This window comes from Mirounga angustirostris, unplaced genomic scaffold (assembly GCF_029215605.1).
Source record: "Mirounga angustirostris isolate CCGP_5_RB_7025 unplaced genomic scaffold, mMirAng1.0.hap1 SCAF_8, whole genome shotgun sequence".
In the NCBI taxonomy this organism is placed as follows: domain Eukaryota; kingdom Metazoa; phylum Chordata; class Mammalia; order Carnivora; family Phocidae; genus Mirounga; species Mirounga angustirostris.
This window is the reverse complement of record NW_026991716.1, coordinates 66,370,828-66,442,916: the sequence shown is the minus strand read 5'-3', so window position 1 is coordinate 66,442,916 and position 72,089 is coordinate 66,370,828. Positions and strand designations below refer to the sequence as shown.

The 72,089-nt window shown below is 38.5% G+C and overlaps 1 protein-coding gene, 1 long non-coding RNA gene and 2 pseudogenes across 2 annotated transcripts; 3 read left to right on the top strand and 1 right to left on the bottom strand.

Moving 5' to 3' along the window:
* Positions 1-17,740: 17,740 nt before the first annotated feature.
* On the top strand, positions 17,741-17,803 carry LOC123837975 (U4 spliceosomal RNA; annotated as a pseudogene).
* An 8,188-nt stretch (positions 17,804-25,991) lies between these two features.
* Positions 25,992-29,737, top strand: HTR1B (5-hydroxytryptamine receptor 1B). Its single transcript, XM_045867122.3, has one exon. It carries the CDS (start codon positions 27,291-27,293, stop codon positions 28,458-28,460), a length of 1,170 nt encoding a protein of 389 aa, XP_045723078.1. The 5' UTR covers positions 25,992-27,290; the 3' UTR covers positions 28,461-29,737.
* Positions 29,738-40,907: 11,170 nt separating this feature from the next.
* Positions 40,908-64,416, top strand: LOC135365491 (uncharacterized). The gene is made up of 3 exons (XR_010413428.1): positions 40,908-41,019; positions 41,301-41,422; positions 64,185-64,416. It is a non-coding gene; the product is annotated as an uncharacterized LOC135365491 (long non-coding RNA).
* A 346-nt stretch (positions 64,417-64,762) lies between these two features.
* LOC123836451 (zinc finger CCHC domain-containing protein 17-like) lies at positions 64,763-65,375 on the bottom strand (annotated as a pseudogene).
* Between the last annotated feature and the right edge of the window lie 6,714 nt (positions 65,376-72,089).

Genomic DNA, 72,089 nt, shown 5'->3' with positions numbered 1-72,089 from the left:
CTAGTGATGATAGAAGTAGAAAATGTTAACTTCACACATTATTGGGAAATGGCACATAAAATACAGCCTTAATGAAAACTAATATCTTATCACTGAAAAGATAAAAACCTGGGGAAGAACAAGGCTCATTTCATATTTAGAGAACCAGTGGAGGGTAAAAGAGAAGAGTTAGAACAGACGTCAAGACGCCAGTCTTCTACGCGTCTGAACACAGCCCGTTCAGAGTCACAGGCAAGGTCAAAGGGGTAAAAGCAAAAGAAAACCACATTTGGTAAGTACTTATTAAATGCCAGGCTCTTGGTAAGTGTTTTAAATTTGTTTTCTCCTTTGATCCTTTCAACAGTCTTTTGAAATAACAGGTATTATTATCATCACTTTATTAACAAGGGAAAAGGATCTGAGATGCTGAGTAATTGTCCACAATCACTCTGGGGGGGGGGGGGGGCAAGATGTGGATTCCAGTATGTATGTATCTGGAGCTTTTCCGATTGGATGCGCTGAGGAAAAAAACAACTGCAGCTGTCTCACACCATTGTGTTAATCCCCATCTAGGCTAAACAGAAAGGTTTGTAAGGGTTGAAAATGATTAATGAAAACACTCATTTAGTAGTTCAGCAGCCAGGTGGATTTTATGTTATAGTCAGAAATATTGGCTCTACTAAAAATTAGCACATGACATTGTACTTTTTGAAAGACGATGAAGATATTAACAATATTTTCAGCTATGTCAGAAATAGGACATAATCTGAATAGACCACCCAATGGGAAGAAATGTGTCCACATTTGCAAAACAAATATATAAGTACTGAAAATATTCCTATTGAAAACTGTGGGATGATTTTGAAAAAAAAAAAAGATTAAAAATGCTCTGTTCCACTATTAAAACAACTTTTAGGGGCATTACCTCAGTTTCTGGATAGTTTTATGCCATATTAACAGAAAACTGAAGAAAAAAGTTATCCTTAAATTCTTAGGGAATGTGATAATATATTTTTTATTTCCATATGTTATATCTGCTGATCTGTTTGGTGTTACAGCTGATGGATTGAGATGTATCTATATATTTTATTTTGCTATTAACGCATTTTAGTTAATAGTCTCAAGTTAATACTAAAAAGAAAATGTACAACATAATCCTTTTCCTAATTAGTTTAATGTACTTAATTAGATCATCCCATTATGCCTCACTCTGCTTTTGGGGGATGAATGATGGTATAGATTTTAATAGTTAGCCTTCAGATATTCCGAGGGTTCTCATTCCAGTCTGTGAGATAGGGACTAAAAGAATGAAATTAAATTTTCAGGTTGATTCTTTAGTTACTATTCTATACTATGTGATATAGACATGTCCTTCTACTTCCTGGACAGACAAAAGTAACTACTTGAGAGTTACAGTATTAACCTTTTTTTTTTTTTTTTTAACAGTATAACCTTTAGGATAATATAAGCAACTTTTATTTTCCTACTTGCAAAATATTATGTAATGGAATTAGATGCCTCTACCCTGTTGATTATCATTTTATGATGATCTATACCTAAAATTATTCTAATTTTTCTTAGCAATTGAGGGCTGACCACATTGCAGAGTGGGTAGGGGAAATGGCACCCAGATTTGCAAAGTTTGTTTAAAAATCAAGAATAGAATTAGAGTCCCCTGACTGCTTGATGGCTTCCCTAAAGTTTTTGTTCAGCTATTGACTCAAGATTTACACGTTTGTGGCAACAGAGCAGTTAAGAGAACAGCCAAATATATTTGAAAGGCTTTGGAACTGGATAGACTCATGTTGGCTTCTCAACTTTGCCACTAACTAGCATGTCCTAAATCTTCTCTCTAGAATGGTGATAATAGCTGACTGCATTGAGTTTCCCTAATGACATATGGAAGGTGGGCTTACCATATAATAGGTTCATAACCAGAACTAATTTTCTTGTTCTGGGTTGGCAGCCAAGTAAATAAATGGAAGTAACACAGTCCCCTGTGAAGGGCCCCATAAGGAGGGCCTGGGGTTGCAGTTCAAAGAGGACCCTGATCATTTGGGGCCTCATCCAGGAGTAAATGTCATAAACATATTGCTTGGCACCTACAGTAGAAACTGAGAACAAAGGTGATAACGAGTGGACCAAATGAAGGAGTAGCTCTGTGTTTATGACAAGATACCTGCTTTTGCTTCCCTGCCAGCAGCATTACCCACATCTCCCATGTCTGCATGTTCACACGCTCAGCTGAAGCAAGGGAAGCGTCTGCCTTACTGTCAGTCTGGAGTCTCGCCCTGTCTATAGGACTCCCCTGAGCCATATGCGCCTCTGACCTTTGCATCACTTCCCATATCTGAGGGAATGCTTAGAAGAGCATGTTTGACAGGCCATAGCAGTTCTGCTAAGACCTGAGGGATGAATATAAGGAGTTTGGGTGATGAGATGATGAGGGAAGGGGTGTAGCTCAACTATCTGGCCACCTGCACAGGAACAAGAGGAGAAGGTGATGGACTGGCCTATGCATTTGGTCTAGCTCTACAATAGTCCCAGATAATTATTTTTAAAATCATATCAGTCACCAGCTTCATTAAGCCATCATCTTCTAAAGAATTTCCTTCACCTGAAGAGGTTTTCTAGAGAGCATTTGTTGAGGGATCAAATGAGCAACTAAGTGACATTTCTATAATTGCCCTCAAGAACCTGCTTGCAGGTCCACCGCATGCTAGTCCATCCCATTCGGGACAAGCCCTTGAATATGACTTATGGGATGACATCTATAACAAGCCCATATGGACTCACACATCAAAGAGCCAATGAACCTGTGATCTTCAAAGTACCCCATTTTCAGTGAAGGGGGAGAAAGCAGTCCTATAAGAGCTGATTTACTTTGAACTATATTGTGTGTGTGGGGGAGAAGGGGTCCTTGACTTGGGGATCTTTGGGCTACAACAACCAAAGAATAACTAGGCCTAAGGATCTAGGTCCTGAGGCAAAGCTGAAAGTAAAGGTGAAGGCCCAGGTAAAGGCAGGGAAGGAGAAGGAAGAGAAAAAGGAAAAGGAAGTGAAGGAGAAGAGAAGGAGGAGGAGGAGGGAAGGGAAGAGGAGACAAAAATGAAAAAGGAGTCAACCCCTTTGGCACACCAGAACCAGGTAAGTGCCTATGTTGTGTGGAGCCATTTCTCTGCGCAGTCTAGAGCTTCTAGAGCCATGTAGTAACATCAAGAAAGACTTTAGAAGATAATGCAGGAACTCAGAGCCCACATCAAGTTAGTATCAGTTTTGAGCTCTAAGCCAGGCCATTCTTATGCCAAACCCCTGGGTTTGAAGTGAGCCAAGGCTGAGCTCTTCTAGGGAACAATCTTTGCCAGCCTTTACAGCCAGCTGTAGAGTATGGCAGAATTTTAATCAGACATGGGACATTCTGAGGACATGAAAGACCTTTGAGCTCCAGATCACGTTGCATGAGTATGAAAAGATGATGTCAGTTTTAGGTCCCCATGGTTTGGATCTTGTTAGCGTAAGTTTTAATATATCAGGAGAATTATAAAGATAATGATAATCTGACATTTCTGATTGTATGTTCCAGGTATACGTTATTTGTACTAACTCATTGAACCATCACCACAACACGAGGAGGTAGGTTCTGTTTTTATTACGCATTATACAAATACAAACCAGAGAGATTCACTTTGAAAACAATAGCACTATACTATTGCAGAACAAACTTAACACCTAGGCATTCTGATAAGATACTAAATTTCTTTTATTTTTAAGATTTTATTTATTTATTTGATTTTTTTTTTACTAACATAATGTATTCTTTGTTTCAGGAGTACAGGTCTGTGATTCATCAGTCTTACACAATTCACAGCATCCACCGTAGCACATACCCTCCCCAATGTCCATCACCCAGCCACCCCATCCCTCCCACCCCCCACCACTCCAGCAACCCTCACTTTGTTTCCTGAGATTAAGAGTCTCTTATGGTTTGTCTCCCTCTCTGGTTTCATTTTGTTTCATTTTTCCCTCCCTTCCCCTATGATCCTCTGTCTTGTTTCTCAAATTCCTCATATCAGTGAGATCATATGATAATTATCTTTCGCTTAGCATATTTGAGAGAGAATACATGAGAGGGGAGAGGAGCAGAGGTAGAGGGAGAAGCAGACTCCATGCTGAGCACAGAGCCTGACGTGGGGCTCGATCCCAGGACCCTGTGATCATGCCCTGAACAGAAATCAAGAGTTGGACACTCAACTGACTGAGCTACCCAGGTGCCCCAAGATACTAAATTTCTTAAGGAAATCTCATCCCTAGTTTTTTAGGTTCTCATAGATGACCAATGACAAGTCAGTTTCTCCCTAAAATTTCAATTTCTGCAGTAGGTTCCTTCTTAGAGCCAAGTGATTTGTGCAAAAGCAGGTCTGAGGAACAGTTGCCCAGTGCTAGTCTTGGCTAAGAATTATTATCATGGGGCTCATAGACCAATATTTCAAATTCTCAAAATTTTCTGTTTGCAAATATGTACATTTTTCTAAGGAAAGGATTTACAGCTTTTATCAGATTCTCAAAGCAACTGGTCATCTCTCCAATAGTTAAGAACCACTGGTCTGAAGCTTCTTTCATCTCTAACTTTAGAACTGCCAAAGGGTTGTTCCTGGGGGACACAAGGTAAAAGGCTGTGTGTGTGTGTGTGTGTGTGTGTGTGTGTTACAAGACCCTTCATGGATGAGTCCTCACCACTTCCACCTGGCTGTTCCATCCTGCAGTCACACCAACCACAATTCCCTGACTGCCCCATGTTTTCTTTTGAGCAGGTCTCTGTATGTGCTGTCCACACAGCCTGACATTCTTTGTTCTTGTCCCCATTCCTTCATCCCTCCCTTTATCCCTCCATCATCCTAAAAATCATTGGTTTGGAGGGTACTTCTTCCTGAGAACCTTTTCTGACCCAGTCTGGACTGGAGTCAGTGCTCTTCAAATGGGCTCCCCTAACACTTTAATTAATTATTCCTCCAGTGATCCATTCATTATTGAAAAAATATTTATTAAATATTGCCATGTATTCTATGCTAAACATGAGTTCTAAGAAATATTCTGGGAGTTGGGGACTATAGTGGGTTGTAGTGTCCCCCCAAAATTCATGTCTACTTGACACTTCAGTATGGGACTTTATTTGGAAATAGAGTCATCACAGATGTAATTAGTTAAGGTGAGCCCTAAATCCTATGACTAGTGTCATTATGAGAGGAGAAGAGAGGACACACAGATACATGTGGGGATGAAATCCATCTGAACGCAGAGGCAGACATGGGAGTTATGCTGCTATAAGCCAAGGAACATGTGGGGCCACCAGAACCTGAGAGAGGCAAGGAAGGTCTCTTCCCTAGAGTTTTCAAAGAGAACATGGCCCTTCATCATCTTGATTTCAGACTTTCGACTTCCAAAACTGTGAGAGAAAAATTTCTATTCTTTTAAGCTACCTAGTTTGTGGTAAATTGTTACAGCAGCCCAAGGAAACTAAGAAAAAGGTATGACAGTGAATGAGATCTACACAGTTTCTATCTTCTATTTTGCCCCTAGCAGGCAAGATCACAGAGGGCAAGTACTATGCCTGACTCATGAGCATTTCCTTGGTGTGAGGTTTGCACATATAAAAAGAAGCTGGAGCATGGAACGTTTTTCCATTTCTTTGTGTCTTCCTCAATTTCTTTCATGAGTATTTTATTTTATTTTTATTTATTTATTTTTTAAAACGGTAGTCTTTTTTTTTTTTTAAGATTTTATTTATTTATTTGAGACAGAGAGAATGAGAGACAGAGAGCATGAGAGGGAGGAGGGTCCGAGGGAGAAGCAGACTCCCTGCCGAGCAGGGAGCCCTATGAGGGACTCGATCCTGGGACTCCAGGATCATGACCTGAGCCGAAGGCAGTCGCTTAACCAACTGAGCCACCCAGGCGCCCTTTCATGAGTATTTTATAGTTTTCTGAGTACAGATTCTTTGCCTCTTTGGTTAGATTTATTCCTAGGTATCTTATGGTTTAAAAAAAAAAAAAAGAAGCTGGAAAAAAAATTGTTGGATGAAAGAATTTGAAGATGGCAATGAGGAGGCACAATTGATTTTGTGAACATCATTACTCATGTAATAAGAATATAATATGGGAAGACCGAATGAGCATTGGTTTTCATTCTTTGGGAAAGTGGATCGGGGAAAAGGAAGGAGAAAGAAGAACATGACTTCCAGAGAAATGGAAGAATTATTATGAGACCTCAAATTGCAGGAAATTCAGATGAGCCAGCCTCTTAAAGCAAGCCTGATATTAGGCTAGTGCTGCGTGGTATTTGAAACAATCACTGTTAGCACCAGAGATTTCTTGGAGGTGAGGAGCATCTGCACAGTCAGGGTGTTCCCCAGCCTCAGGGTGACTGTGAATGAAGCTTAACTGTCATAACTACTAATGTCATTTTGTTGAGCATACAGTATAATTAACAAATATTTTTAATTAGTTGATTATCAGTGTAAACAGTTTTCTTAAATCAAATAATAAGCCTTAACAGAAAATTGCAAGTAATTTATGAATTGTCTAATTCTCTACTTTGCATATAGAATCATGGAACATTAACAATGAAAAAGACTTTACTGTTAATTTGGTGGAGATAGATTTTTTACAGATAAGGAAAAAACACCCGGAAATGTTATTGGGCTTTTCAGCATCTTTAATAAATGTTTCAACTTTATTATGCATGCATAAAATTCATGGAACTGGAACGTATGTGTCAATATAGGTATAGATATTATCTCAGTGATTTGAAAACCCTTGATAAATGGGGATTGGGGTTGTCACTCCAGGGGTCAGCTGTATCTTGGCATTGAGCTGACTCTGAACAGGAGTGTTTCTTCTTGGGTGCATGTTTGCAGTCAAGTGAAATGAAACTGAGATTATAAAAATGATGGAAAGAGGGAAGTCGTAGGGCTTGGGCTTTTCTTTCTTCTTAATCTTAGTCCATTGAGCCAGGCCAGACAGAAAATCAAGAAGGTAAAATCCAAACTATCTTATAAATCAGTATGGGATTCTGATTCTTATAGAATGAAATCTGAATTATGAGAAAATACATTCGAGGAGGGCATTGAAAATATGCAAAAGAGAGTAGAAAGTAAAAATGAAACAGACTCTAGTAAAGGAAAAAAGTGTCTGAGAGTTGGTTACTTATTACATGTAAAAATTTCTTGAAAACCTGATTATTAACCAAAGTATTCACCTCTGATTTGTGTTTTTGTCATAATCGCTTAATTGAATTCTGAAGGACTATATTCACCTGATTTGCATAGTGAATGGTTTTAAAAATCAAAGCCACACAGAGTAGAACTAAAAATATTTTTAAAAAGCTAGTTAACAATTTCATTCATATTTTAAGGAGACAAGATCAAGAACAGTCTTTAAATTCAATATTTAAAAGATGGAAGAGAAGATGGCAACCATTTTAATTCTAAACTTTTTTTTTTAAGTTCAGATAAAGCTCTTAATTAAGGAAACAGTGCAGTATGCATCATAGTGAGAAAAAGGAGACAGGTAAAAATGTTCTCCAGATAAATTGAGCAGTTTCATAGGTGGGAAGAATTTTCTCCCCAGGGAGCATGAGCATACATATCTCTAAGAATAAGCGAAAGGAGAAAATATTTGCACATTTTACTTGGTGTGTGATAGCTATGAATTTCCATCAGATTTTCGCCAAAACAATAACATGACCAGCAAACTTCAACCTTTGCCATCATTTTCCATTCTATAACTTTTAATCTGATAATTCTTTTTTTTTAAGATTTTATTTATTTGAAAGAGAGCTCAAGAGAGAGCACGGGTGGGGGAGGGGCAGCGGGAGAAGCAGACTCCTTGTTGAGCAGGGAGCCCTGATGCAGGGCTGGATCCCAGGACCCCAGGATCATGACCTGAGCCAAAAGCAGACATTTGTTTAACCAACTGAGCCACCAGGCGCCGCTGATACTTCTTTTTAACTGATGCTTGCTTTTTTTTTTCCCCTTAAGAATTGATAACACATCAAATTTATGTTTATTTCAGACAAATGAACTGATGCAAATGTTTTTGCTCTTTAGGTCACAGAATACATTTTTGCATACATTTTATATAAAACATTTTTGTATATTTTTTGTAAAAAAATTATTTTTTTATTTTTGCTGAATTCAACTACGCTAAAGCCTTCCAGTGCACACTGTTAAATGAAACAGAGGCACAAATAGGAATCTAGACATCATTGATCAGGAATCTCCTTAAAGTCAAGAAACTAACACTAGAGGGAGAACTTTTTTTTAATGCCGAGATGGCCTTATACTTTAAGGGTTTACCAGCAGATATTTTATATCCACCCATGGCAGGTAACACATTTATTTACTGGAAATCAAAAGAGTTCAGAATAAACAGTGTTGTTAAACCAATGTATTTTAGCCAAAAAGTGAGTTACTAATTCTGAAAGTCATTCCTCCTGATCACTTGAAATTGAAAACTCTTTTAATACAAAGTGACAGAGTGTGTCTGTCTCAGGAGAGTAAAATTACTGTCACCCTAAAGGACAGATGTCACATCAAACCAGAGATCTTCTACTGTAGAAATAACCAACTGATAATTTTTCAAAGGTGATTCTGACCTTAACATCTTGAATTGAAAAAAATATTTTCAGGGCACCTGGGTGGCTCAGTCGGTTAAGCGACTGCCTTCGGCTCAGGTCAGGATTCCAGGGTCCTGGGATCGAGTCCCACATCAGGCTCCCTGCTCTGCAGGGAGCCTGCTTCTCCCTCTCCCACTCCCCCTGCTTGTGCTCTCTCTCTCGCTGTGTCTCTCTCTGTCAAATAAATAAATAAAATCTTTAAAAAAAAATATTTTCAGAAAAGGAAGTTTGAAAAACTTATGTGTGTGTTAATTTTGAACTATATTTTAAAAATGAGATGAACTTCATATATTGAATTAGATGTCTGGATGTGCCAGAAAGAAATATTCTCTTGTGTTTTTGCCAACATTTTCAAAGTTACTTATTCTTCGTAAGATCTCAAAAATAAAGAATTTTTAAATATTTATTCAAAACTACTTTATCATGTTTTAATGGATTCAGTTCTAGGCAAAGTTTTGAATTCAAGTAGGAAGAACTTGGTATTTGCCGTTTTTTTCAGTCCTAATAAGAAAATCCCAGTTGATAGCATTCTTGACTAGTGTCTAGATAAAGGTAAGATTCCAGATGATGAATAATGCTGTTGAATTGCCTTCAGCACACATTTCCAAGATTTTAGTTCATGTAGATTTTGTGTTTTCACAGGTTTTTTTCCCCCCAGGTAGAAAGTACCTGGACAATTGACAATGACATCTCAGAAAAAAAATTCGTAATAGGGGCGCCTGGGTGGCTCTGTTAAGTGTCCTATGCTTGATTTTGGCTAAGGTCATGATCTCATGATCTCATGGGTCATGGGGCTCTGCAGTCAGCATGGAGTCTGCTTGAAAGATTCTCTCCCTCTGCCCCTCCCCCTGTTTGCACACTCTGTCTCAAATAAATAGATAAATCTTAAAAAAAAAAGAAAAAATTGATAATAGCTAACAAAATTAAAACATACAATCAGAACAGTTGTCATGCACTTTTTATCATATAATTTGGAGAGAACATCATGAATTCCCTTTGTCTGGGACCAGCAATTTTACATCTGTTGCTGTGTTGGGGTCCTTAATAAATAATTGTTTTATCAATTTGCTGAGGTAATCTTGTAACTTTCTCCAAAGTAAAAGAATTACACAGTGTGTATTACTTTCACAACTGTAGAGAATCAAATCTTCATAATATTCAAATATGCATTTTTATTAAAGGAGGAAAATTCTGGGTAACATTGAAGTACATATTTAGCTACGTGATTGAATTAATCATATGAATACAAAAATTGTTAATTATACCGTTTTCTTATTATTGTTGATTTATTACATGTGGCTAAACAAAAATTATTTAGCACTTTAGTTCAACATACACATATCAAAATATATGCTGCCGAATTCTAAGGACCTAATGACTGCTCAGAAAATATGTAGAAAATGAAGGAAAATGTGTAAGTAGTTATCTCTTAGAAAAGGCTTATGAGATGAATTAGCGTTATGACTAACATATTTAAACTGAATAACCAAAGCATTTTATGACTGGACTATAATCATATTGTACTTACTAAGGCTCAAGATTATATCTTGGGTAAGTCAGGAATTGTGTTTAGCTGCTAGTTGAGACAGGAAACAGGAGTGACCTATCAAAGTTGAAGAAGTTTGGAGGTAGGCAGTTCAGGGCTGAAATGGCAGTTTCACACAATCATCTGGAACCTAGGCTCTTTCTGCTTCAGCATCCTTAGCACTAGGCTTTCAGGATCAAGTGTTTCTCATTGCTCCGGTGCCTGGGTGGCTCAGTAGTAAAGCGTCTGCCTTCAGCTCAGGTCATGACCCCGGGGGTCCTGGGATCTGGCTCCCAGCTCAGTGGGAAACCTGCTTTTCCCTCTCCCACTCCCCCCTCCCACCCCCTACTTCCCCCTCTCCTACTGCCCCCTTTCCCACTCCCCCTGCTCGTGTTCCCTCTCTCGCTGTGTCTCTCTGTCAAATAAATACATAAAATCTTAAAAAAAAAAAAAAGCATCTCTCACTGCTCAAGATGTGGTCAGGAAACCCACCCATCTTCATCACAAAACAGGATTCCCAGAAACTCCACCCAAGAATTTCTGCTTTTATATTACTCTGTTTCTCTACAAAGGAGATAAGGAAATGTACTTTGTCAGCTGGACACATCAACCAGGGTTACTCTTAATAAAGAAAAAGGGAGAATGGATATCATGCGGGCAATCAGCAAATACTATCTAATAAATTAAATATCCCCAGGGCCAAATAGAAGACAAATATCTTGATTTTCTTTCTCTCTCTCTCTCTTTTTTTCTTTTTAGCATCATTCTACCTCCCCTTTAGGAGAATAAATACATATTAGTACATGGTAATGATATTTTGATCTAAACTGGAGAATTAGCATAATGATATATTTAGATAAGCCCAAATACATTTCAACAAATTATGAAAAGACTTGAGACCTATGGGGAAACAGTAAAAAGAATATTCAGAAAGTGAATAATATATTGATTTTATATGTCAAAGGAATTTTGTATTGACAGATGAGAAATATTAAGTTTTAAAGCAACTTCATAAAGGTCTTCAGAGTAGAAAGTATCAATTTTATGTCCTCTGGCTCCATTTTAGCATAGTTGTTGTTGATTCATGACACAAATATTTACTGAATTTTCAACTATGATCCCAGCACCATGCTTGGCCCTGAATCTATGGTGTGAAAGTGGATTATCGCGACACCCATCCTCAAAAAGCCATAAAGCATTAGAATTTATGCTAGTAAATTTCTGTTAGTAAATATTAATATCCAACTATAAAATAATAAAGTTTTGCTGATGTTTAAACTACCTTATAAAAACAGTAAAATTGGCAAGAACATATTAAGTGTGCCAGGGAGGGAAAGGCTTTATATAAAAATAATTTTTTTCAGATTTGACACTAAAACGGTTGAAAATATTTTTGGCAAGCTATGACATTCAAATACAGATAAAGTATTGTTATGATTTTAAATGCAGTATTCAGAAAATTGGAAATTTGGAATAAGCTGATATTTTATTTCTAAGAAACTTTAGTTTTTATTTTGAGGTGTAAAATATTTCCTTCAAATTTGCAGTCAGTATGAAGATGAAATTATGGTGAAATTCTGTAGTGTTTAAATTACTCCACTCTTTCTGGAAACATTTTCCAGGCTGCACATTTTCTAGGCTACACATAGAAGATATGCTACAATTACTAAATACGATTTTTTTTAAGTACCAGAAAGCCAGAGATGCACAGTAAACACTACTAAAGATATTTAAATTTGAGCCAGGTTATAATCAGTGTTTTGCATATATTCTACCAGAGAAAACATGTTTAAAATATCCTTCTGTGGGCTAACATTGTCATTTTGGTATGTTTTCCATGTTTGGGGATAAACTAAACCTAATTCTGCTCAGTTTACATCCATATGCTTGCTATAATTTCCACATAAGAAAACTTCCTCTAGACATTTAAAAAGCTTACAAATTAGATACTTCAGCATAATCTATATGTAAGTGTTCTTTACTTAAATAAAGTTTCAGTTATGTTTTGGCAGGCAGATTTTACCCTGGATTAAGAGAGAGAGAGTGAAATTTCAATAACTCTCAAATCTGAACTGATTTTTTTCCCTGTAAATAATACCCTTATGATGTAATATGTAAATTCTGAGGATGAGGACTATCTAGTAATCTAATTTCTATATGTGAAAGGTGCTTAATGTTTTATTTTTTATTTTTGGAAATAAATAACAAATCATACTTAGTTTCAAATAAAAAAAAAACAGACAATAAAGAAATGACAATCATCTGTAATTCTTTCACCCAAAGAATATCAACAGTTAACATCTTGGCACATATTCTCTTAAACCTTTCAGTTGAATATAGCTTTGATATTCTTTTAAGGTGTACAATTTCTTGCCTATCTAAGATGGTCTTCATTTCCTTTTACATAACAATGTTGAATAGCAATTTGACTGGGTATAGAAATCTGGTATGGTAACCTTTGTTCTCTCAAAATTCTGGAGACATTTATCATCCGGTGATGAAATAGTGATGAAAGAAACATCTAGCTGCTCTGCTCCCCTTGCTGAAGGTAATTGGTTTTATTTTTCTCTGCATCAGTTCTTACAGGATGAAAAAAAATTATCCTAGAAGTAAAACAAACATGATAGGCTGTATTTATATGTATGTTTTTCTCATTAATTGGCCCAGAATTTATAAGCACTATTAGTAAGTACATTTATATTTTCTTGAATGCATTGATATTTTCTACATTTGTATCGTTGACTATTGAGTGTCTTCTGGTGTCTTTCTCCAGAATACCCATAGGTCTTTATCATCTTTATCTACTCTGTTTCATCTCTTTCTTCTTTTTCTCTACATTCTATGATATTCTTAATTTCTGTACTTTTTATCACTGATTCAATACTGGCATTACTGTTTTTTCTTAATTAGTATTGAGTATTGATACTCAATTTATTTTCTTAACTGATTTTCTTAATTTCTTAATTAGACTCGAGTACTAACAGTTTAAATCCTCCTTACATTCTTGGGGCACCTGGGTGCTCATTTGGTTAAGCATTTGCCTTCGGTTCAGGTCATGATCTTCCAGTCCTGGGATTGAGCTCCACATGGGAAGCCCCACATTGGGAACCAGCTTCTCCCTCTCCTTCTGCCCCCTCTCCTCTCCATGCTCATGCTCTCTCTCGCTCATAAATAAGAGATTATTTATCTCTTTAAATAGAGATATTTAAATATTGAAATTTTCTACATTTGTATCGTTGACTATTGAGTGTCTTCTGGTGTCTTTCTCCAGAATACCCATAGGTCTTTATCATCTTTATCTACTCTGTTTCATCTCTTTCTTCTTTTTCTCTACATTCTATGATATTCTTAATTTCTGTACTTTTTATCACTGATTCAATATAACTGATATTCCTTACATTTTCCCCTCATTCAAAACTCTTTGGAACTCTGGCTTCAGAGTAAACCATTCCTTACATTGACCCCTTCCTCACCTTAGTTCCATGCCCTTACACATCTTTTGAATGTATCTAGCAATTCTCCAATTTCTTCCTTTCCTTGAAAACAAATCCTTTTCTGTGCTATTGTATTTGTTTTTAGAACAACATTTCTCTTCTTCTTATGTTTTAGTTTTTTAATTGCCTTAAATTTGGATTTTTTTTTCCAATTTATTCTTATGGAGTCAAATTTACTCTTATGTGAGAATTAAGACTCACAAAATTAATGTGCAAATTAGATCTAACTCCTCTCTCTTTTTTTAAAAGATTTTATTTTTTTAAGCAATCTCTACAGCCAGTGTGGGTTTCAAACTCACAACCCTGAGATTAAGATGCTCTACCCACTGAGTGAGTCAGGTACCCCTAGATCTAACTTCTCTTGTTTTGTAATATTTATTCTGGCTCTTTGTAGATAATCTTTGTCAAACTTTTCAGATAGCCATAATGTCACTTATAGGTTTTAAATATTTATGAATAGAATATGTACTATTAACATTTGAAAAATATTCTGATATCCTCACACAAAATGCATATGTAAATGCCAACTATAATGAATATGCAGGCAAAGCTGACAGTAGTCATGTGAGCTGTCAAACATTGAATTTATCATATTTTATCAAATTGAATATTGATAAAAGATAATTTTTTTTACATTTGCACATCTCTGAAATAAGGCTGTATTTTACAATTACTGGTATATTTTATAATTACTGGTATATTATATAATTATGGTTATCACTTGTTATACTTGTTTTTATGCATCTTGAGAAAAAGCTGGTAAAATATTGCTTTGGGGAACATATCACTCTTATAAAAAATGTTATATTACCAATGCTCTGAGTGACACAGATGATGATGTGTGGGACAATATGAAAATTGATAATTATGTTGAAAGTGATTCAGGAGAGGGATTCTTAATGTAAAGAGATTTCAGGAATACACCTTCATAAGTTAATTTCACTTACTTGTATGTACCCATGAAAGTGACATATGATAAAAAAAATCTGTGGTTCAATATGTCTAAAAGGACTCTTTCAATGCAATAACATAAAAATTCTAAATGATGAGAAAGGATTGTGACAACTTGATTGGTAGCATTTTTTTTTTAGTAGTACATAAAATAATGGTTCATTTTACCAATGGTGGCTTCTCTGATTGAATGAAATATGATAGACTTCCACATTAGATGCTAGTTCTCATCTAAGCCCACTGAGTGGGGTCCCCCCTACCACAGTTGCTCAGTCCCCTCCTCTAGGGCCTCCTGAGATGGCTCTACCATACAGCAGTGGGCCTTCCAAGCCCTACTCCTGCAAGATTGACTGTTCTGATTGGTTGAGGCCATTTCTTGTGAATGAACCAGCATTTTTAACAGGGAACATGGAAATGTCTAACATCCACTGATGCTTGAAAATTAATAGATGAGAAGACATAACCAGAGCTTCCCAAAAAGTGTGCTGTGAGAATGTTATAGCTGTATAGGGAAGTTCTGGCCACAGGACATTCCTCAGCCCTCACGTGGACATGTGGCACCAGGGCTCCAGAAGCTCCATTAAAATGAATATTTAAATATTTAAATTTCATTTCATTTAGGTCTGTTGTAAACCCAACAGCTTGATATTAATAAAAGCTTAATAAAATATCACTTCCAAAAGATAACCAAATTTGCATATGAGATTCAAAGTACTCAGGAATTCTTTTTTTTTTTTTTTTTAAAGCTTTTATTTGTTTGAGAGAGAGAGAGAACAAGCACAAGCAGGGGGAGTGGCAGGCAGAGGGAGAAGCAGGCTTCCTGCTGAGCAAGGAGCCCGATGCGGGACTTGATCCCAGGACCCTGGCATCATGACCTGAGCCAAAGGCAGATGCCTAATGACTGAGCCACCCAGGTGTCCGTCAAAGTACTCAGGAATTCTTAATCTTTCAGTCCTTATTTAGTGAAACAAAGAATTCAACAAACATGTTCTCACACAAAGGCAAATACAACAACAACAATAACAAAAGCACCAAGCAAAACATCTAGAAAAAAATGCCTTTTCACCAAGGACACAAAGAGACAAAAGACATGATGAAATGTAGTCTAATAAGAATTGTAAGTTGAGTATGGAGCACAAATTTGGCAGGAAAGTAAAATTTTCCAATCAGAGAAATCATCACTTTAATCTAGAACTTTTCATTCAAGATTAAGAAAAAGAGCATATCAGGGGAACCTGGGTGGCTCAGTCGGCTAAGTGTCTGACTCTTGACTTCAGCTCAGGTCATGATCTCAGGGTCGTGGGATCCAGGCCAGTGTTTGGTTACATGATCAGTGCAGAGTCAGCTTGAGAGTCTGTCTCTCTCCCTCTGCCCTTCCCCCTGCTCCCTCTCATAAATAAATAAATAAATAAATAAATAAATAAATAAATGTCTTAAAAAAAATAAAAGAAAAATCAGAGCAAATGATCCAGTCAAATAATCTTTACAGTGTAAGAAGTACTCATCAAAAAGAAGCATTTGCTGTTTCCATAGCTCTGTGTCAGAAATCAGTCTATAAATCTACAGAAGGAAGTTAGAGTTTTATAAAGAGCTGACAGAACCCAGCTTTATAGTGGAACTTGAGGAGAGCAGACGTAGATTTGGGCATTGACAAATTCATGGAGCAAATCATGGCCATAAAGTACCCTGGCATTGAAGAAAATGTGACTTAGCCTTTCTTGTGATTACAGTTTTCGCTAAGCACATGGAGTAATTGCATAAGACAGGAAAATGTGTCTTAGTTCATTTTTTTGGAGGCAAATGGATTTTAAACTTATGTAAATTAAGATGGTCAGAATAACAACAAAAAATGTACTATAAAGATATCAGTGCCTGCTGAATGGCAGAGAGATAGAGCAGCTCCCTGTGATCACAGAAGAGATACCAAGCACACAACCACCTTAGTGTCCCTGTTAACAGCAAAACCTCACTAGCAAATATGGTCAAATTTTAAAATCTGAACTTCAGTCACATAGTAGAGTGCAATTAGCATGCAATGGCACACACAAGTAAGAGGAAATATTTCAATATTCAGTACAATTAACTAAATGCAAATCTGCAGACCCAAAACCCTGTGCTCACAATTGAATTCTCAGCTGAACATGGAAATATAATCTTAGGAAATAAACATAGGAAGATTGTTATGGTCATCAGGTCCCTCCAATTAATTTTCTCCATTTCATTGGTTCATGTACTCAAAATGTATTTTAGCCTAGGGAAAGGCTGCCATAAAACCATACTAAAAAAAAAAACCCAAAACAAAAGTAACATACTCCATCCCTTTTTCCTTTCTATTGGAAGAGGCTATCTGAGGTCTGTAAAGGAGAGGCAGAGAATGACAACACTGACTCATTCACTGAACATTTGTTAGGAGAGTCTAATTAAGGCAAAGCATTTATATTATCTCTAAACTATTGTTGGCATAAAAGGCAATGTACTTCTGTACTTCACAAACAGTAGCAATAGAAACTTCATTTTGGTGTTTCAATATAAGAACCCAAGGCTTGTATACTTTCTGTCACCAGCTCTACATAAATCCTTTCACTTGATGTTACTTTATTGATTTTATATATATAAAATCTTCCTTCTAATAAGTGCATATTATTGTATCATATGCCACAAGAATATCTTTGAGCAAAATTTGGAGAGCAGCTAAAGAATACATTTAAGAAAACCTCTTCATTTGTATTCATTTTTAATTATTTCTGAACTGTTCATACCTTCACATGGTTCAAGGACCATAACTATATAAAACATAGTTATGAGGAAGTCTGAAGTTTACCCCTGATCCATCATCCTAAATCCTTTAGCCCTATGAGATATAGGTTAAAAACTTAAAAAAGAATTTAAATAATTTCAGAATTATAGAAAAATTTTAAAAATAGAATGTAGCATTCTTATATCCCCTTACCCAGCTTCCCCTTATGTTAATACTTAATATAACCATGAAACATTTATTAAAATTGAGAAATTAACATGAATAGAATGCCATTTTTTTCCACTAATGTCCTTTCCTCTGTTTTTCAATGCAATCCTGGATTCTGCATTGTATTTATGTGGCTTTTATATTTCCTTATATAGCTTTGCGCAGTGGCAGTATCGTAGCCAATGAGGTTTATCCGAGGCACGATTATTGCTAATATTTCCTTATATACTTATACTCTCCCACGTTCTTCATTCCTCCTTTCAGTTTGTGCTTCCATTTGGTATCATTTTCATTCAGCCTGAAGAACTTCCTTTCTTACCTCCTACAGTCCCGTTTGACTGTCAACCAACTCTTCCACCTTTCATTCGGCTGAAAACTTTTGTGTTTCACCTCCATTTTTGGAGGATATTAATTCTAAGTATGTAATTCTAGGTTGACAGTTTTTTTTAAAAAAAACTTTTCAGCTATTAAAGGTGTCATTACAATATCTCCTGACTTTTATAATTTCTGACAACAAGTTAACCACAGCCTTACTGTGCTTCTTTGAAGGTAATGTATCTTTTTCTCTGGCAGCTTTATGAATTTTTTCTTTGTCATTGGTTTTCAGCAGTTTGGCCATTATGTGCTTAGCTGTGGCTTTCTTTGTATCTATCCTGGCCACAATTCTTTGAGCTTCTTTTAATCATCTGAGGTGTCTTTTTTGGATGTAGTCACCCAACAAATGTATTTTTGGAAATTATCTCTTCAAATACTTTTTGTTTCCCATTCTCTTGTTCCTGTTTCTGTGTGTGCATTTTAGGTTATATGACCCAGTCTCAGACTTCTACATTCCTGTTCTTTGCTTTGTACTTTTCTTTTCTCTGTGCTTCAGTTTAGACACTTTTTTTTTTTAACTTTATGAGGTTACTGTTTTGAGTGTGGCATTAAACCCATGCAGTGAATACTTAATATCAAATATTGGATGTTTATTTCTAGAATGCCTATTTGACTGTTTTTAAAGAGTCCTCTTCACTGTTGAAATTCTTTATATTTTAATCTATTTTGCCCCTTTTCTCCTTTATTTTGCCCCTTATTTTAAAGTTCTACTATCTGCATTGCACATAGATTTACTTCTATGGTCTAGCTTTTTTCAGTTATTATTATTAGTCAAATTTTTATTGCCATTATGCATGGATCATCCAAAAAATTGTAACCAGATATTGTATATAAATGGACTTTCGAGGTTCTAAATGATATTGTTTTGTCCAAAGAGTATTCACCCTTTCCTAAGTTAGGCAGAATGCATGAAGAGCTGTCTCTGTCAACCAGTCAGACACTGAGTTGAGACAAGGCTGCTTTGAATTAGATTCAGTCTATCTGTGATTCATCCTGTTCTTTGGGTCTTGCCCTCCCGGCCCTTTGATTGAAAGCCTGGAAGGTATCTATCGCCTCAAGGAAGACCAGTCATGTTTAATGCAGAGCTCTTTTCTCTAGATGGACTTAAGCACTCGCAATTGTGGGGGATTTCAGTTTGCCTGTTAGAATTTTCCTATCCACACCCTTGGTCTCCTATTTTGCTGCAACCCACAGCAAATGTCCACAATGAAAACTGGTCATGCTTTTGGGGTTCTCCTAGATTCCAAACTGCCACACTGACCCCAATGACTATCAAAATCTCTGCTTGTTTCTCTTTTCCCAGCAGAATTCCTCTGCCTGGACCAAGTCTAATCTACAACCTGTGCCCAGAATCAGCAAATGTCTCAAGGAAACAAAATAGGCAGCAATCATTAGCTTATACAGGAAATACTTATCCTTTCCTGGAATTTTAGTTTGTCTAATTCTTCTTGCTTCCACAACTTTTCAAACTTTTAAAAGTTTGCAACTTTTCCAGTTGTTACTTTCAGAATGTTGACCTGTCACGGTCTCCTTACATTTTTCTCAGAAGCAGAACCCATTTGTCAGAATTTCTGAACTCGGAACAGATTCAGATTAGTTTCTGCAATATTCCTGAAGCTGAGGAAGTCAACTTCAAAAGGTATTAATGGTGAAAAACATTTTCTACAATGTGGAGAAAGCCTGTCTACTGTGAAATAGATGAAAGAAGCCAATATCTAGACAGCAACCGAGAGTCTGGCTAATGATCCAGGATGCTGATTGTTCATAGGGCTCAGCTGCATTTCTTCAGTGCCCCAAACTTGGTGGTTCAATTCTTCTTTTCATTTTGAGGGACCCCTCTCTCCCTGAGACAAATTCCTTCCTTTGGTTTAGGTATGATTAAATTGGTTTTCCATCACTTGCAATACAAGTCTGAATTAATACTCTATACTACTAAATGTGTTAACACAAATAGTGATATTGTTATTAACATTATTTTAGGTTTTTATTTCTTAAAGTTTAACCTAAATTTTCCTATTTTGCAACAATGATGATAAGCTGTGGTATCTTACTCCATTTAGATGCTTACCTGACATAGTTTCTGATCCATTTCTAATGTGATGCTTCTAATCTTCAGGGACCTTGGAAATCACATAGCCAAACATGTTAGAAGTATATTTAAGTAAGAAGAAGTAAGATCCGAATGAGGCTAGGAGGAGCTTTTTTTATGCATAAAGTACAAAAGTTTTAATACATTGGAATTTAAATTTATTTTTGCTTATATTCCTGGTTTTGGCAGGTTCTTAGTAGATGAACTTCCTGATTTCTGGTTGATAAGATTTGAGTAATTTTCTCACCAGGAATAGGCCTCTTTTTCTTTGGTGAATTACTAACTCTTAGGGGAAAAAAATCAATATGTTCAACACATGGGGGGAAAAAAGCAGTTCAATTTTTTAGGTTATTTTTCTAACCGATATTTAATGTGGTTAAAAATGGAGCACAGAAACTGTCTCTGTATTTAACACATCCCATTCATACAATTTTAAAAAGCTTTAATTTTTTGTTTTCTTTTTTTATTGTGTGTGTGTGTGTGTGTGTGTGTGTGTGTGTGTGACAGGCTGTGGAGGAAGTAAGGATGAGGGGACAGGGAAGGAGAAGGAAAAGAAAAAAGGTAGATGAGATAGGAAAAATAACCATACCCTGAAGGTAATGAATGGGACCAGGAAAGAACGTCAAGAAACTTCCTGAGGAAGGGCTTAGCCTAGTTTCTATTTGGGCTTGTGGACTTCAGAATACACAGTATGTGCTCACCTATCAGCTGTACTTTGGAAGTGATGATTAGCTGGCTAAACATAATCATGGTGCACAATCTTCCACCTGATTTTTAGAACCATCACCACCCCCAGAAAAAATTTGAAGTCACCTAACAGAAAATTATTCTGGAGACTTAAATAGCTAGGAACAGTGATTCCACCTCATAGATGAGATGAGATAAAATCACAGGCAGGATTAAAAGGGAAACCAATGCTGAGCTGCACGGCTGGCTTAGCGTAGACTACTGGTAAAGACTTGGACCTTGAAATTAGAGAGACTTGGGGCGCCTGGGTGGCTCAGTTGGTTAAGCGACTGCCTTCGGCTCAGGTCATGATCCTGGAGTCCCTGGATTGAGTCCGCATTGGGCTCCCTGCTCGGCAGGGAGTCTGCTTCTCCCGCTGACCCTCCCCCCTCTCATGTGCTCTCTCTCTCATTCTCTCTGTCTCAAATAAATAAATAAAATCTAAAAAAAAAAGAAATTAGAGAGACTTGGATTTGAAAACCAATTTTATCACTTATCAGCTGTCTGACATTAGCAAATTTACTTACATTCTCTAAGCTTCAACTTCATCCAGGTAATGAGTATGATAATGACAATTCCTAATACTTTGATTAATTAAATGAGAGAACATATGTGGAACCTGTAGCACAAGGCTTAGCTCATGATGCTCAAGAAAGGCTAATGATTATTATTCCTTAGTTACAGGTGAAGAGACAATAAACGGGCTTGGCTTGTTTTGCTTCTTGTTTGTTTGTTTGCAACACTGGAACTAATCACACAAAATAATGTAATTTTTCCTACTTTGAGAAGAAGGCAAAACCCAATTCCTATTGCTTTTTTCCTTTGGCCAGTGGACAGCCTCATTGTTGAATGCTTTTATTCGATTTTTCAGGAGAGACTTCACCCTTAACAGAGCTGCCTAATGATCTGCCAAATTAAAGTTTCTAAGTTTGGTGGATTCATTGACATTGTTTTCCATGCAAAGATTTATGACTGCCAAATCCCACTGTTGGTCCAAAAAGAAAAATTCAATGCCTCCTCCCCCCATGCGATCTCTGCTTATATTACTTTAGGCATTATGTTAGAAATTTTCTTCCAGGACCTAGATCTTTAGCCAGGAAATATGTGATTGAGAATTAAGTTGGGAGCTAGCTCTTCTACTAGTTGGAACTGGGCTGGTTTTGAATCAGCAGTAACTTTGAGTGGCGGATATCTGTTCAAAGTAGCAAAGTGGCGGTTATTACAGAGACAGGAATTAGGAAGTGTCTAACTTATGAACGCTTGCTCTATTTTTTGTGGCATTCTTCCTTAAATATAGATACACAGTATTTGTATCCATACGTAAATAGGTAGCAGAGTTACTAGTTCTCAAGGATTAATTTATGCCAGCCTAGAATTTAGGAACTAAAGCACCTAGTTTTATTATTTGGCATTAGAAATCCCTTATTAAGCATACAGCACATTAGTACCCTGACACAGATAGCAAGTCAAAGGCCCAAAGTGGGGTCAATGATTACGTAGAAGGAGCTGAGCCTCAAAGGGTTTGGTAATCCCCAGAAGGTATTTGCGAAAACTGGATGTGTATGTCTGTGTGTATCTATATGTTCATTCATCTGAACATTTCCATAGTTCCATGAAACAAGACATAAGTACGACTCATACTTTCATCACTACCAATATACTTTTAAGGAATATTACTGGAGGAAATATAAGACGAACCAAAAACGGGCTACCACCACACATGAGAATGTTGTATATAGAGTTCATGGTCACTCACTGTCCCTTTCCTGGGTGGCAGTTTAAAAAACAAAAACAGTGGCCATAGATTGAGGGAGCAGGACTTGCAAAAAGTAGCTTGCCAGGTCCCCACATTTTCTGGTTAAGGACTGGTTGTGGATTTTTCAATTGGTGGGGATGGAGAGTGAGATTGCATTTTTCCTCTATCATAGGAGCAAAGGAGAGCTTGAGTGTCCTGTTTTTGTTTTTTTTAATTGGAGCAAAGCAAAGATTAACTTACAACTACTTTCTTTGCTCCTGTGCCTGGAGCTCTCTTAAGAGTCATTTTCTGGGAAATGCAGAGAAGACTCTCGAGAATCTGCAAGCATGACCCACGTGCCCGGACACTGGCTGGCTGGCGGGCTTCCAGCCAAGACAGAGTTGAGTCGCAGTAAGTTCTAGGGGGTATCTGTTGTGGTTTCCTGGAGGTGGAAGGAGCTGCTCTTCACAACATTTCCTCCAGCCAGCGCCACGCTGCAAATTTCCAAGCCTGTGCCTCGCATTTCGCTGCATCAGCAATTCCAAAACTTTCTAAAAGCTTAGGCAAAGTCTCTTTGAGAGGCGATTTTTCTCTGGTCCCTCCACAGCTCACCCCCATGTCAGACTTCGTGTCAGATCACAGGCTTCACTGCGGTTCCAGCGTTTTCCTCCATCTCCTCAGCTTCTGCTTAAGGTCCACCCGCGTGGAGCACACTAATTTTTGCAGTCGTACTGCCGGGTGGCGAAGTAAGAGCTTCTTTCAACTCTAATAACCTTTGCTGCACTCTACCACCCCATTTCAATCTTTTCCAACTCGTTTCCTCCTTGCCCTCTTGCTGAGTCTGTGTGGGCTGAGTTTCCCGCTAACTTGAAGGGAATTTTCTCCCAGCGCCGCTGGGGACTGCGGAGCGGGCGCGCGCATCGAGCCCAAGGGCCCCTCCTCGGTAGGGGAGATCCAAGAAGAGGTGACTTTAAAGGTTCCCTGCTCTCCTGTGTGTTTCATACACATGCAACCATGTGCAAACATCTATATTTTATATGTTTTAAAGGGCTAGAGGAATGATATGAGGGAGCCAAGTTAATGAAACGTGGTTCTCCACTAAACCCTTGCCTAAATCCCCTCTGTATGACCGCTTGGTGTGTTCATGCAATTCTTAATTAACCAAAGACTAGAAAAAAAAAAAAAATCAAACTCCGTGCAAAGGTGGCTGTTTCCACCTAGGTTTCAGGACTCCGCGAAGGAGTTTAAGAGAGTGACTGGAGAAAGCCACAGGTTCCCTACATCGCTAAATCCAAACCCTAGAAGAAGCAAGTGGTTTTCTCCTTTGCACGCCCCTGGAGACGAAATGTAGAAAGGAAAAGGCTGCCTGCAGCTTGGTAAGCTCCCTCTCTGCCTTCCTCCGCTTCGCATCCTTTCAACAATTCTCCTCATCTTGCCCCGCTCCCCTCAGATAGCAGGAAAATAGTTTTCCTGGCACACTCCTCACCCGCAATCACACACACTTTTCCTCCATCCTGACCAACGCCCCCACCTAGTGGTTTCGGCTCGCCTGCCTTGCTTTCCTCTACTGTGATTTCTAAGAGAGTGCTGCAGTTTGGGGGAAAAAAAATGAAGTCTATTTAGGCGCCTGATGTGGGTGGGTGGGATGGGAGGATGGACAGGACCCTTAACATGTGGTGCAAATGAGGCTTAAGGTTAGCAGGATCAATGCTGGGCACTAAGGACAGGAGGAGAGGAAAGAGAAGTTTTTGCTTTTATCCCCAGCATGGCTGCAGCAACCCAAACCACTTCCAGAGGATGTTTTTGGAGAGCTGCCACCTGAAGGAGTGCTCTCACTCTCAGTGCAGGAATGGGTTATTTTCTGCATAAGATTTAATACTATCAGAATGTATGCTAATTATTTACTTGGTTATGTGGTCATTGTCTGTCTGCCTCTTCTAGAATGTAAGCTGCTCTGGGTATACCCCATTATACTCCTGATGTCTAGAATTCCCAGCACAGAGTAAGCACTCTATTTTTGCCTGCCGGCCTGGTTTACGGGGGAAGAAAATAAGAAAACTTGGGTTAGGTTTATGTCACCTTGGGTAAAAAGCTTGTCTCTCAAAGGATCTTAATTATTCTTCTAAACTAAATGGATGGGTGAGATAATCTCAGGCCCTAGACTGAATAATTCTCTTTAAAATATGCTTACACTTGGGCGCCTGGGTGGCTCAGTTGGTTAAGCGACTGCCTTCGGCTCAGGTCATGATCCTGGAGTCCCGGGATCAAGTCCCACATCAGGCTCCCTGCTCAGCAGGGAGTCTGCTTCTCCCTCTGACCCTCCTCCCTCTCATGCTCTGTGTCTCTCATTGTCTCTCTCGCAAATAAATAAAATCTTAAAAAAAAAATTTATAAAATATGCTTACATTTAACCTGGTAAATTCACTTATGATGTAGGGTTCATTGACTGCATTATACCTGCCAAACGTTGAGCTAGGTGCTTAGAAACTCCTAGCTGGGATCACTTAGCTCTGGGGGCTGAAAGTACATTGCCCTTTCCTGGTGCTTTTCTTTAAACTTTCTCCGACTTGTACTTATTCCCTACATTTGTTTCTCTTAAGGTTGGAGGAGGAAGTGAGCTCCAGGGATCTGCTCAGAGGTCAGGGGAACTGGGTGCTGCATAGGGCTGATAGCCTGCTGTATTTGTTGATGCCAGAGAAGGCACAGTAGTGGTGATGGTCCCAAAGCCCATTTCTCTTTCTTTCTTTCTTTCTCTCTTTCTCTTTCTTTCTTTCTTTCTTTCTTTCTTTCTTTCTTTCTTTCTTTCTTTCTTCCTTCCTTCCTTCCTTCCTTTTTCTTTCTTCCTTCCTGCTTTCTTTCTTTCTTTCTCTCTTTCTCTTTCTTCCTTCCTTCCTTCCTTCCTTCCTTTTTCTTTCTTCCTTCCTGCTTTCTTTCGCTTTCTTTCCTTCTTTCCTTCTTTCTTTCTTTCTTTCTTTCTTTCTTTCTTTCTTTCCTTCTTTCCTTCTTTCTTTCTTTCTTTCTTTCTTTCTTTCTTTCTTTTCTGTTGTTGACCTCCTTTCCAGTTAGGCTGTGGGACGGAAGGTGCTTACTGTGAACTGTTTTACACCAGCATTGAACTGCTGAGCAGCTGGAGAGGGAGGGTGGAATGGAAGGTTTAGTTTCACATACAGTAGGCTACAGTTTGTGATACTTTCACATTTTTGTAGATAGCTTTTTATCTCCCCTGTTGGCCCACAGTTAAAGGGGAGGCATTGAACGGAAAACACAGACTCCTAAAACCAGATGTGAAAAATTAGTTCGTACTGTACCAAGAGTTAAGTATGACTTGAAGCCCGAAGTTTAAAATGCACTATTGGCCATTTCCTTCTAAGGCGATTATTACCGTTGCCCCCTTCTAACTTGGGTGTGGTCCGCAGGGCTGGATAAAATTCCTGAGTGGAGAGGTCAGAGCCTGGGGCTGGCTCCGCCTAGCACTGGTCTGCTGGGGTGAGGGTGGTAAGTAGAAGCCCCAGAAGGAACGCGGGGAGTGTGCCTGTGCCTGTGCCCGCGGCCGAGGGCGTGGACCTAACTGGAGGGCCGCGCCGCCAGCTCCGAAGAGGACAGAGGCAAGGACAGGACGCCCTCATCCCCAATCCTGGCCAGAACTGCGGCGTCTGGGTGTCAGGACTGGGAGAGGGGCCAGGGGATGGGTTCTGGGGAGAGAGGGCGGTAGGACCCGGCAGGAAGCTTCCTTGGCCGGGGAGGGAACCGGGCGGGAGGAAGGAGGGAGGGAGAGAGAAAAGGGGAAGGTGATGGGGAGCGGGCGTCCGCACTTGCTGAGCCGCATGAGTTGCTCAGCTCCGGCAGACCGGACCTGGACTCTATAAAAGGAGCCCATCTGCTCTGCCTCTCACTCGCTCCTCCCGAGCTGGCGCACGCAGCGTTCTTCCGGCTCCCCAAGACACCTGCCCCTTACCCGCGTGCCGCGCCAGGTCCCCCAGACCCGTGCGCCCAGCAGCATGGCTCCAAGCGGTGCCTGTGGGACCGAGGTGGCGGCGGCGGTGGCGGCGCGTTGCGAGCAGCCGCAGCCCCAACACGCGAATCCCCCCTCTTGCGGCCCCGTCTCCGCGGGGCAGCTCGCCGGAGTGGCCAGCGCGTGAAAAGAAGGGAGGGCAGAGCTCCGGCGCGAGGCGCGGCGCAGCGCGCCTCCCAGACTTCACCCCACCCAGCTCTGGCGGCCGAAGCCTCCGCAGGAAACTGCCCCAGTCTGGGGCGGGGGGCGGGAATACACGACCAGGACTCCTGGCTGGCCTGCAAGCTTTGGTCTCGACAGCTAGGAAACTCCTGCGGGCCGATTCTGCAGATCAAGAAGCGCCCGCGTTAGGAGACTCAGCCCCGAGCAGTTGGGGTAAGAGACCCTACCTGGCTGATGCCCCCTCCTCAAACAATACATCGCCCTCCGGCACTAGACGCCTAGGTGGGATTCGGAGTGGAGCGGGGCTCGGTGGGCCAGTCCTTAGCAACCCAGGGCTACGACGGGGCGTGGAGAGGAGCAGGCAGGGACGCGGTGGCAGCGCCTGGCGCACTGGAAGTGCAGAGGACGCGCTCGCCTGCCTAGGCTGCCGCGCCCTTGACCTCTAGTTTTAGCAGGGAATCTGGGTGGAGGAATAACTGAGGAGTCTACGGAACTGACTAGCAACCGGGAGACAAGACTGTGGTCTCCGCGGTCCTTCCGCCCTTTCCCTCGTTTGCTCCATGCCCAAGAGCTGCGCTCCAGAGCCGTGCCGGCGAGGAGAGACATGGAAGACACCTGCACTCAGTGCGCCCCGCCGCTGCCCGCGGGCTCCCAGACCGGGGCTTCTCAAGCCAATCTCTCCTCTGCTCCCCACAACAGCAGCGCCGCGGGCTACATTTACCAGGAATCCATCGCCCTGCCCTGGAAAGTACTACTAGTCATGCTGCTGGCACTCATCACTTTGGCCACCACGCTCTCCAATGCTTTTGTGATCGCCACTGTGTACCGGACCCGGAAGCTGCATACCCCAGCCAACTACCTGATCGCCTCCCTGGCGGTCACCGACCTGCTCGTATCCATCCTGGTGATGCCCATCAGCACCATGTACACGGTCACCGGCCGCTGGACGCTGGGTCAGGTGGTCTGCGACTTCTGGCTGTCGTCGGACATCACCTGTTGCACTGCTTCCATCCTGCACCTCTGTGTCATCGCCCTGGACCGCTACTGGGCCATCACGGACGCCGTGGAGTACTCAGCTAAAAGGACTCCCAAGAGGGCCGCGGTCATGATCGCGCTGGTGTGGGTCTTCTCTATCTCCATCTCGCTGCCGCCCTTCTTCTGGCGTCAAGCCAAAGCCGAGGAGGAGGTGTCGGACTGCGTGGTGAACACCGACCACATCCTCTATACGGTTTACTCCACGGTGGGCGCTTTCTACTTCCCCACCCTGCTCCTCATCGCCCTCTACGGCCGCATCTATGTGGAAGCCCGCTCCCGGATTTTGAAACAGACGCCCAACAGGACCGGCAAGCGCCTGACCCGAGCCCAGCTGATAACCGACTCCCCCGGGTCCACGTCCTCGGTCACCTCCGTTAACTCGCGGGCTCCCGATGTGCCCAGCGAATCCGGGTCCCCTGTGTACGTGAACCAAGTCAAAGTGCGAGTCTCCGACGCCCTGCTAGAGAAGAAGAAACTCATGGCCGCTAGGGAGCGCAAAGCCACTAAGACCCTGGGGATCATTTTGGGAGCCTTTATTGTGTGTTGGCTGCCCTTCTTCATCATCTCCCTGGTGATACCTATTTGCAAGAATGCTTGCTGGTTCCACCTGGCCATCTTTGACTTCTTCACGTGGCTGGGCTATCTCAACTCCCTTATCAACCCCATCATCTATACCATGTCCAATGAGGACTTCAAACAAGCATTCCATAAACTGATACGCTTTAAGTGCACAGGTTGACTTGTCAGTTGCAATGGGGTAGCCTGAGCGGCCTTTGGGGACCATGTTGGGTCTGGTTCCACAGGTAGGTCGACTCTTCTTTCACTGTTAACTGGGTCTGATTGAAGCTCTGTCTTCTGGACAAGGGCAATGGATGCCGAGAAGCCAGGACAGCCCTGAGAGAGAGCTCTGAGAGAACTGTTCAAACTAAAGATAGAGCTTTCCTGCTAAGAGGCTCACTTCCTCCCCTCAAACCCCAGGTCCAGCACTGACCTTGCGGCAGCCAATCACAAGGGAGGGTTGTAACTTTTTAAAAATCAGTGGTGGAAGGGGGATCCCCGCCCTGCTTTGGTATCATGGATCATGCCCTCTAGAACCAGTGGTACTTGTAGTTGTCTGAAGCCTGTCTGAGACAGATCTACATACAGCCTGGCAGTACTTGAACTAGACACATAATACCCTTTGTTTTGGGGAGAACTTTGTGTTACAGCTTCATTTAAGAAGAGTTACTTTGGCATCCTTCAGTCTCCAGTTTTTGTTTATTTAAACTTGGTTGGAGAAACTTGTGGACTTGATGCTTCAAACCTTACGTGTGGCTTGGATGATGCAGAGAAACCTTGAAGAGTTAACAGCAAAATTCTGATGTTGAGATCTCTATTTTTATTATAGTTGAAACTATATGGGGTGGGTGGGTGGGAATGGGAGATGGGGAGCATTAAACTGAGAACCAACACCTATGACTGTTTATTTTCTGCAGATTTGTAATTTTTTTAATTCCTGTTTAGTGATGGTCAAACCACATTTTAACAACTCAAACAAATCATTATGTGTGCTAGTGCCGAAGTCTGCAGATTGCTTTATTTTTCCTCCTAATTTCATGTACGTTATTTTACACATTTAAATCCTCATAAATGACGGATATGATGGGTGACTCAGCCCAAGCTGCTGCTGTATTTCTTATTAATGCAGTCGATTAAACTGATGAGTATATACTATTCCTTAACAAGGAAAGTATCCTTATTCTTTCTCCAATTCCGGGAGATGTAAAGGAGACTGATAAAATAGAAATGGTTCTTCTCTAATTAAGGAATGGGGGGCAATAGGAGGATGTATATTTTGACTTGTAAAAAATCTTAAATGCATGAGACTTTTTTCTGATAGTCATTTACACTCCTTCCCATCTGTAATTCCTTTGTGTGCTAACATATAAAGTAACCAAGAGAACCAGCTCCTTTTTCCAAAAATCTTCAAAGTGCAGTAAGAACCCAAAAAACTCTATTAAAGAAAAAAAAAACTTGTTTATTTTCCCTTGCTATTGAAGGTTGGGTGGGAACAAAGATTATTAGAAAATGACATGCAAGGACTTTATAAAAGCTTAGAGAAGCTAAAATTGAGCCTGTTTTCCCTGTAACTCATGGAACCAGACCTGACCTACTAGGCCATCAGGGAACTGACAAGCTTTTGAACCTGGGAAATTCGTCACTGACCTGATACCTCAATGAATATAATATCAGTAATACTTTATATTTATCTGTCTTTTCAAATTTCAGTAATACTTAGTTGTTATCTCAAACTCACTCTGAGGACTCTCCAACACAGGGAAAGATGAACACAACAAAAGATGAAAAATACATTATCTAAATAAAAAAGAGTAGCCCTGAAGGATCATCTGCACAGGGGAAAAAAAAAAATCTGTATGTGGAGCATTTAATAGGCCAAAGAAGATTCCACACTGCATTCTTCAGAGAGCTTTCTGCTGTTTGATAGCTTTTGTCTGCAGGAGGAGGTTGTCTTTGTAAAATGGATTCCCTCCCTGCTTGAAACTCCCCAGTGCAGACTGTTGGACAGTAGGTGTCTTGAGCTGAAGTAGCTGCTGATTTCCTACTGTGCAGACCTTCACTTGGGCTAATGACTCTTGAAAATAGACTATTCGAAAGTTCACACATAAACAACATAAAAAGGGGGATTTTGATCAACATTTACACCTGTCGCTGGGGTAAAATAAAATTTTAGGCATTGGACAATCCCTATATTTCTGTGATTTCCCAAGGGTTTTTGTTTGTTTGTTTTGTGACATTTCTCCTATGGAGAAATCTCGCTTAGTACTGATAGGAATGTGCATCCAGCACGGTATTTGCTTCTATGTTACCAATATGTTTGTCTTTTGTCTGTGCAGCTGTGTTTTCTTTGGGCCTAAGAAACAATTAAGCGAACTTCTAGGAGCTTGCAGGGGGAGGGGGTGAAATTAATTGAAATAAATAGCCACTTAAAAATGACTTCTTTATAGGGCACCTGCAATGATTGTGTCCTCATATTAACAAAACATGGTCAACTTAGTCACATGGGTTGCTTGCCATTTGTAGATTACCGACTTAACGGTTTTGCTTTATTATTTGGCTGAATTGACTGAATTTGAGGCATATTGTGTGAAGTAGAAGCTTGCAAACCCTTGTAGTTACAAGAGATCTTGAATCATCATCCAGCATTGCACATGATAATGCAAAGTGTACTCATCCCAGGGGTATGTAGTTAAGACTGTTAAGTTCCTTGTCAGTTACTGCTGCCTCTAGCATAGTTTGTTTCATAAACTAGACATATGGCTTTTTCGCAGAACATAAAATGGGAGATGGAAATGTGTAACTTACATAGAAATGAAAATATGTTTTCATTGGCTGTGGTAACAACTAACATTTGCCATATTGTTTAATTGCACAAAATTTCACACAAATATACGAATGTATACTCATCCAAAGATACCAATATTGTCTTGTGTTTCTAGGAATTTTAGAGTTTCCTTTTTAAAAACGGACACAGCACCCATGAATGAATGGTTATGGAGTTCAACAAATTTCCTACAGAGTAATATTCTTCACTTTTCCTCTCTATTATCTTAGTTTTATCTTCTTTAACCAGGAACCCTGAGAGGACTATAATTCACTCAAGCAGTAAAATCTCAGATTATGTGTATTTGATGGAGTCCTGTGACTGAAAATTGCCTTTGGTGTTCCACCTTTCAACAGATGTGTAATTGGAAATGACATTTAGGAAACTAATAAAGTCCTTTTCGTGTTCAAAAAAGAATGGGTGGTGATTCTATTAGATGGGAAAGATTGGTTCTTTGGATTCTGGGCTGCATTTAGGACTTTGAACCTGCAAGAGAGAATAATTGAGGAGAAACGCGGCTGTGGTGGACTGCCCCAAGTACTGCCACAATTTGGGGGATTTCGTTTGTAGGAAGAATTTAAAAGGAATGAGGCAGATCATGCTCTCACATGCTGCAAAGAAGGTAAGTCGGATGCACCATCACAAGAGTTTTCCAGATCCCTATTTTCAGAGGGAACCTTTAGTCTCTAGGCTAGGTAGTGAGATTCCAAGGTACTGCATGGTGCTGGAAACACAGAAAAAGGAAACGGCGAAACAGGGTTAGAAGCAGGGTTGGGGAAACAGGAGAGGAGGAGACCGACCTATGGGAACAGCAGAGGAGTGGACAGAAAAACAGCATTGGAATCAGGAAGTCCTCAGTTTGAATAGCAAATAGAGCACCTTATAGCTGTGTGGCTCTCCTCAAAGGCAGCCTACTTGCAATTTGTTGCATGCACCTGTGCCTGGAAAGCACCTGTCAAAATACCTGACACTCAGCACATGTACTTCCTCTTTAGCCATTATTTCCCCCATCACCTCCATTGTGAATGCACAGCACCTGTAGCTATTAGAGAGCGGTTGAACTGCGGAGGACCAAGCCAGCCTGAGTGGGAGAAACCTGGCTAGACTAGAAGTGACGAAGTTAGGAGTCTTTCACACTCACCCACTTAGGCTGGTGAAAAAATAGCCCAAAGGCCAAAAGTGAACATGAGGGTTGGTTTGCCGTGGCCTTAATGGCCAAAAAGGAAATTGCCAAATATTTCATTTCCTATAGCATCCTTTTAAACTCTTCTCCTTCTTCGTCTAGAGATTTTCCCCAGAATCCAAAGCCTCTCACCACATCTGCATCTTTCCTTAGTGTTTCATTTTCCACTTTTGTGCTTTTCTCTTACCCATGAAAAGCCATGATAACCAATGATAACATGTTGACCTAATATGGTTCTTATTTTAACTCCGGAGGGCTGATTCACAGCCCAGGCTTTTACATATATAAAAAAGTTGTTGATTAAAATTAATGTGTAATTAGTGGGGGCAAAAGCTTTTAACTGGGGCAACTCCTGGAGCTTTCGCAAGTGGAGTGGAGGCTGGTAGGGGGAGTGAGTGGGTGGCGAGCGAAGCTTCTACACCTTCATCAAAGTCCATCCTCGAACGGTCCACCAGGGGGCAGAGTGCCGCTGAGTTGCTCACCATTGACCATCTCTAACTCCTTCCGGGATACTGCGAATGGTATTGACCATCTCTAACTCCTTCCGGGATACTGCGAATGGTATTGACTTCTCTAGGCTCAGTGAAATGAAGATCCATGAGCCAAGGGAAAGGGGGCTTATCATTTATTTAAAATAGATTCAGGCAGAGGATCCCTAAAACAAACCTAAAATTCTTCTTCATATATGCAAAATCAATTATTTTCTTACTCATCTCTAGTCCTGGGAAGTGCTAAAATCTTAGTACTTAAAACATTGTGACCTTTGATTAACGTGGCAATGGGTTAATTCAGAGGTTAGAAGACAAAGAATTTATATTCAAATTAAAGAGAACTAATTACTTAGATAGATCTTTCGCCACTATGATTTTTCTCATCACTGTGGTTTTCTTTCCAAAATTTCATTGGTTTGAGGTTAATACATCTATAGTTCAAAAGTGAAACATTTGTCATTTACCATTTAAAGAGAGGGATGGTTTTTTGCACAGAAGTAAGGTATACTTACATGTCAGTTTTCCCCAGAAGGCAGACTTTTAAGTCTGTGTAAGTTGGGCATTTACTTTAAAAAGAGGCACATATAAATGTGAGTACAATATTATGTATCACAAACATAAATTTTTGTGTCAGAGAATGGATCATATAAAATGAGAAAACAAGTTAGGTTATATCATTGCCATTCCTCCTTAACTGTTCCTCCCTGGCATTTTCATGATCCCCAGCGGGGAGTTTTCTATGTGCCATTTCACACATCTGTCAGTTAAATCTGACTTTCAAAGTCAACATCCACATTTTAGGATTATACTAGGATTTTCAGTACTCCCTGAGAGAGAGCCAGTCCCTGGAGTTGGGCCAGCTGACAAAGGGAAGACTTAACACTATTCCAAGTGTAGTTTGTAAAAGAAAATGCCCATTTCTTTTGACTGATTAGTTCAAATTTCAAAGGATAGGAAAAATCCTTTCCAAAACTACCAGCTGGAAATCTATATAACAAGAATGGCCTGAGAATATTTCCTGTACCTAAAGTGAATAGATGGTGATATGGGGATCCATGTATGGTAAATGCTTAAAAGAATCTACACATGGCTTGCCTGAATGATGCATGTAGACATGACTCACATCCTTCCTGACTCTGTGGGAACATTCCACACACCGGCCTCTGATTGGTCATTCTATATTAGAATAACTCATTTTCAGGATATCTCTTGCTCACAAGTGTGGTGATGGGACTGCAGGGATAGAGCAGTCCACGAAGGGTAGGTTCCTTGGTCCAGGAGCTGTACCCCCGGGTACTTTTGCAAACACATCTGGTTGTCTCTTCTAAGCTTATTTGCTAACCCAGTTTGTGATTGTGTGTGTAGACCTGCATTGCCGCCATCGTTCATCAATCTATCCTTATTTCATTGAATAATCTCAATGGGTTCAGCATTAGACTGGTCTGATTTTGTGAGGAAACACTTTTTTTGTCCCTTCACCTCGCCACCCCAGTTTTGCCAGGCTGTAAGGTCCTTGAGTCCACTCTCTTTTCCCCTGCCCCTCAGAGGCTTTCCCACAGAGCCTAGTATGTTGGGGTAAACAATCACACAGTGGGAAGTTTGGCATGAAGATGACCCCCACAAAGAACCCCAACATATTCGTAGGTTTCAAATGCAAGAGCAAGTCTGACGTCAGAAAGACCTGAGTTTAAGTCTGTGTTTTGCAACCGTGAGCAAGTTCCTCTGTAAATGTAATAGTACACACCTTTAAGTCTGCCTAAAAATTAAATGGAATAATGCAACTGTTTTCAACCCTGGCTGCACATTGGATTCATCAGGGGACCTTTAAAAAAAATCTTTGCTCAGACCCTGCCTCAGACTAATTAAATTATATTATTTGGAGTAGGGTCTGAAATTCTTCTTTTAAAAATTCTCTTCAGCTAATTGCAAAGTTTGGCTAGGGTGAGATCCACTAAGAGTATGTATATAAAGCTTTTAGAACAATGCTTGGCACACAGAGTATCTGTGGGTGTGAAGGGGGCCCCTGAATGAAATGGCAAGTCAAGTGGATTTGTTTTTTTGTGGTGGTACTTCTCAAAATTTGTTGGACATATGAATCACCTGGGGAGTTGGTTAAAATGCAGATTCTGATTCAGAAGGTCTAGGGTGGGGCCTAAGATTCTGCATTCCTGACAGGCTCTCAGGAGATGCCAATGATGCTGTTTCATGGACCACACTGAGTAATAAGGATCTACAGGAAAACACAGCTTAGTTATAAAGCATCAGTCATTTCCCAAGATTCTATATGTAAAACACAACCAGAACAAAAGCAACATAAAACTTCCAGATGAGAAAATACACTTTTTAATGTACAATAGGTGGTGTTTTCCTGACTTGTTTACATAATATTCCTGCCTCAGCTTTGGCAGCTGTTAAATGTCTCCCCTTACATGCTTTCTCCCAGATGCTTCAGATCCTCAGTCTACCCTAAAACAAACAGCTCACTTCTGGATCTGAATCAGCAAAGCATGACCCTTAGATTCAGTTCTTTGTGTTTACATCACTTCCAAATAAGGACTTTGTCTTTTGTAAAAAAAAAAAAAAAAAGAAAGAAAAGAAAAAAATTAATTAAAAATACAAAACAAATGATAAAACAACAAATGAAACAAAGAAATAACAATTACCAACACATGGCAAGTGGCACAATTTCCTTGGTAATCCTTTTCATTTGGGAACCCCACTTGGATTATAAACACACACATTTACATATTATATCGGTTTTATCTTTTATAAACATAGTAAATAATCAAAGGTGAAAGAGGTGTGTTTTCTATCTGTTATACTTTATTCTTATTATGTTTTAGAAACCTAATATGCTAGAGCAGTCTTTTGATTTCAGGGAAAGCCCCTCCCCACTTTTTATTCCCAAAATATTTCATAAGGTTTATTTTTTCCTTCTTCAGTGAAAATAATTTAAATTATTGATGAAAAATGTTTGTCAATTTCTTGGCACCTGCCCACATAACTGAAGAAACTGTTGAGTTTCCTAACCCTGGATTGGAAATAAGAATCAAATGACCCTACTTCAGAAAGGATCTTGTCCTTTTGTTTTTTAACTTGAGTTTTACTTGAGTTAAATGAATGTGTGTGTCAGTGTCCAAGTAAGTTTTTATTCTATATTACAAAACATAGTTTAAAGTCTTTAATCTCCTTCGTGTACGATCATGATGCTTAGAGTTGTATTCCAGCAAAGACACATTACTGGAAATTTGCTTCATTTTAAAAGCAGCAGAAGTTGAGGAGGGAATTAGCATTACTGAGCACTTGGTGTCACATACTTTAAATAGCACCCTCCCCTATTAGTCCTTGTAATGCTATCATGATGTAGATATGATTGCTTTTTTATTACTGTGCTATATCATCATCATCATCATCGTCGTCGTCGTCATCATTATAAACAAAGTACTACAACAATTGCATTCAGTTCTGTGATTTAGAGAATTATGGCAACAGCCCCAGGTGAATAATTTGTATTCAGACTTGGAAAGGAAACTGCATTATTAGGTCTGTTTCACTTTATCTTTGAGAATAGTGTTTTCTAAACGCTAATCTGAAGCATTAAATTATAATAGAACTTTAGGGATTTTGTTTGTTTGTTTCTAAGTATGACGTTCTATCAAGGGGACACAGGTTTCCTTCTTGGTCTGCTCCCAAATTCCTGTCCCTCCATGTCTGACTACAACCTTGACCAACCAGGGCACATACCATGCCCACTCGTCTCTTCCAAGGGAATTGGTATGCATTAAAATGTACATTTAAGCTGCTGGATATAGCAGTATTAAATATAGATGCTTCTGCTCTGATGAGTAATGTGTGACAGGAGGTATTTCTCATTTATGGAAAGTTACTGAGAGATATGTGTGTCAAAAACTTGGTACTTGGGACATTATGCCTATTTTTACATGGAGTCAAATTTCTGAGTGAAAATTAAATTCAGGAAAGTAACAGGATATTTTCAAATATTAGGTTTGTCTTAGCATTGTATAGCTAAAACTTCTAAATTAATGCTTATTTTTTCTGTTTTACAATTGTGTGAAGTATTAGCCCCACCCCTGTTTGCCACCAGCTTTTCATTATTTTCCTCTCCCCTTTTATCTCCTCAAAGGATCCTAAAACACTGCCACAAACAACAAAACCAATAAATCCTCAAGACATCAACTTATCGGTATACACAAAACTGATTTAAAGTCAGAACATTGAGATTATATATAAAGGAAAGATTTGCTTTCATTAAGGAGCAAAAATTATAATAGTGAATGTGCAAGGCTGTGGAATCGCCTATGTTCTGGATAAAAAAATAAATAAATTGGAGAAAATTCTGCTCAACATACTTTTGCCCTGTGCCTTTGATTATCATCACCCATTCTTTAAAGATTTTATGCATTTATTTTAGAAAGAGAATGAGTGCAAGCAGTGGGGAGGGGCAGAGAGAGAGAATCCTCAAGCAGACACCCCATTGAGCATGGAGGCCCGTCCCCCTCCCCCGCTCCCAGGGTGTGGGTCTCAATCCCAGGACCCATGAGATCACGACATGAGCCCAAACCAAGAGTCTGATGCTTAACCCACTGAGCCTCCCAGATGCCCCAGTTATCACACATTTTTAGTTGAAACAAAGAATACATGACACAGAAACTTCAGTAAACTTGGAATTAGAGTTAGAATCCAGACCCAAGCAGACCTTGGTTCCAGTTCTGGATTTGCCACTTGCCAGTTGTGACCTTCACCTCACTGAGCATCACTTTCTTCATCTATTAATGTGGGGAAAATAGTGTCTTATTCACAGACTCTAAGGATTAAAAAGCTACTGTGTGGCAGTGCTTAGTTCACAAAGTAAGTAAACATGGTAGGTGTTTACAGGATGCTGGTTTCCTTTTGTTCAGACAAAATGAGCCAGGTGTTTATCCAAAGATTTTGGAATTTTGAATCAACAGAATTGCTTTAAATCCTGTTTTTTTCTTATTAGTATGCAATTTAGGACAAACTATTTAATCACTGTAAATGTCAGTTTTCCTATCTCTAAAATGGGGCTAATAGGATCTATCTTGAAAAGACTTTACGAGGATTACCTTATGTAAGTGTAGTCCGAGACCATTCTCAGAGCAGTGCAGTTGCTCAGTAGAACTTAGGTTTCTTCTTTCAGCTTCCTTTCCCATCTTTAGGAGCTAAGTTCTGATGTCACACGCTATGCTTAAGTGTTGGTAAATCTCATTTATCGATGAAAGTGAGATCTGTACAAATTTGTGATTTGGAACCAGTTTTATTGATACTATCTGGGAATTGCTTATATGCTGCAATTTGAGAGACGCTAAAAAATTACCCTGCTTCCTGCCTGATGTTAATTAGTTAAAAATTCTTTTATTTTAATTATTTTAAGATCTAAAAAATACGTTTTGAAGTCTTAGCACATTCCAGTTGTCATCACCCATTTATACCTTAATGTGAATTAGTTTGTGGGTGCTAAACATGATTTGAATCCAGAACATTAAAATATATGAGATACTTTTTTTTCAAATATTTTATTTGTTCATTTGAGAGAGAGAGTGCACTTGCACGAGTGGGGGGAGGGGCAGAGGGAAAAGCAGATTGCCTGCTGAGCAGGGAGCCCAATGGATGTGACGCTCAATTCCAGGTTCTTGGGATCATGACCTGAGCTGAAGGCAGACACTTAATCTTAACTGACTGAGCCACACAGGCATCCCCAGAACATTAAAATAATGTGAGTTTTGTGCACTAGGGGATAAGAAAGGACTAATTTTGAGCCCTAACATATTTTTATGAGGAACACAAGCAGGGGGGAGTGGGAGAGGGAGAAGCAGGCTCCCCGCGGAGCAGGGAGCCCGATGCGGGACTCGATCCCAGGACCCCGGGATAATGACCCGAGCCAAAGGCAGACTCTGCCCAATGACTGAGCCACCCGGGCGCCCCGAATTTAAGGGATTATTGAAAACAAAGCTGAGCTCCTTTATAGTTTACTTCAATAACAGCATGCTTGCATTTTATATTATCTGTTTCTGTAAGATTTTAAATTTTTTCAGATACCATGAGCATTCAAGTTTGCAGTGAGAAAACTTAATTTGGGATAGTAAGTAAGTCACTATACTCAGCTGGAAAATAGGACAGAGTACATACAAGCCATCCTGCTGAGCTTTTTAAGGATCACTACGGCTTTCGCCAAGATAAAGCTGGCTGGCCAGTGTGTACTCCTAAGAGGGAAGACTGGCTGACGTGTGGCGATGTGCTTGCCTGGCCTTACTTAGATACAGTCCCAAGTACCACAAATGCATACTGAGTATTACTGTCCGCAATAAGCCAAACCGCTGTCCAGAGGCAATGAAATAATTTTAAAGGTCACTTAGTCTGCACTTAATCAAGGCTGTTTTCGTTTTTGGCCGCTTGTGTTACTTAGTGGTATTCATAAAACACAGATATTTGCTATAGCGACTGCCACAGGCTAACCCTGCTGGGCAGATGGACTGGCCAGATTATTCTCATTCCACAAACGAGGTCCCCCTGCCTTTATGAAACGGTGCCAGTGACCTATTTTAGATCAAGAGTAGATCAAGGGGCGCCTGGGTGGCTCAGTCGTTAAGCGTCTGCCTTCGGCTCAGGTCATGATCCCAGAGTCCTGGGATCGAGCCCCGCATCGGGCTCCCTGCTTGGCAGGAAGCCTGCTTCTCCCTCTCCCACTCCCCCTGCTTGTGTTCCCTCTCTCGCTGTGTCTCTCTCTGTCAAATAAATAAATACAATCTTAAAAAAAAAAAAAAAAAAAGAGTTGATCAAAAACAAGGGTCTTAACACTGCATTATTTGATACTTTCATTATTTAAGTAAAACTGGTGTTGCCCTCAAAGGACAACAATAAACATATTGTGTAATTATAAAACTAAAGAACACCAAGATGATAATCTATTGCAAAGCCAAAAAAAAAAAAAAGACATTTTTATTTGGATTAAAATGGATGCTTCTCTACACTTTTCTTGTTTCTCTCTATAACCAATTTTAGAGGTGACCAACATTTTCTTATAGAAGATGTTTGAGCAACTTATTAGTATAGACCAGGGTTTTTAAATTTTGGCACTGTTGACATTTCGGCCAGAGAGTTTCTTTGTGGTGGGGAGCTGTCCTGTGCATTTTAGGCTGTTCCCTACCATCGCTGGTATCATTTGCTAGATGTTAGTACCAACCTCACCTCCTTGCCAGGCAACCAAAAATATATTGAGACATAGACAAGGGTCCCTTGATGGGCCCTGGGGTACACAGTCAAATGAGAAATCTTAACAGAAAATCTATTTTGGAATCTCTTGCCACCATTTTGGTGAGACTATTCAAATGATTGCCACATATTCTCTCATATCTTGTTTACATAAGCAACTGCCTTAGCTCTACCTCATACACACGTTCTTAGCAGGGTGTCCCTGAATCTCCAGAAAGTCCATGGTGGACTTCAGGCCATCTGTGGATCCCATAAAATTATCTATTTTTGTATCTATTTGCATATTTTTCCTGGACAAAAGTTTTTTAAAAACTGTAGTAAAATATACATAACATAAAATTTATCATTTTAACTATTTTTTAAGTGTAATGGACAAAAGTTTTTATAGATTCTTTATGAGGTACTTGGTCCCCCAAAAGTTAAAAATCATTGTAAATGAAGAGCAAGATGATGTAGGGTTATTTTAAAATGTGGTTGAATGGGGCGCCTGGGTGGCTCAGTCAGTTAAGCGTCTGCCTTCAGCTCAGGTCATGATCTCAGGGTCCTGGGATCGAGCCCTGCATCAGGCTCCCTGCTCAGTGGGAAGCCTGCTTCTCCCTCTCCCACTCCCCCTGCTTGTGCTCTCTCTCTTTCAAATAAATAAATAAAATCTTTAAAAATAAAATAAAATAAAATGTGGTTGAATGTCCAAACCCCTCCTCATCCTCATCCCACTTTACTTGCCATCACCTCTGAGATTTTCCTTCTTTTCTTTTTTTATTGAGATATAATTGACATGTAACATTGTATTAGTTTTAGATGAAATAAGTCAGAGAAAAACAAATACCATATGATCTCACTTATATTAAGTGGAAAAAATTTTTTTTATTTTTTTAAAAGATTTTATTTGAGAGAGAGAGAGTGAGCTTTCAATGGGGCTCAATCCCGGGACCCTGCGATCATGACCTGAGCCGAAAGCAGATGCTTAACCGACGGAGCCACCCAGGTGCCCGTAAGTGGAATAAAATTTTTTTTAAAAAACCCAAACCCACAGATACAGAGAACAGATTGGTGGTTGCTGCAGGTGGGCAGGGGTTGGAGGTGGCTGGTGGGGGAGATGGGTAAAACTAGGTTCAAAAGGTACAAGCTTCCAGTTATAAGATAAATAAGTTCTGGGGATGTAGCACACAGCACAATGACTATCATTAATAATACTGACTGTGTATTTGAAAGTTGCTAAGGGAGAAGATTTGACAATTTCTCATTAGCAAGAGTTTTCTTTGATTCCTGCAGGTGAAAACATTTGGTCGTCTTTATGCTGTCTTTGCAGTCTTCCTACCACCTACCATGTGAATGGTGATGCTCAGACTTAGGAATGGGGAATGGGTTTTCAGGAGAGCTCAGCAGTATCTCAGGTGAGTATAAAGGCAAACTTCTTTCCTCAGAGGTCTTAGAGTTACTCATCATTCTGTTCCAAGGCCTGACACAGTGCCTTGCACTCTGTAGGAGCTCCTTAAATGCTCAGGAAATGAATGTGTGAATTAATGAACAAAGGAACGTGTGGCCTTGCATGATGCTGCTCAGTCAAGTATTTTTCACTCACACGGTTTCCTAAATGTCTTTTAGTTAAAAGCACACAAGTGAAAGAAAAATGTGTTATCTTAAAAGAGAAGCTACCTGTCCGTTCTTAATAAGGTGCTGTGAGATGCTGAGTCACCAAAAAAGACTAAGTGATATTACTTACTCAAGAAGAAAGGTGCACTAATACAATCTAGGAAGACTTTCAATAGCATAGGTCATAGTCAAGGGTCATGGTACTTAAGAGCCAAACACCTCCAGTTAGCACTAGAGAGCAAACTTAATTGGACAGACTCATTTCCTAAGCTTTCTGCACAATTACAGTCTCATTGTTATTAAATGATTTAAAAAGTAATTTTCATACATTGTTCTCTCATGGGATCACATTTTTTTTCTAGAAATACCTAGTGTACTTCTGCACAGGCTGATGAGGAGAGTTTTTTTTTAAGGGATGAAAAATAACTGACTAAATGAGTGTGTATGGAGGTGAGTCTAAAGCAGTCAGGAAGGATGCTAGCATGATCATGGGCCTGAGGTGGGAGGGTAGTGCTCCCCAGAAGGAAGGCATTGTTCTACCTTTGGCTTTTCTGTGTTTCCCACTGAGTCCCTGACAGTCAATGAGAATTGTGGGTGAGGAAGAAACTGGTGGGAATTCCAGATGCTGTCAGACATGTAGGTGGTTCCTAGGTGCAGAGGTAGGTAGTAAAATCCTGTTGGCATTAGGATCTCACTCTGGCCCAAAAGATGGTGGTTTCTGATCCCTATGTAATGAAGCTCTTACATCCTTTCAGGTTTGGGTGATAAAAACAACTACCCCAAGTGTCTTGCTTATTTGCAAAATAACTTAAGTAATGTTTCAATTAGAATACAAAAAAAGGCGCCTGGGTGGCTCAGTCAGTTGGGTGGGGGACTCTTGGTTTCAGCTTGGTCCTGATTTCATGGATCATGAGCTTGAGCCCTACCTGGGCCTTGGGCTCTGTGCTCAGCCGGGAGTCTGCTTGAAGATTCTCTCCCTCTGCGCTTCCCCTGACCTGCATGTGTATGTGGGCAAGCGTGCTCAAGAATACAAAAGGATTTTGGTTAGTCACGCTTACGTCAACAAAGGCCAAACATCCATGTAAGGTTAGCATAATTTTTTTCAAATAGCTTAGGCATTAATACAACCACAATAACAACAACAGATTTTGGTGGCCTGAATAATTAATTTAGATTTGTGGTTTGCATTGATTGGATTCACTGGATAAGTGCACATTTCCCTTCTTATTTCTGTTTTTGTGGATCCACAGCATTAAGTCTTTGAACAAATGTTAAATGATGAGAAATTTTTGTTTATTGTATAATTCAATAGCCCAGCATTAGAGCTGCTTATTAGGTGATTGTAAGATGCAAAGAAAAGGAAAATTACAATTTTCTTGTGCTGACTGGTACAAACAATGGAATCAGTGTTGGCTCTTAATTATACAGAAGTATAATGTTGCCATGCAAGTATCAAACTGGAGATTTTTTAGGGGGAACAATAGACAAATAAAAAAGGAGAAAGATTGTGACAGAAGATTAAGTTTATTGTGACAGGTTTTATCGCTCCAATATCAAGTTAGTTTCTTGGGGCGGAGTGGAGAGGAGAAGCAAGTCAGGGGAAGGAAAGGGAAGAACCAATAAGAGAAGCAGTGCAGTGGAAGCAGCAATATTTCTGATCATTTATCATCGACACTCCCAAATGAGTGTTAGAGAATTAAATTATCTTGTCATTTCCCTAAGGGTTGAGGTCATGAGTAATGGAAGAAGAAACCAAACTCACACCCTCTTCTCTGGAAAATCAACCTGCTATCCAAGCAAGTGAAATTTGTATCATGACTGGTTCTAATTAAATACAGGATTGCTTCATTACTTCTGAAGCTCCCTGTCAAGTATATTGGATCTCACTGAAAACGTCAGACGAGAATGTTGCCTGGAGTCTCAGGTTTTGAATGCAGCTCTGTATAAATAATATGCATGCCCTTTCTACTACACAGGTACTCTGATAAAGAATTTTATTTGCTAAACAGTAGATTTATTTTTGTACCAGGAGGTATTCTTCTTCTTTTGAAATTATGGATATATAGAAATCTCAAATCCTCCATTCCAAGACAAACACCAGCATTTGTTCACTCCTTTTTTTTTTTTTTAAAGATTTTATTTATTTATTTATTTGACAGAGAGAGACACAGCGAGAGAAGGAACACAAGCAGGGGGAGTGGGAGAGGGAGAAGCAGGCTTCCCGCTGAGCAGGGAGCCCGATGCGGGCTTGATCCCAGGACCCTGGGATCATGACCTGAGCCGAAGGCAGACGCTTAACGACTGAGCCACCCAGGCGCCCCCATTTGTTCACTCCTTAGTGAGGCACTATGTTGATGGCTTTATCTCATTGAACGTTCTCAACAACATTTAGGTAGTATTACTACCATGCTCACTGACAGCTCCATCTCCCGCAATACCTCCCAGTGTACCTGAGGCCCAGACGTGCTAAATGTCCTCATCCTTGGAACACATATGCCAGTCCCCAGCCGCATATATATGCCACTCTCTCTGTTGCTATTGGACCTGGGAATGACTACTCATCTCTGAAGATGCAGCTCAAACTCAACTGTTCTGCTTGTTCCTCCTAGGCAGAACTGTTTACAGATTCCCTTTCCTCTTATCACTTATAAAACTTACGAAAGCCTCTAATTACATTATATTATAATTATGTTCATATGTCTGTATCTTTAAGTGGGTTTAACTCTAAGGATGTGGACTCTCATTTATTCCTCTTTGTAACTACATGGTCTTAGCAGAGGGCCTGACCAATAAAAGATACTCAGTAAATGCTCACTGAATTGTTAAATGGCTGCTAATTTCATAGATTTATTAATACCTTTGCATTAACATCTAGGGTTATCCTGAGGAGCATCAAGTTTTCTTTGTTTTCATATTATTCCTGATTATAAGTATGTCTTAAGTATTTCTGTGTATTTCTGAAAAAAGAAAGGTTTTTGCTTGTGCACCAGAAGGAGGAATTATATCATATAACAAGCTAATAAAAAACACATGCTCTTTTTAGGTGGACATTTAGCTTTCACAATACCCTATTTGTCTGATGAAAATTTCCAGATTTAAAGTAACTCACATTATCTTAAAATAAGAGGCTCTGTGATTTGCTGGAAAAAGCATGGGATTTAGAACTCAGACATGGGTTTTCATCATACACTTTCTGACACTGTGGGACTCAACAATTTTTAGCCTCCTTTTCCTTACAGAATCATTGTGAGGTTTGAATAGAAGGACTTCCTGAGTCACTGTTTTTTCCCAGTGGGTCCATAGAAGTGAGTCAAACCCTTTGGATTCCTGCCCTCATGTAGCTGACATCCCTGAGGGGGACTGACGATAACCAAACAAGTCTAAAATAGGTGGTGGTGATACATGCTGTGAAGAAAACAGGGTGGTTCACAGCCATGTGCCCTTTATTGGAGTGTCAAGGGAGCTCCCTCTGGTAAGGGGACATCTGAGCAGAAACCCAAGAAAGCGAGGGAATGGATCAAACTGATATTGGGAAGAGGACCTGGGGTCACAAGGTCAGCTGTTATCATTCTCTGAATAATTGCTTTGAATGTCTTGAAACTTGGAAGACGTGTTAGTAACGACAATGACCCCAATGGAAACAAAGCTCCTACAAAGAGAGACACATTCCCAGACGTGTGCCCACCTCAGAGCTGCCTTCCTTTGCAGACCCTCTGGCTCACTGGGTTGCTTCCATGGAAATTCAAGACATTTGACTTCCCCCAAGAACAGGAGATTGTTGCATTGCAAACACATTTATGTGTTCCCATGTGTACTTTTAAAAAATCATTAATTTAGAGCTCTTAAATTTGCTTTCGTAGTTACTTAAAGCCTGTGACTTTGTCCTGTAGATATTGGCTAAACTGATCATTGCTTTTGTAAATATACTGAAAGAAGCAACAAGAGGAGTAAATGCACAGACAGCTAATGTTGACATGAACTTTGATACATAAAGTTGAGATGCATAGAGAAATGGCTCTTTAACTTCTCAGAATATGGCGGTTTTGAATGTGGATAACCTCAGAGCAGCTTTCATACTTTATTGGCCCAAGTTACTAACTTCCCCTTTTCTCTGTTCTCGCAAATAAATAAGAAAGCAGGGATTTCCTTCATAGTAGCACTAGGCACACTGATATTCACTGATTTCCACTGTAGCGAAGGTGGCTGGCCTTTTACTTTTACATGCTGTGGTAATAAACTGTGGTTAAGTGCTCCATGTACATTTTTTGTTTTTTTATTGCTCTTGACTGTTTTCAAAAATTCTTTTGAGTCTTGGCATTTGCATTTTCCTCGTCTTTGTTTTCTTTTTTTGGGAAATGTACAAATAACGCCACACAAATCTATTTCCCAAGAAAGACTAAAGTGCAGAAAGGCATGTTCTATTCCGATTTGTGGAGGTTTTAAAAAGAATCCCTTTGTTGTTTTCTCTTTTTAAAGTCCAAGAGAACAATGCTCTGCATATGCTGGAGCTGCAGGATGGCAGACCAAAAGGGAGAGATTCATCTGGCACCTGGATAAAATCCCTGTGAGCTGGTGCCATGTTTTCTGAACGTCCTTTCCAAGACCAGCACTACCCAGTGGTCAAGTCTCCTTAAATCCCCAGAAAATAAGAGAAATAACAATGATGAAGTAAAGTTTTCATAAAGTAGCAGTAATGAAATTTGAATACCTGACCTAAATCCAAGGTTATGTCATTTTAGTTTTTTGGGTGTTAAATGTTCTTTCATGGAGGATAGAGATAATGCATGGTCATTAGAATTGTTTTTACGCCTATAACAATGATTTGATTTCAAAATAAGAAATACGTTAACGTGGCTCAAAATATTAAAAAAAAAGACCTTCCTTTCTATACCTGGCTTCCATTTGCTACAGTTGCCCCTACCTGCACACATGATTGCCTGCCACTGCAAATGCTATCTTTTTGCAGTTCCTTTGTGCATACATAAGCAAAAACAAATACATGTTTATCTCTCTTATCGTCTTCCCTCAAAACAATAGCATATTATACACACAGTTCGGCACATTGCTTTTTTTTTAAACTTTTGTTTTGAAATAATTATAAATGCACAGAAACTGGCCAAAAAGTGGTATAGGGAAGTCTTGCTCCCCTTCTTTCAGTTTTCCAGACTGTGACCTGGTGCACAGGAACACTACAATATCAAAACCAGGAAATCGGCACTGCTGTGATCTACAGAACATATTCAGATTTTACCAGTTTTACATGTCTCTATATATGTAACTAGTGAAATCTGGCAACCATTAATCTGTTCTCCCTTCTTAAAATTTTCTTATTTAAAAAAATATTATATATATATAACATTTATATATAAATAAATATTATATATATATATATATATATATATATATATATATATATGAAATCATACGGTATGTGCCTTTTGAGATTGGCTTTTTCATTCAGCATAATCGCCTTCAGATCCATCCAAGTTGTTGCATGTGTTAATCATTAGTTCCTTTTGATTGTTGAATAGTATTCCACAGTAAGAATGTATCATGATTTGTTTAACCATTAAACCATCAAAGGACACTTGAGTTATTTCCAGTGTTTGGTTACTACAAATAAAATTGTCATGAGCATTTGTGTACAGATTTTAGTACTGACATAAGTTTTAATTCCTCTGGGATAATACCCAGGAGTAAAATTGCTAGGGCATAAGGCATATGCATATTTAGGTTTATGAGAAGCAGCCAAACTGTTTTCCAGAATGACCCATCGTTCTTTATGCCCACTATAATCTATACGTGTCAGCATTTGGTGTTACCATTCTGTCTTTGAGCTATTCTGATAGATGTGTACTATCTCATTGTGGTTTTAATTTGAATTTCCTTTATGGCTAGTGATGTTAATATGTGATTATTTGCCATTTGTGTGTTATCTTTGGTGAAATATCTTTCACCAAATGGAAGGAATTTGTCTAATATGTAGTAGCTTGCAAATACTTTCTCCCAATCTGTAGCTGGTCTTTTTAATCTCTTCATATGGGTTTTCACAGTAAAAATTTTTAATTTTAACTAGGTCTAATTTATCAATTTTTTTCTTTCATGGATTGTAGTTTTGGTGTGAAGTCTAAAAATTCTTCTCAGGTCCTGAACATTTCTTCTGATAATTTCTTCTAAAATTTCATAGTTCTGTGTATTATATTTAAGTCCCTGATTAAATTTGAGTTAATTTTTACTTGAAGTATGGGTTTTAGGTTGAGGTTTAATTTTTTGCCTTTGGATGTCCAAGCATCATTTGTTGAAAAGGCTATCCTTTGAGGAGCCTGGGTGGCCAGGTCAGTTGAACGTGGGACTCTTGGTTTCAGCTCAGGTCGTGATCTTGGGGTCTTGAGATCAAGCCCTGCTTTGGGCTCCATGCTCAGCATGGAGTCTACTTGAGATTCTCTTCATCTCCTTTTGCCCCTCCCACTTGTGCACTACAAATAAATAAATAAGCAAATAAACAAATCTTAAAAAAAAAAGAAAAGGCTATACTTCTATTAAATCACTTGCGTGCCTTTATTGAAAATCTGCTGGCTATAATTTTATAGGGTGATTTCTGAGTTCCCTACTCTGTTCATTGATATATGTGTTGATCTGACAATACTGTAGCTTGAATACTACTGTATCTTTCTAATAAACCTTGAATACTTAATATTTTATAGTAAGTATTGAATATTGTAGTTTTATACTAAGATTTAGTATGGGTTTAGTAATTTCTCCTACTTTATTCTTCTCTATCAAAATAGTTTTAGCTATTCTAGGTCCTTTTTATTTGTCCACATATGTTTTAGAATAAGCTTGTCTACGTCTACAAATAACCTTGCAATCTCAATAAGAATTGTGTTAAATCTATGGATCAATATGGGGAGAATTACATCTTTTCTATGTTGACTCTCCAATCCAAAAACATAGTATATCCCTTAATTTATTTAGACATTCTTGTCTTTCTGTCACCAGCATTTTGTAATTTATAGCATGTGGATTCTGTACATATTTTGTTAGATCTATACCTAAGTACGTTATTTTCTTTGGAGTGATTATTCCATATACTTTTTTTTTCTCTTAGTGCTAGAACATGAGAAACTGAATATAGTTTATAGAGGGATTCTTTTTCTTTTTACAACTTCATAATATGACATTATGGATAAATGCCACACTTTAATTAGGTAATAGTCTACAGATGGATACTTAGATTATTTCTGATTTAGATACTTAGATTATTTCTGATTTATTGCTATTATAATTAAAAATAATGAGATATATATTTGTGGTACAATTATGTGTTTCTCCATGATACATACCCAGAAGTGAGATTATTAGATCAAAGGTATTTGATTTTGACTTTTTTTTTTAAGATTTTATTTATTTATTTGACAGAGAGAGACAGTGAGAGAGGGAACACAAGCAGGGGGAGTGGGAGAGGGAGAAGCAGGCTTCCTGTTGAGCAGGGATCCCGATGCAGGGCTCGATCCCAGGACCCTGGGATCATGACCTGAGCCAAAGGCAGACGCTTAACTGACTGAGCCACCCAGGCACCCCATGATTTGGATTTTTGATACAATTTTGAATATTGCCCTCCCAAGAGTTTGTACTCCCATCAACAATATATGAGGGCAACTGTTTCCCCACAGCCTCACCAAAAGGGTTTGATGTCAGACTTTCTGATAGTCTCATATGGTGTAATTTTAATTTGCATTTATCTTATGATAGGTAAATTTAAGCAAGTTTTCATTTTTTTTTTAGGGACTACTTGTATTTGTTTATTTGCTTTAGGCTGGTATGGAGAGGAGTTGCTCTTTCATGGTTTTTTACCCATTTTCCTATTGGGTTATTGGGATTTTTCTTGGCTATTTATAGAAATCTCGCTGTATATTAGGGAGTTTAACCCTTTGTGTCGGGGTTTGTCAATATTTTTTCATTGCATAGTTTGCTTTTGAGTTTGTTTCTAGTGGCTTATGACATGCTATAACAATGTCACAGTGAATAGTCTTGTATCTACAACATTTCTTACATGTGTACCATATCTGTAAGATAAATTCCCTGCAGTGAAATTGCAGGGTCAAAATGTGCATACATCTGTAACAATGTTCTCAAGACATAACCATTATAATAAAGTTGTTTTTCTCAAAATTATTTTATAATTTAATACAATGTCAACCAAACCTCAACAGGCTTCTTTTTTAACTGGATAAGCTGAAGTTAAAATGGCAAAATAAACAAAATGGAATAGCTTGAAAAGTTCTCCAAAGTAAAAAGAGTCTCTAAGGAGACTGTACTACCAGACCCGAAGACATAGTAAAAGTCCTGGATAATTATAACAAGATGATGCTGGCAGATGAATGGACAGAACAAGGAAGTGGAACAGAAAGTTCACTAATACATCCAACTACATATAGAAATTTGGTATATGACATAGCTTGAATCCTAAGTTAGTAAAGAGAAAATGGAGTCAGCTACATTAAGGTACCATTTTTTACTTATGAGTTTAGCAAACTTCTAAAGGTTTATAGCACACTCGGGAAGGTTGCAAGACAATAGGGCTTCACACACTGCTGGCAGGTGTCTGGGAGGCTACCACATCTGTGAGAGACTATTTGGCAATATCTCTTCTTGCTTGGTGGTACTTGTCAAGGATTGCATTTTGTTTTAATGATTGTCTTTATAAGTTTACATAATACTCCTCACTTTCTACTGCTCTGGACACTAATCTTTTAGTTTACTTCTATGCACAATGATATATCTAGTGCTTATTCTCCCTCTCCCTCATCCTTTCTTCTATAACGCAGTATTATTCACTACTAGTATTTTCTGAATATCTATCTTTCTACCTTGTGTCATAGCTTCTCTCTGATCTCCCCAGATGTGCTCCCCACCCTCATCTCTGTCTGCTGACCAGTGTGGACCATATCACCAGAGCTTTTTGCTCTGGGATAATGATTGTTTCCAGGGATTTTGGTGGACATAAATAGAAATGAACATATTATATAATGTATAAATAACATATACATACATAAATATAATATATATAGTATTTTATACATATAAGAATATCTATAAAATACTCACAAGTTCATACTAACACTTTTAATTTAAATTTAGGGCTACCAGACTTTTTACTTAAACTTTTCCTCTTTTCTCTGTTCTCCTACGCTGAAAGCCTAGCTCTCAAGAATGCTGGGATTGATAGAATTAGATTATCACATAATTTCTCATTTGCTTTATATGATATTGCCCATGCAGCGATCTCAGAATAGCAACTACACTATTGCTACTAACAATATAATTGTCAAAGCAGTTACGTTATTATTATTCTGGATTATATGCTGCATTTTAAATTCACTTGTGTTATTCCTCCCAGGTGATAGTACCAGCACCTGGATAATAAATAGGTTTGTTTCACTTTATTTTAAATTCTAAGCTTTATCTTTTATTTCAAGATAATTTTAGGCTTATAGAAGAGTTGCAAATATAATACAGAGAGTTCCAGTATATCCTTCACCAGCTTGCCCTTATGTTAACATGTTATATAGCCATAGAACATTTATTAAAACTAAGTAATTGCCCTCAGTCAAATGCTATTAACTAAAGCACAGAATTTATTCAGATTTTATACATTTTTGCATTAATCTTATATTTTTCAGTTTCGGGAATCTATACAGAATCCCACCTCTTATTCAGTCTTCATGTTTTCATAGTCTCCTCCCAATTGCAATGTGTCCTCAGTCTTTCCTTATCTTTCACGACCTTGACACTTTTGAAGAATACTGGGCAGTTATTTTATAGCACATCCCTCAGTTTGGGTTTGTCTGATGTTTTATCTCGATTAGCTTGAGACTATACATTTTGAAGAAGGATACCACAGCGGTGATAGGATCATGTTCCCTTCTTGGAGCATAATATCAGGGGATACATAATGTCAGTATATGTTACTGTGATGTTTACCTTTATTACTTGACTAGCATGGGGTCTTCTAGGATTCTGTCTTGCAAAGCTACTTTTTCCTTTGTGATTACTAAATATTTGGGGGGGAAGATACCTTAAAACTATGCAAACATTCTGTTTCTGCTTCAACTTTGCACACTGATTTTAGCTTCCATTAGTGAATTTTACCTGCAATGATTATTACTATGATTTTATAATGGCGATTTTCTATTTCCCTCATTCTTTCTGTGTTTATTAGTTGGAATTCTTCTATGAAGAAGAAATGTTACATTAATTGATTGATTCATTCATTCAATTATTTATTTATAGCTTGACACATAATATAGACTCATGGATGTTTATTTTAGTCTTTGGATTATAGAACAACTGTTGTTATTTTTTGGCACAAATGCTCATCTTCAGCCCTAGAATCAACAACTTTTCTAATGAACTCTGATTCCTTTCATTGGAGAATGGTATTGGTAATTGAGATCTGAGTGTGAGCAGGGCTCATTGCTTCTTTGGTGTCATAAAACTGGGAAATAAATACATAAATAAGTGTAAAATACATCTATATTTATTTCTGTATCTATTTATCAGAAAATCTATTTAAAAAATTTTTCCATATTGATATCTGACTCCAGTCCAGCACTACAGAGTTTATCTTATACTTTCCTTTTCCTTATTTGTAATTTCTTTCTCCATCAGCGAGAATCTTGCCTCTCATTATCTACAATATATTTACTTATTTATTCAACTTTAGTATACAAGTGGTTTCAGAATTGGTATCCCATACTCCTTCTATTCAACATTATTTAGCCTTGTTTTGTCCCTGATCTTATAGAATAAAGTATTCAGACTTTCACTATAAAAGATGTTCACAAATTTTCCTGTTTGTGTATTTCTTTTGTCTATGGCCCTCAGAGTTGTATTTCCTGGACCATATTTTGTAGTGTTAAAGGGAAGGAAAGGGCTAGAGCACTTTTTAAGGCTTTACACTCTAAAGACTACTTTTGTTTTTGCCTCAGAGACAAGAAATATGGTTAACTGGCTCAACTATGTGATTTCTATGGAGCCCCCCAATTTTTGTTTCTCTGAGCTAATTAGTGGAGAAGGGCTTCTGCCAATAGTCCTGCTAGCCCCAGGTCCTTTTATCTGTTGTAAGTAGGCAATATACTATTTCAAGATGAATCTTCCCACCTACAGAAAGTGAATTTTTACTGGTATTTTCCGAGTTTTATTGGTACTTCATCCTCATGTCTTTCCATTTCTTTCTTTTCTCTTTCTGCTTCATATCAGAAGTTATATTTAATTTAGAATCAGCAGTTTATATGAGATTCTATTTATCTCTTTCTTTGACAGAATGAAGTTTGAGTTTTTGTGTTTTGTGTTCCTCCCTGCTGTTTCTGTCTAATTTTTCAGCATAAACAGAGAAGAAAATTGCTGGTTTGATTTTTAATGTCCACTCTCCGTAAAGGAAGAGTTTGGCAATTTTATATTGTTGCCTCTCTCTCTCTGTCTCTCTTAACTTGAGTGGTAGAAATATGGAAACCAGGGAACAAGTAGTGTTGGTGAACAAATACAGATTTTGGAGATACAGAAATATGAATTACGATACTGCTTTACTACTTACTGTTTGTTCAACTTACCGTGTGGAGCAATTTGTTATTACTGAACCACGGTTTCCTCAAAGTAAGGACCATAATAACCATTTTACAGGGTAGTTGCAAAGATTACATGAGAAAAGCTATACTCACTGTTTGCCTTCTCAGATGTTCAACATTTATTAGAGTTCCCTGCTGCCAACAATCCTACTGAACTTTTTAGCAAGTGCCAAGTAGTATGAGAAAGTCTTTTTTTTTTTTTTTTTTTTTTTTTTTACTAAATGCATCTAAGTAATACATTTTAATCTTTTAAACAGTTTGTGTTCCTTGGCTCAGGGGCAGGTCAGTTCTGCAATACATGATCATTATGTAAATTGTTATAATCTTTGGGAAAAGAGATACTTTGATTTTTAAGGGAAACATAGGCATGAACCAGAAATTATCACTCCTGTATCAAAAATCCAAACTTATAATTAAAGAAAAACAAACATTGTCTAGTTGCCTTTCAAAAACATTATTGGGATTGGATTGTTTTTACCTAAGAGTTCTATAAACATTATGAGATCAGATAATAAATCACTATCATCTTCCCTTCTTTTATTTGTCAAAAATAGAAGTCTTCTTTACAGATTCTTGAGAAAATTGTCTGCTGGTCCTCGATGATTATAACTCTACTTGTACTTACATGGTGTTCAACGGCTCCTGAAAACATTAAGTATTATATATAGATTTTCTAGACTTGTGTACATCTGAAACTATAGTTTCAGAAAATAAACTGAAAGAAAATGTGTAATACGAATGACAATGCCACTTTACTACTTACTGTTTGTGCAACTTACAGAAAATGGTTGAAAATAAGGTCAGCAGTTTCCTGAAAGTTGGCACAGAAGATGTTTGTCTCATTTCCCTTCTCACCATCTACATATACACATACCTTCAATGCGGCATACTAACGTAACTGTAAGAAAGGACAATAGAGGTGTATTTTTTCCATTTTTGAAATATTAAACTATATATTATTACATATTCAGCATATTATATACTTAATATGGAATATACACTTATATATGTTAAATTTTGAATATATAATTAATATTTATATATATCAAATATATATTATTCCTATTTTCTTGTGCTCTAGATACACGTATTGTCTGTGCACTGGTAATCCAGTGCAAGCTGAAGCAAACAGTTTTGTTTGCTTTTGAGATACAAAGGACTCTTCCACATAAGTTGCATTTGTACTTTAATTATAAAAAAGCATTTTAAATACATTGTTTTCTAAAGGAACACTGTGTAGTTTCCCACAAATAACTGGAAAAGAAGTCCAGCTACAATCCTCTATTAAACTTCAGAGAACAACCTATTCTAATATTAAATGTGTATTTTCACTTTGCTATGTCTTAACAATTTCATAGACTAATATTTCTCTTTGAAATTAAGATACATTTCTACTTAGAAACCATAAATAAATATTAAGACATGAAAATATGAGAAACTTAATTTTATGGACTTTAAATGGTTAGATTTGAGATATGAATCCTTAGGACAATGATATTTGGTATTTGTAAAAGTATATTTTCTAAGATGTTTTATGAAAATATTACCTTTCTTCTGTAATCTTCTCATTTATCATGTAGAAAGAAAGCATGGTAATTAAAATAAAAATGTCTTGGATATAAAGCCTCACTAAGTGATAATTCTAGAAAAATAATTTTGAAAGTAATTCTACTCAAAAATGAAATTAAGTAATTGAGAAATGTAAGTTAAATTCAATTTATGTGTTTATTTTTGGAAATTAACCTTTGAAGTCTAATGACATATTTTAAACTGTGAGTCTTAATGACAGCTGAGTGAAACAGTAAAGGAGTCAAGATACTAATACAACTCTGCACAGTAGTAGTTAAAGACCCAGTATGGGTAAGTATGGTGTCTTTAGAAGTTTCTTTGTTCCTCTAGAAATGATGGACAATCTAATAGTGGAAGTAAAAGAAAAAAAAAAACACAACAACAACACTGTGTTGTATCCTGAGCTAGAACCTGTCATGTAGGAATGGCAAAAGATAAAAAGTGTAAGGGGTTCTAGAGGTGGTAGAGACATCTTTCAATGTTTTGAATATCACACCAGGAAGGAAGAGAGGAGGATAATGAGGAGTAAAGGATTGGTCTAAGTTCAAAGTCCTAAAGGTATAACAGGTTTGGATTATTAAAGGGGTATAATAGTGAGGTTGAAGTGTTGAATGTAGTAAAAATAAAAGTCATTGGTGAAGGTAACAAAAATTGTGAAGGCAGGACTTTTAAGAAGTTTCTCAGGAATATAGTTGTGAGTAAAACAAAAGCAAAATTTAAAAACCATCTCCACAACACACTCCCCATCACTATCACTACCACCACCACCAGCAAGAATGCAACATTTGCCACATGTATAAATCACTGAAGAATTTAGCAGAGTGTCTTGGAGCTTGGAGAATGAATTAGAATAAAAGAAAATGGGTTATTTAATTTATATGAATTTCAAAAGGAGAAGTAATTGAAAGATGGTGGCAACAACACTCTGGGAGTAAAGAAAGTTGTGTACCAGTCCATTTGTGAGAAACACTGTGTTTTCAGGTTTCAAATAAAGGGAAGAAGTGGAAAGAGTTTGAAAAGAAAGTTGAATGGTATTCATGGGGTAAAAGAGAGGACTAGGCAAGAAGCAGTTAGGGAGGAGTTAGCCTGGAACTGATTAAGCTAGAAATAAGAGAAGGGAGGAAGTAATCATGGTGAAGGATTTTGAAGGTGCTTTGCAGGGACATGAAAGCAAGACTGGAGGGGAATATTGAATAGAATACTCATGTGAAAGATCATAACAAAACTTATCTGGCAATCCGAATAATGAAAGTATTCAAATAATGAAATTGTCCTAAAAGAGCTTTTCATGCTTGTCCCTTAAAAAAGGAAGTAATATCAAAGTACTGTTGGAAAAATCATTTGCCGGAATACTTGAGGCTTGACACAGATACACTGGGTCCTAAAACTTTATGATGACCAGTTTGCCCATACTATGGGATATGGAATAAAAGTGTGGCATTTAACAGGATTAACATCATGGTAGTCTAGCTGGTCATATTTAAGAAGTAATGGCTCCTAGTTGTGATATTTCAGCAGGTAAAAAAAAATGTTTCAGTGCCTTATATTACTAATAGGCAAACATTTATTATGTATCTAATTTCTTACTCTGTAAAAGATAGAAAAACCAAGAGCAAAAATTTGGGACATGGCAGGGCTATATTAAGTGGTAGAAGTGAGAAGTATTTGGCAATACAATTATCTAAATTCCAGAAACATTATTAATCTAGAAACAGAGCAGATCCTGTTCATTCACGGTAAATGATATTCTTTGAAATCAGTTTCAAATTTCTAGTTGAAGTGTGGATATGAGAGATTATACTATCAATTTACCTCTGATTATAAAATAAGCAATAGTAATATTCTTTCAGGAGCTGTTACTCTTTTCTAAATCAAAAATCACTTATGTGGCATCTTTCAGGGCCCGATTATTTTTTCCCAAACAAATAGAATATTAATGGAATACAAAGAGCACAAAACATGAGTAAAGACATATTATTCTTCTAATCTTAGCAATATGTTTCACATATGGATATAACTTACTTTACTCTGATTTTTTGGTCATTTTATTAAGAACTCTGCCCCTACTCCCACTTTAGAAAAACTTACAGAAAAGTCTATAAAAATTGTGTGAGGTATCAATGCAAGGAAAATAATTTTGTTTTACTTGGTGTAAACTTTTATTGGGTTGGAGAAGCAATTATTTTTTTTTAAAGATTTTATTTATTTATTTGACACAGAGAGAGACAGCGAGAGCAGGAACACAAGCAGGGGGAGTGGGAGAGGGAGAAGCAGGCTTCCCGCCAAGCAGGGAGCCCGATGTGGGACTCGATCCCAGGACCCTGGGATCATGACCTGAGCCGAAGGCAGACGCTTAACGACTGAGCCACCCAGGCACCCGAGAAGCAATTATTTTTAATTACTGTGTTAAATTCTTCTGATAGTTCTTTTCTATACAATGACTAAAGGTGTGTATGAAAAATAATTAATTCAGCTTGAAAAAGATATTTTTAAAGAACAAATAGCAATTTGAAAAACTTACCTAATACTCTACTGCCTATTATCTTTTTAATTTTTTTTCATTTGTAGAGATTTTCTATGCTAAAAGGAGTGTCAAGATAGATATAATTGCGTAGAATAATAAATCTCTGGGGTTTGTTTATAGTATTTTTTAAAGACTTTGATAAAGATCCATATATGCTGTCTTAGTGAGGTGTGTGCCTGTTAGCAAGTATGTCCCACTGTGCTCTGCTTGCATATGAGCTGTCATTATCTTGGGTGATTTTGATCCATTTCTTCTTGCATATGTATCCATGTGTATGTGTGAACATTGTTTCATGTCTGACTCCCTAATGAAAAATTTCAGAAACATAAGTTGAATAACATTAACCAATAAGCCGCCCAAAGGGAAAATGTTATACAACCAAAAAAATACTTTATTTCTTTAAGATGCACAGTACTAAATAAATTATAGTCTATTGACAACCTTTTTACTAGACTAAGAAAAAAGAATTCTCAAATAAAATCAGAAATGAAAGAAGAGACATTTCAAGTAATAACACAGAAATACAAAGGATCATAAGAAACTACTATGAACAATTACATGCCAACAAATTGGATAATCTAGAAATGGATAAATTTCTAGAAACATAAAATTGACTAAAACTGAATAAGGAAATAAAAAATCTGAACAGATTAGTAAGCTAATTGCATCTGTAATCAAAGATCTTCCAACAAAGAAAAGCCCAGGACCAGATGGTTTTATTAGTGAATGCTGCCATACATTTGAAGAATCAATACCAACCCTTCCCAAACTCTTCCCAACAATTGAAGAGGAGGGAACACTTCCAAACTTATTTTACAAGGCCAGCATTACCCTGATAACAAAGTCAGAAGGACACTGCAGGAAAATAAAACTACAGACCAATATCTTTGATAAATACAATGCAAAAAACAAAAATTCTCAATAAAATATTACCAAACCTAATTCAGCAGCACATTAAAATGATCACACACTATGTTCAAGTGGGATATATCTCTGAAATGCAAGAGTGATTCAGAGAAAGCAAATCAATAAATGTGACACACCACATTAATAAAATGAAGGATAAAAATCATATGATCATTTCAATAAACACAGAAAAAGTATTTGACAAAATATAACATCTAAAAACCCTGAACAAATTGATTATAGAAGAAACATACCTGAGTATAATAAATATTATATACAACAAACCCACAGCTAACATCACATTTAATGGTGAAAGGTTAAAAGCTTTTCCTCTAAGATCAGGAACAAGACAAAGGTGCCTACTCTCACCAACCTCTCTCTTTTTTTTTAAGATTTTATTTACTATTTATTTGAGAGCGAGAGAGAGATAGTGAGCAAGAGAACACAAAGAAACACAAGAAAGAAAGAAAGATGATAAAAGAGTTATATTCCTTTATGAAACCCCAGAGATAAACCCTCAAGTTCTCTAAGATTTGTGAGGTATTTGGGGAAATATCTGAGTAAACCCATATTTTCTCTTACATCTTCAAAGAACAAGAAAAAAACAATGCCTAATGAGTTCTTTTTGATGTTTAAGCAGAAGATTTAAGAAATACATGAGGGCGCCTGGGTGGCTCAGTCGTTAAGCGACTGCCTTCGGCTCAGGTCATGATCCCGGGGTCCTGGGATCGAGTCCCACATCGGGCTCCCGGCTCAGCGGGGAGCCTGCTTCTCCCTCTGACCCTCTCCTCTCTCTCATGTTGTTTCTCTCTCGCTCGCTCTCTAATAAATAAATGAACAAAATCTTTAAAAAAAAAAGAAATACATGAGAAAAGCAACATGTGTTCATGAAACTGTTTTAAAAGAAAGGATTTCCTGAGAAGAATGTGACTGCAGAATTTCTTCCATTCACTTTCTTGAAAAAATGGCTTCATGCACTGCTGACAAATTGATTAGATAAAGATGGAGTCAAAAGAAATTCCTTATGGCTTTTGGTAAAACTCACTAAAATTATTGAACTTAGGGACAAGACTCTTTAAAACTCAAGGCAGTCTTGCTTGATGAGAAAAGCCTAGTTTGGAGGGGAAGAAATAGAGTATTATTATCTAGTATCAACTTCCTTGGCGACTTTGGGAAAAGATACTTAATACCCTGGCAACAGGGTATTAAGGGCTACTCAGCCACAAGCCATCATAATGATTGCTACTACGGAGTTTGTCCCTGCTGTGTTGGATGCTTTGCTCAGCTTTCTTTTCTAGTCTGGTGAACCCAGGCATATTATTTAACTCCAATCTTCCAATTTCTCACTGAAGCAAAGTTAATGATAGTTGTATAGTTGTGAAGATTTTAGCACTTAGCATACAGAGTGCCTGGTATATAATAACCATTTTATAAACATTTGCTTTATTATTATTACCTCTTGAATCATAGCCTAGAAGTAGGTATTATTTAAAGATGGGTATCACAGTAAAGTAATGGAATAGATTAGAAGCCATAACTTTCAGAAACCGGCTAACAGGTATTGTTTGGCAGACTGTATAATATTCGGCCCACAGGATGTTTTCATTTTTAGATTTTGAGTTATTTCTCAATGTATAGAAATAGATTTCACAAACCAATTTCAATTTCCAGCTTTCATTAGAAATGTGAAACATCTGATCATTTTAGGCATAGCAACCCAAAGGACAGCCACGAGGTTACCCCTGGAGCCATACTTTTTAGCAAAGTTTCTCAAGTTTGTCATGGCTTCCACTTTTACTGTTATCTCCACAAGGAGAACAAAATAAATATAATTCATCATGGTGCTTGCAAATTTGTGGACCAATATTATTATTTTTCTTAGATTTTTGTTCCATAGAGTTTGCAAACTGGTCGTGCCCTCCTTTTGAAAGAAGTATACAGACTTACTCCTTCTGTCTGAACTACCGAGTTAAGTGAAATAAAAGTTGTTTTTCAAGTGTGTGCCATTTGTTTGGATGCATATTATGTCACCCTTTTCTGGGACTGTTTCCTTTATAAACACAAAATAATAAATAAAGCATATATATGTACATACATATTTGAACTAATGGGATACTCTGCTTAATGACTCCTAAATAGAAAATGCTAATGAGTCTCAAAATATTATGCCATCCGAATGTCCTTAACTTAAGAAAAATATTTTAAGTAAATTTGTGTGTGTGTTTATTGAAATATAATAGACATATACCATTGAGTAAATTTAAAGTGTGTAACTTGTTGATTTAATACACATATATTGCAATGTGATTACCACTTAGCTTTAGCTAACACTTGCATCACATCACATAATTTTTATTTCTTTTTTGTGGTGAGAATAGTTAAGACTAGTCTCTTAGCAACTTCCAAGTCTATAATATAGTATTGTTAACTATAATCACAATGCTGTGCATTAGATCCCCAAACTTATACATCTTATAACTGCAACTATATACACCCTGACCAATATCTCCCCAATGCCCCAACTCCCCAGCCCCTGGTAGCCACCATTCTACTCTCTGTTTCTATGATATGAGAGATATCACACAGTGTTCGCCTTTCTCTGTCTGACTTATTTTATTTCACATATGCCTTGAAGGTCCATACACATTGTCACAAATGGCAGAAATTTCTTCTTTCTCATGGCTGAAAAATATTCCATCATATATTTACACCCAATCCTCTGTATCCATTCATCCATTGATGAACCCTTAAGTTGTTCCCATATTTGACTATTGATAATAATGCTGTAATAAACATGGGAGTGCATGGGATGCCTGGGTGGCTCAGTCGGTTAAGTGTCTGCCTTCAGCTCAGGTCATGATCCCAGGGTCCTGGGATCGAGTCCCACATCAGGCTCCTTGCTCAGCAGGAAGCCTGCTTCTCCCTCTCCCTCTGCAGCTTCCCCTGCTTGTGCTCTCTCTCTCTCTCTGACAAATAAATAAAAAAACATACTATCAATGAGAATTATACCTTCCTAAACAAAAATAAGCCAGAATTATGTACTAGAGCCATAGAGGCCAATAAGTCTTGGATAAGAAATGTGGCCCCACTTAAATACAAGCCTTACTGATTGAATTATTTGATGGGAGATTTTTGATTACTGCTTCAGTTTCCTTAGTGGTTATAGGTCTGTTCTGATTGAGTTATTTGAAACCCTGTTTTTATGAAACCCAGGCCTTAGGTTTGAATCTTAGGTGACCCAATTAATTTTCTTTATTTAAAAAGTTACAGATTTTAGTCTTAACTTACGCCAAATATAAGTTATCATTGGCAAATAGAATTGAGTAAAATCATACAGTAGAACTAGTGAAAATCTACCAGTAATTTATACCTGAAGCTCTTAGAGGTATGGAATGTGAATATTGAAATGGCCTTCTGAAGTCATCTGACTCAATCTCCTACTCCTCTAGAAATCTCTTAACATCCTTGGTTAATGCTTACCTGGGGTTTCATTAACTCTTCTGTAATGGGGTGGTCACTTCTCATGGGAAGCTTGCCTGATATTGAGATGTTACAACCATTCGGAACTCTTACTGATATTGAACCTAATGGTGTGTCTCTCAACCATATCATTAGGAGTTTAACTCCTCCAGAATTTTCTCCCTCATTTACATGAATGCCCTTCAAGTATTTAGATAATTCATGTGCTTTCCCATGGATTTCTCTTCTCACTATTTCTCTCAACCCATTGCTTGAATGATACAGTTCAAGACCTTTTACCATTTAGCTCACATTCCCCTAAAACACACTAGAATTTATTATTATTAATAATTATTATTAATTATTATTAATTATTAATATTATTAATATCTTTAAATGATGTGCCAAAAGTGATCACCATGTTCCACATGTGCTCTGACCAGCAGAGCCTAGTTTCACTTCCTATGATCTAACCATATGCTTCCATCATCATATCCTGAATATGCACTTTCATTTGGCAGTTACCATTTGATTTATTCATAGAAAATCTGAGGACAGTATTATCCTTTTTCTAAATAATAAAATTTGTCCGATTGACCATATTTGTGTGTGTGTGTATGTGTGTGTGTGTATGTGTATGTCTGATCCTACTGTCAGAAAGCTGTAAGTTTAATTGTAAATGCCTGTGTTTGGCACATTTATTGGCTTCTTTTGCTTGATTTTTGTTTTTCATTCATTTCACATGTGTGTCCCTTAAGAAAAGTTATTCACTATGAGAAAAGTAATTTATGAAACTTGGCAGTGCTTTAGAGGTAATTGGTTCATCAACTTGAATTGTTTATTCATAAATGAATTCTCTATGGCTAGAAACTAATTCATTCAAATGATCAATTAATTAATTAATCAATTATTCCACTCAATTATAATTTTAGAATGACCACTGTGTTTAAGGCTTTTAGTATAAAGAAGAAAGAGACAAGATTTCTCCTTAGAGCTGTTCTTCCAGAGAGCTTATAAACAATTGGGCAGAAAAGAAATACAAGCACAAGGTAATGTGAAGGGATATCCATCCATCCCTCTATTTATCAGTTATACTCTGGGACCGTTAAAGAACTACTAGAAATATTCTTACTACCTTCTCATGTATCTTGGGATTTTGTTCATTAGTGTTGATTTTTTTTTCTAATTTTCTAGTGTGAAGACTATTCTCCTTGATAAATAAATTAAAAACAAAATGGAAATTGAATAATATTGATTTAGTTTTCCGGAATTTCCAAGTGTTTTAATATTTTCTTTCTATCTTTCTTTTATTGATTTCTAGTTTGATTTCACTGTGGTAAGAAAACACATGTTTTATATAATGTCCAAAGTTTTTAGTTTTACTTAGTAGGTGGAATAGGGGAAAAATACAACTACTTTATCATCTCAAATGTAGAAATCCTGGTGGTAGTTTCCTATGTAGCATCTATTTTCTCCTTCTTACTGACATAACCTCATTTTTGTTTGGGGAGGCAATGTGCCAAGTTAAAAATACTTACCTCCCTAGATTCCTGTGCCTTTAGGGGTGGTCATGTGATCAAGTTTTGGCCCCATAATAAAACAGCTGAAGTCTACTGGCTAAGACTTCTAGAAAAGCTATTGTTCTTCTAATAAAAAGGACACCTTCACCTTTCTTCCCTTCTTTGTGACTAATATGTATACATGATGCCTGGATGTACAACAGCTATCTTGTGCCCAAGAGAACAAAACCCACCCACTAAGACTGGCAGAGAAAGAAGCCAAACAGAACTTGAATTCTTCATCAACTCCTTGAGCAACTGTACCATCCTTAAGGTTCCCACTGAAGGAGGGTTTATTATGGGAAAAAAATCCTATAGGTTTAAGCTATGTTAGTTGACTTTCTGTTATGTGCACTAAACATAATCTTAGCAAGTTATTCATCCTGCTTTTTTCCACCCAATTTGGAATCAAGCTATCTTTTACTTCACCTCCAAAATCCAGCTCAAGGCAAGTTCCACTAGGATGACTTCCATGGTCCTAACCTAAAACAGTATTTGGTTTTGGTATGAAGGCCCCATTCAGCTGCCTTCACACCAAACACCACCTTCTTTCATGCTTTATCTCACTGCATTGTTTTTTAAATTTATCATCCTTTCTTCATTAAACAACTTGTTGAGGGCAGGCATTATGCCTTTTATCTGGCATTTTTTCCTCCATGTAATGCCAGGAATTTAAGCAGAGACCTGAAGTGGAACCAATTGACTTATACAGTAGTAAATACAAAGTAAAACAATGATCTTGGCCTGAGCTATCTGGTTCAGTGGTCTGGCAGAATGTCATATACAAGCTCAGTCATTGCAAATAATGGTTTTCTGGCTGTCAGTTCTAGCACAGTAGAATAATGTTGGGAGAACAGAAAAAGCAAGCACCACTTCTCACCATGTTCTCCCTCATATCACATGTCTCCCTCTGCCTCAGTGTCGGATGCCGTAGAGATCACTCACCAATCAGTCCAGGGCTGGTCCAACAGAGAGGGGCCAATCACTGTTCTTCAACTACAGCCAGACTTGCCTGCACAGCAGTACCTGTGGCTCCAGACTGGATGCCTGTACAGAAATCTGGCTCTGGCAATGGCAGCTGGAGAGGGTGATGGGACCTCCTGCTAAATGAAGTTCAGTCAAGGAATGGATGAGCTGCAAGAGTCACTTGCAAAGAGACCCGGAATGGTAAGTTAACAACAACTCATTCAGACAGATGCTTTTGCCATCTAACTCCCAAACCTACCTGTGGCATGAGGAGAAGCCCTCTCCCATAGGAGAGAAGTCAATGAGGTGGGAGACCATATTCTCAATATTGAGTCTTTCCAGGAACTAGGGCTTCAAGGCGCAAGGCTCCTGGTTCCTTCTTCTCTCAACCACCCCTGCCCTCTTTTCACTCTCACTCCCTGTGCTGCCATCACTTCTGTTGCTGCGGCTTTTCCTTCTTCTCCTTCTCCTTCTCCTTCATTTCTTTTTCTTCTTTTCCAGCAGCAGCAGCAGCAGCAGCAACAGCAGGAGTCAGTCTCCATTACTTTCCAAACTGAGGGCAGGTCTCCCTGAGTGAAGAAACCTAAGGAGCTTCTTTCTTTTTCTAGAAGAATTCCTCATCGGATCAGGCTTCTCACTCTGCTGATTTCTCCTCTTCCTTCTCCTCTTCCTCGTCAGGTATTGGGGAATATTTAGTTCCTTATGGTTGCATAAAACAACCTTTTGCAAAGTGGTCTTTATAGCCACACTGCTTGCAGGTGATGTACAGGACAGCCTTGAGGGTGATCTGCCCTGTGTAATCATGGAAGGACTGCCTCTGCCTCTCTTCTTGCTCAGTGATAACATTGTTGGCATCAAAGACTTTCTCAGTCCCCTGGTTGACAACTTTCATGGAGAGGGATAATTCTATCCTATCATTTTTCATCTGTCAGCCAATAAGCTTCTCCCCCACCTCTTCTCTGACATCTACTATCTCAGAGGGCTTATCCATGCAACAGGATGACATGTGAGTTCGAATGGCCAGACCTTGCTTCCAACAGCCTGGGATTTTGATAAAAGTTTCATAGTCTGTCACCATAACAACCTCTGGTTGGAAAATAGTGTAGACAGCAGGCAAGTCCTCCATGGTCTTGGGTCTTCCTGAATTAATCCTTAATGTTCTATGGCTCCTCCATTTCTCTTCTGTTAAATGTACTTCAAGTGTCTCTGTGTCAGCTCTTGGTCTCCTGGCCACAGCATTGGCACTTTTATTTGGCAATTTGACAGGACTCAATAAATGTTTGTTATACAGGCAGATGAAGAAAATTTTCTAAATAACATTTGTTTCATTGCAGTTTGTTGTTGTTTGCAACTATTTTCTAAGTAACTAGCTTTATAGAATATGGCTGTGTTGGCATATTTCATTTTTCTTAGCACTACTGGAAATAGCTGAGACATTGGACAGGAATTATTGCCAGGGTTATATTAAATACATTTAACTAAAGTAAAACAACATCAATTCATCTGTTCTTTATGAAATTGGCAAGCCCACTTTCTCTGTGGTGCCAAATTTTGGATATATATGTATTTTGTATCTGAAAAGTAGTTATACGCCTAAGGATGTGGGGGATCTTCCTGTACAGATTTTTGTGATGTTTTGGCTCCCTAGAGTTCTCATGTGATAAATGGAATTATTCTTCTGGAATCCATCTTGGAACTACTATATGCTTGCTCTTTGGCTGCCTGTGTGATGCTAGGATGCCTTTATGACCACCCCAAACCCTCACTGGTTTTGCCTGAGAAAAAGTGAACTACTTCTCCTTTCTGCTGGACGCATCATCTTTTCTCTCCACTATTGGAGTCTACTTTCCTCTCTCCCCTTTCTTAACTCCTGTCTGGGCTCATTTTTCAAATGACTTCAAGGGAAATCTCATATCTAGTAGCTCTCTGAGGTCAGAACAAATAGCTCTCAGTACCAGACTCTTATAATATCCTAAGAACGGAATGAGAGGTGTGGGAGTTTTCTGAAATGGAGCATGGAGGACTGAAGGAATGTCCAATAAGCTAATGCTTGCCTCCTATTTTCTTGATTTTTCAGAGGTGGATACTTTTGGTGTATGCATTTCTTTTAAGAGGCATGGCATATATATTGAATATATTGAGGAACTCTGTAGAGCAAATATAGATTCATGCACTTTTTTGGACAAAGTAGAAGTAAAATTGTAAATGCATTATAAGTATATATATATATATGTATATTTAAAAACATATTTCCTACCTACAATTATATAAAAACAAGGAAATTGCCTTTCACAGTGACATTGGGTGGATGTACATAGTGGTATAATTAAAATAAAAAATGTCAGTTAGATAAACAAAATACCATGATTATCAAAATGACACTGAGTCTGGAAATTACAAAGTAAAAAAAAGTATTATATCCTAACATACAGGATAAAGTGTGGTGTGATGAGCAATATACAATACTAATGTTAGAATATTGTTTCTAAGGGAAAAAAAACATGATTCTGAGTATACTTAACTCTATGAACCTCAGGTTTTTAATCTATAAAATAAAATGAATATTTAATATTAATAATATTATTATTTAGTGAGTATTTACTCTGCCTTTATCACAGAGTAATTGGAAGGATAATTAACATCATAAAAGTGAAAATGCTTTAATACCTCCAAAGTGCTACAGATGTAGGCTTTATTTAATATAGTTAATAAAAATATATGCAAACAATATTATCACCAGAAAAAGCCAGAAATCAAGAAGTTTCAATTTGTTAATTGTGGGAGAGGGTATATGCTACATGAGGGTAAAGTTCTACATGTTAAAAGCTTAGCTTTTTGTGTTTATTTAATAAAACATTGCAATAGTGTTTTTTTCCAGAATATCTGAAATTCAAATATGACCCAACAAACAGCTGCAGAAGATGCTTCTATATGGTTAAAAAGTTAAAAAATATAATAGCACATTATTAGGAAAAATCGAATAGTAACAGAAAGCTGATAATGAGCAGTTCCCATCCTATCCCTTTCCTAGAAGCAAAGTTGCTTTTTTTTTTTTTTAAAGATTTTATTTATTTATTTGACAGAGAGAGACACAGTGAGAGAGGGAACACAAGCAAGAGGAGTGGGAGAGGGAGAAGCAGGCTCTCCACTGAGCAGGAAGCCCGACGCGGGGCTCCATCCTAGGACCCTGGGATCATGACCTGAGCCGAAGGCAGACACTTAACGACTGAGCCACCCAGGTGTCCCTAGAAGCAAAGTTCTAAGTCAGCTGTTTCTTCTGATATTTTTCCAAATTATGTTTTTGGGTTTTTTTTAAGATTTTATTTGCTTATGTGAGAGAGCGTGTGAGAGAACATGAGCAAGGGGAGGGGCAGAGGGAGAAGCAGACTCCCCGCTGAGCAGGGAGCCCTGCGGCTGGATCCCAGAATTCTGGGATCAAGACTTGAGCCTGAGCCTAAGACAGATGCTTAACCAACTGAGCCACCCAGGTGCCCCTGAATTATGTTTCTTTTTTTTTTAATTTTATTATGTTATGTTAGTCTAAGAATATTTTTTGGGTTGGTGACTTTTAGATTCTACCATTTGACTTTCTATAATAGAAATGAAGATTTAGCTTTTTAAACCTCCTCAGCACTCCTCCATTTCTCTCAACTTTATCCCATCAAACACTGAAATCAAATCAAGGATCATTGCTTTCATCAATATTTATGCAAATACAGCTCCACTAGAGTCAAAGTAATGCACCCTGTGGCAAACCCTCATTTGTGAGGATTTGTATTGTACAGTAATTGTCCTACTTTCCACATGCCCAGTTTGCTGTCTCAATATTTTTAATTTATACCTTCCCCTTTGTAGCTCTCCGTTCATTCCCCTTAATCTAGATTGTTTCCAGCAGCTCCAGCAGTTACCTCACATTGAGGTTTCTGTTCATTGTCTTCCTGATTTGATCCTATATTTTCTGAACCCCATCTTTCTCTTTCTTGATTTACTCATGAATTTGCTGAAGAATGTTTTTCAGGACTTCCTGAGAAAGTCTCATGGGAGGTAAATGTGTGGAAATTTGGGCAATACAAAAATGCCTGATGTTCTTGTATTCTCCCATGTGATGGGGGTTTGGCTGGGTAGAGTTTTAGTTTGAAAAGCATTTTTCACTCAGAATTTTAAAGTACTTGCTCCAATGTCATTTAATATTTAGTGCTGCTTGTGAGAAATATCAGTCTTGTTCCTTTGTTCATGACTTGTTTCTTTTAAATTTCTGGAGAATTTAGAATTTTCTCTCTATGTCCTATACTAAAATTTCAAAATAATGTGTGCTCTGGTTATGGATCTGTTTTTATTCTTTTTTGCTGGGTAGTGGAAGGTTTTTCAATTAGAAATGTATACTCTTTATTTCAGGGAAATTCTCTTGATTTCTTTCTTTAATACTCTCTTCCTTCGAATTTTCTTTATTCTTTATAAAACTGTAATTTGTTAAATATTAAATTTTCTATATAATACCTCGAAATTTCTTAATTTTTGCTCATAGTTTTCTTTGTTCTTCCTCTTTCTCTCTCCTCTCTCTCTGCACATTCTATTTCCTTGATATTGTCTTTCAGAGTTTCTATTACAATTTTTTCAGCAATTATATTTTATGAAATAAGGAGTTATTTCCTGTTTTCTGATATTTTTCATTTCTGAAGTGTGGTGGGCAGATTTCTAAGAAGGCCTCCAAAATTATTGTCGTCTCATGTACATACCTTAAATAATTAACTCCTCTTGAGTGTGGGAGGAAACTATGATTATGATGGTATATTGTTTTCTTGACTATATTACTTTACATGAAAGAAAGGATTTTGCACAAGTAATTGTTATTGATCAGTAGACTTTGACTTAATTAAGAGGAAGATTGTAGTGCGTAAGCTTGAGGTAATCAGTTGAGTCCTTCAAAGGGAGCCCATTGGTCAGTGATAGAAGAAGTCAGAGATCTGTACACCTGCTGGTCTAGAGGCAAGTAGCATTCAGGTTAAAAATGGATTATGGGGGCCACCTGAGAAGGAACTGTTGGGTTCTCTCTAGGAAATGAGAAAGAGCTGGCTTCTCTCTTTTGCTGGTTTACGGCTAGCAAAAAAACTCAGGGATCTCACTCTGTCCTATAACCACAAGGAAGTGAATTCTTTCACCAACCAGTTGGCTTGGAAGAGGAGTCTGAGCTTCAGATAAGACCCCAGACATGGCCAACGCCTGACTGCAGCCTTGCAAGACCCTGAGCAGAGGTACTGTAAGATAATAAACTTGTGTTGTTTTAAGCCACAGGTTTGTGGTAATTTACCACACAGCAATAGAAAACTAATACACACAGCAACTTGTTCTTGTTTTGTGGATGGATTATCTTTCTCACCCACCTTCCCTCCATTACTTCATTTGTTCCTTTATTATTTTAGGCTCTTTTTTTGAGTTAAATCTCTCCTCAAATAGTGGTTATTTTTAGTCTCCCTATGTTTAAATGTGAGACATTAAGAAGGGAATCAGGTACCTGAGTGAAGCCTTGTGACAAACAAGATTCCATTTAGGTAGATACAGCCAGAGATGTGGAGATCTTTTCTCTGTTCCTATTGAATTTCTCTGAAGAGAAATGTTTGAAACTCTGGCTAAGCGCTTAAGGCCTGCCTGGCCATCAGAACTCCCCCTGTGAGATGGGCAAGAGAGTCTTGAGTGTTGACAAACTTAAAGGCTATCAGTTAAGTCCTATTTTCAGTCCTGAGCTAATTTCTACTATGACCATAAGCACTTTAAGTATTCCAGAGGAAATGCCTCAGATTCATCTTGCCTAGAGCATAAATGTTTGGATGCCAGTGTTCTGTGTGTCTGTGTGTGGCCACTTTAAGTACTGACCTGAAATAAATCTCCTTTGCCATGTGAGGCCTCAAAGCTGCTATCCATTGTGCATGTGGCTGGCCACTGAGACCTCCTCATGTCTGAGCCATAAATCAGTTCTCTTCAACTTTGTATCCCCTTATATACACACTTTAGATGATAGGATTGACAAAAATGATCCATTTTTTTTTTTTGAAATGGAAATTAACAGAAAACGTACTATTAAATGCAGTTTACTGTGCGGTGGAACTTTACTAAGATTATTTTTATGCACATGGAGGTTTACAATGCAGAAGCATTTGAACTGTGAGGGAGGAGAGAAAAACTGATTTTTTGTTTAATTTATTTTATTTATTTATTATTTTTTTAAAGATTTTATTTATCTATTTGAGAGAGAGTGAGAGAGAGAGAACAAGTAGGGGAGAGAGAGAAGCAGGCTCCCCACTGAGCAGGGAGCCTGATGTGGGGTTCGATTCCAGGATCCTAGAATCATGACCTGAGCCCAAGGCTGGTGCTTAACCAACTAAGCCACCCAGCCGCCCCTTGATTTTTAAAATATGGTTTGGAATATAGATTTGATAAATATGAATTATTCTATACATTTATGGTTTTGAGGGTAGCTGCAAAAATAATAATGACTGACATCTGAGGGATTCAGTTGTCACAACTTCTCTCCCCTTCAGCTATTGTCTGGCTGAAGGCACCTGAGTATTTAACTGAGGGCCCCTTCACCAGGAGCGACAAATGTTTGTTGCCAACTATTGCGCTCCTTCCATTGCCCACCACCCCCTTCTGCCCAAATGGCAGTATTCTTGATGAAACAGAATTGAAGCTGTTCTGTTTATGGAAACTCTCTCACTGAGTCAGATAAATATCTCCATATATACAGGTCAGATTAATCAGCCCCCTTGTAGGGAGTGGCTTAACTGTTAAGGAAATATTAGCTACTGTTTCTGCCTTCTAGGTGAGGTAGAGGAAAAATAAAAAAAAATTAAAGTCATAAAAGTGCTCTAACAGAAAAAAATCTATGGCTCTACATTAAGAAATCATAAAATAGGGGGCGGAGCAAGATGGCGGAGGAGTAGGAGACCTGGATTTCACCTGGTCTCAGGAATTCAGCTGGATAGGGATCAAACCATTCTGAACACCTACAAACTCAACAGGAGATCGAAGAAAAGAAGAGCAACAACTCTCTCATCAGAAAAGCGACCACTTTCTGGAAGGTAGGACGTGCGGAGAAGTGAATCCGAGGCGATATTCGGGAGGATAGATGGTGGGGGAGGGAGTCTCCGTCAGCCACTTCTGGCAAGTGATAGAGCCACGGAGCACAAAATTGGAACTTTTACAAGTCAGCTCCGCTGAGGGACATCACTCCAGTGGCTAAACAGGGGGTGGAACCCTCACGGGACAGTGTGGTCTCAGGACCCTCGGGGTCACAGAAAGACCGGGGGTGCCTGAGTGCGGCAGAGCTCCCAGGTATCGGAGTGGGGAAGCCGGCTACAGAGACGCAGCTGAGATGCGGGCTCTCAGCTCGGGGTTGCCATAAACCGTGATCCGGGGCACAGTCAGGCCAGGGCTCCTCCAGCAGGGGCCCAACAAGCGGCAGATCTGGGGAGACTCCCCTTCTTCCCCCGGGAGGAGCAGCACGGGAGCGCACCACAGGGGTTTGGAAACTCCACATGGAGTTGGGTGCCAGAAATAGAAACGCTTGGTCACAGGCCGGGTGAGCACAGAGTGCGGCCGGAGACTGGGGAGACGGGAGTGACTAACTGCTTTTCCCGGGGGGCGCACTGAGTTCTTGGTTCCTCCGGGGTGGGGATTTTCACCCTCGTCCTCCAAAGCTGTACGGAAATCTTGGAACAAAAGCTCCTGAGAGCAAACCCGAGCAGATTACTTAGCCCGGACCGGGAAGGGTGGGGGAATTCCGCCTCCAGCAAAGACATTTGGGAACCATGGCAACAGCCCCCTCCCCCAGAAGATCAGTGAGAACAGCCTGCCAAGACCA

What these genes read in the sequence shown, in the direction of transcription:
- HTR1B (XM_045867122.3), top strand. Translation starts at nt 27,291, where the DNA reads ATGGAAGACACCTGCACTCAGTGCGCCCCGCCGCTGCCCGCGGGCTCC.